The sequence below is a fragment of the Corythoichthys intestinalis genome, chromosome 15 (assembly GCF_030265065.1).
Source record: "Corythoichthys intestinalis isolate RoL2023-P3 chromosome 15, ASM3026506v1, whole genome shotgun sequence".
Lineage (NCBI taxonomy): Eukaryota > Metazoa > Chordata > Actinopteri > Syngnathiformes > Syngnathidae > Corythoichthys > Corythoichthys intestinalis.
The window spans coordinates 14,823,153-14,895,241 of record NC_080409.1 but is presented as its reverse complement, the minus strand read 5'-3'; the positions used below and the strand labels follow the sequence as shown (position 1 = coordinate 14,895,241).

The 72,089-nt window shown below is 38.7% G+C and overlaps 1 protein-coding gene across 2 annotated transcripts; it reads left to right on the top strand.

The window, feature by feature from the left end:
• Positions 1–36,989: 36,989 nt before the first annotated feature.
• osr1 (odd-skipped related transcription factor 1) lies at positions 36,990–57,550 on the top strand. 2 transcript variants are annotated; one of them, XM_057859609.1, is made up of 3 exons: positions 36,990–37,040; positions 46,973–47,668; positions 56,961–57,550. In XM_057859609.1, the coding sequence occupies exons 2-3, from the start codon at positions 46,992–46,994 to the stop codon at positions 57,091–57,093; spliced, it is 810 nt and encodes a 269-aa protein (XP_057715592.1). In that variant the 5' UTR covers positions 36,990–37,040; positions 46,973–46,991; the 3' UTR covers positions 57,094–57,550. The 2 variants fall into 2 exon arrangements, with proteins under 2 accessions (XP_057715592.1, XP_057715591.1); XM_057859608.1 differs by lacking the exon at positions 36,990–37,040 and adding an exon at positions 38,305–38,484.
• The last annotated feature ends 14,539 nt before the right edge of the window (positions 57,551–72,089 follow it).

Genomic DNA, 72,089 nt, shown 5'->3' with positions numbered 1-72,089 from the left:
TGAAACATCTCCCATCCAAAGAGCATGAGTGCCCTCTAGTGGAGTGGTTTTCTACTCTGAAATTAAAACAATCATTTCTCCAGTTATCCGTGGTCTATCGGTGGCAAATAAAAAATAGAAGAGAGGTTGAAATCCGCGCTTCCAAGTAAAGTTGACGGGTTCGGGTTAAATGTGAAATAGTTAAATTTTTTACGGCACATTATTGACACCACATGATTGAACAACTGATTGTTGGACTTCCGACTGCAAGCTTGTGTGTGGTCAAGAGACTCTATTGTTATGTCTGATTCGTATAATGGAGTCATGTGATTATTGTTGTAGAGTCTCATTGGTGAAACTAGTCGAGCCACTGTGGCCGCTATGGCAAAAATAAAGTCAAATGTAATATTTAGAATAAAGAGGAAAAATTTAAGGAGTCTAGTGTAGCCCAAAGTAGAAGTAAGAGTCGCGTTTCTTTACCAATCTCAAGTAAAATGTATGTCGTGGTACTACTAGTCCTAAAACTCAATTTTTCTTGAGTAAATGTGACAGAGTAAATGTAATGCGTTACTACCCTCCTCTGGTTATAAGAACAATTTAATGGTTTAAACATGTTTCCACAATAATTATTTTCCACAGCTCAAAGCTGTCTCATAGATAATGAAATAAAGCAAGCGTTTATTAGCGCTTTTATAAAACATGACATCATGGACACACTTTTGTGACTTGTACACCAAAACCCTTTTGTGTTTACAACAGCAACATCGCAGTTAAATGATTCATTAAGTGAAATATCTCTGTCTGACATCAAGATTTCACCTGCCCGCAAGGCTTTGCGGCTGCCGTCCGTATTTCAGTACGTTTTATGGAATCACACCTGTTTGTTTAGTCAAAGCATGACTCATATGCCTCCGTGTTGTTGTTGGTCATCTGGATCTAATTGCAAGAACTTTAATGATACACCCTAAAATAACAGCAGTCATACGGGCCTTGAAGCAGTTATTACCTTTCACAATCAGAATTTGAAATCCATCCATGCATCACATTTCTACTTCATTTGTTAAAAGTATTATTATTTTGTTATTTTGCTTTGTGCTGCATTTTTTTTCTGTAACGGAATGACATGGTCTGTCAACAAATGCTATAAACAGAAAAACTGGAAAATAACTAATTTTCGGACTATAAGGCGCCATCCACCAAACACGAAAAAAACAACAACAAAAAACGGCATTTTTTCATAGATAAGCCGCTCCGGCCTATAGACCCTACTCACGTGACGTCACAGCCACGCCCCCGCGCCATGATGTCCGGATACTAGTCATGTTAATGCATTAGCGCTTCGTAAATTCCTCCTATTATGGCGTGTTTTTCTGCTCGTTAACATTAATAATCAAAACGGCGAAGTCGTGTGTGGCGGTCAGTTGCAAAAACAGAGAAGATAGACGGAGAGACTTGAATTTTTACCGTATTCCGAGAGACCCGAAGAGGAGACCGACATTGACTGCTGCAATTCGACGAGAAAACTGGGCTCCAAACGACTACCGCAGATTATGTAGTAGTCATTTTATATCTGGTAAGATGCATTTAATATATATTTAGAGGGTTTTGGGCTGACAACCACAATTAAGATCATTGCTAGGCTAATCGCCGACAACATACACGTATGTATGTAGTCAGAGTGCTATCGCTAAACCATATAAACATTAAAAGCCCTAGCTCCATTGACAAATGACATGAAATACATTAGACTTGACAGTGGATGTTAGCAAGAACAAAAGATTTTGAATTGAAAATTTCGTAACTCACCTTCCGAGCACAAGATTCCTGCCGAATTTTCGTGTACGAGGACCTGTTTCACCCAACCAGCAACGTAGCATTTATAAGCCTCCAAGCTCTTAAAGTTTTTCAAACTTTCGTGAGAATAGGCTGATTTTGTGTGGACAGGATAGTTGTAAATATCAGGATATCAGATGTCAGGCGAAGCCAGCGGGTCGAAAAACATCGATTTAGGCATCAAATACGGATCTGGCGAATGGATAAACTGAAGCTTTTCCACGTAACGCCTTTTATGCAACGGATCCAATGAGTTTACAGCGTCAGAAAACACCGGGGCTTCCATGAATTGCTCTATAACTTGCTCGACTAATTGAAAACAATGAGAATAGGTCTGAAAAAGAGGTACAATATGGCGGCCGGAAACAGCGACACGCCCATTTTGTGACGTAGGTGAGTAGGGTCTATAAGCTGCAGCTGTCCTCACTGTACTATGGGATATTTACACCAAACAATATTAACCGGTAACACTTTATTTGGCGGCGAAGTCATAAGACTGTCATAAAACTGTCATAATTATGACATGAGACTGTCATTAGCATTAATGAATGCTTATGACAGATGTCATTTAGAGTCATCTGGCATGTTATCTCACTTTTGAACGGATGTAAAAGATCCGAGCGGGACATAAATGCAGTTAGTGACAAAATTTGCTGGATGACACTTAATCACATCTGTCATAAGCATTCATTAATGCCCATGACAGTGTCATGTCATAATTATGACAGTTTTATGACAGTCTTATGACTCTGCTGTCAAATAAAGTGCTACCTATTACCCAAATAATTCAACACATAAGCAGCACTCGACTATAAAGTGCAGGATTCAAAATGAGGGAAAAAAAGTAGTGTCTTATAGTCTGAAAATGACTGTAAATCTTTTCCAATCTCTTGCAATCAATCGACACTCTGCCCCCCACGCACACTTCGGTGTAACGTATGATTATGAAATAATTGTCATCAAAACTTCGGCCATCTTTTGCATTGGAGCATTTCTCCAGAGTACACTTACTGTATATTGACAACAAGACAAAGCAATTTGACTGTCTTGGTCGAACACAATGACTGGGGGACTATCATTCTGATAGCACCAAAATATTCATTGACACAAAAATTCAATTTTGATAGATGGACTATGTATTTTGAGCCAAGAACTGGATTTTGCAGGTAATCCATGGTGTTTTGTTATTTGTACTAATTATTTTCAGAAATGCACAAATAGTTACGCAAATGGCGAGGATGATTTGAGAACTGTACCAAAGCGACTGAAAAAACTACTACTAGCAGTTAATGGAATAACCTGAAAATTTGACACTAATATGCAAAAGTACAAATATAACAATTCTCTATACCCACTCTAAAATATTAATTATAAAAATATTGCTTTTAATGTGAACCTTGTTGACACACAGACAGGCTGAAAAAGCAGTTTCTGCTCTTGCACCTCTCTTTAAAATAAACTGCTGTATTTTTAGCCAAAAGAACTGTTGTGTTTGATAGAGCAATATGTCTATATGCTGCCATTGCAGTTTCATGGCGCATTAAGCCCCCGGACTATTATTAATTTGTCCGTTTTACCCTGGAGACCCCCGTTTACAGACACTGCGCAACCACTTTTATTTCAACCCAGCCATAAAAAGAAGTAATTATATTCATGATTCGAAATGTCTATTATTTTTAGCTTATAGTCATTAATTGATGTCTAATATTTAGTTTAAAAAAAAGACTATAAAATTATTCACTCGCATATTTTAAATTTTTAAACAAATTATGTCACAATGAAAAAAATACTGTCTGTAAATAGGTCACGGATATCTACCTCATAACTATCGCTTAATTGTATTTTTTTTTTGTTTCTGTCACATTTTCCCCGATATTTTAGATGATAAGAAGTAATCGATACAAACAAAGAAAAAATGTTTAAAAGGTAAACATTTGGAAAATAAAATCTCGACAACTCCTTGAAGTCTGCGATTTCTGCATTGTGACCCTTGTTATATTACCGTGTTTAACCCATAAAATCCCCGTTCATAGCTGTGTCTTGACACCCAGTGAGACATGCTACACGTGCTGAGTTTTTGGATCGAAAGAAGGTAAGTACGCGATAATATCTTGTTAAAATCATGGTGTCTTTAATTATGCTCTCTCATGCTCTCACCTCCAGTTAGGGTTTTGGGGTTTAAAAAAAAAAAAAAAAAAAAAAAAAGCCCTCCTGTTCAAAAATTTTCTTCCCCCAAAAAATTGGGATTTTAAGCTTTCCAATGATGTATCAGACATGCATATAGGACAATTTTTAAATTTGGCCAAATTGGGGGTCTCAGAGCGGAACTTCAAGTCATCTGAGTGTTTTCCGTCATATATACTGTATATATATTTCTGAATTACTGCATACTCACTTAGTTGAATTTAAAGTAATTGCTATCAAGGCTTGGTCAGTCACTGCTTTACGTCATTGGTTGCCGCTGACATTAATAGACGTCCAATCAATGGTAGCAACAAATGAACGTTTGTTCGTTCTCTGCAACTATTACTACTTCAAATGGATCGAGTGTCTACTAGTAAAAAACTCATTTGAAGTTCTTCACAAGTTTTTCACTGTTTTAGCAGGGTTTTTTCTTTTTTTCCGTTTTAGTGGTTTTTGCATTTTTTTTGTGTGCGTTTTTTTATTTTTCAGTTTTTTATATTTTTTCGTCTTTCACATTTGTTCATTCTCTGTCAGCCTCAGTCCTAATGGATTGGACATCATAAAACTAAATTGAATTACCAACACAAGGAAAAAAGAGCCACATGATTGGACGTCTAACGCCTTCAAAGGCAGGCAATGAGTTAATGACAATGACTGTTTATTTTAATGTTGGCTAAAGTTGAATAAATATATTAACTGTCACATTCAAGTTACTACGTTTTCAATCATTTTGCCTCATCATCATCATCAACGATGAAAAGACTGTAGATTCGTCAGTATTACTAAAGGAAAGTGAAGCATGTGTTCGTTGATCTTAAGTAGACGAATTGGAGAGGCAAACACACGGAGGGTGATCTGGCACCATCTCCGCGTAATGTCATGTATTCGCTCTGACATCATCATTGTAAAATTAGGAACATGGTTTCATCTTTCCTGCAGATGTGGAAGCTTGAAAATGCATTCCATGGACCACTGCCACATTTCAACAGGGAATTTTCCCCTCATGAGTGTCCAAAGTAGAGCTCGGTCATGTAGTGTACTACAGTATTCCGTCTGTGCCAGATCTCAACCATACACTTGTCTTAAGTATTAAGGGTTAAGCAGTTAACTCCTTGGCTACCAATGACAACGTTAGACATCCAATTCATTTAAACTGGGAGGACTGGTTTGATTACTCCTCTTTCAGTGCCATTGATGGAGCTAGACATCTAATGCATTAGACACCTGGCGCAGTCATTGGCAGCTAATGAGTTAAAAAGACAGTTTTTCATCATATACTATAAAACAATTCACCCTAACCCTACCAACGGTACGTGTGTAATGCATGCAAGACAATTGAAAATAGCAACTCATATGATCCACACAGAATGCAGATAATGCAATTCATTCCAGTTCAGTATACTTACATTTGAACATAAATGTGCTACTGTGCTCCTTCTATTTACACTGAATAGTTTTAGGTTACAGCACTTCTTGATACATTTAAAATTTATGGCTGATCAGTTTCATGTCAATTCAAAAATAAAAGTGAGTAAGTTAGGAGCTGTCATACATGTTGTCTAACTCTTCATCAACGCTTTTTCGTTTCTGTAATATGAAATGGCCCATATATTTTTTCCCATATTGCACAACACTAGGTGAGGACATTCAAATATCTTGGAATCACTCTTGTCAATTAATTCAACTTTACAACAAAGGTTTCATGTTCTCTTCTTGTGTCCTCAGCAGCTGTGTCTGAACTGCCCTTGTGTTATAAAGACGTAAAACTCTCCTACCTGAAGTTTTCTCACAAACCTCCCCCCTCCTGTGCATGGCTGAAGCGTGCCAGAACTTTCGAGCAGTCAGGCACTGCATAACCCCCAAGCAGAGCCCACACCTGCTGCTGATAGGATCCTTCTGGAGTACAAAGGTTCAAATTTACTGCGGGTTCGTCTACAGATGCAGAACAGCAGGAAAGGGAAGTTGTCCATCATTCACTGCGCTCATAGAAATGGCCAAAACTGAATTTGTATTAAAAAAACAGGGCAAACGCACGGACAATCCACATTTCTAACAAATCGACAGACTGATAATTTTTCACTGGCTGCCATTGACAGCGCTAGATGTCCAATCCAATTTGACTGGAAGGGGTGAATGAAACGAATGTTGGAAGTCTAACGTTGTAAATGGCACTGAAACGTGAGCCGGTCATCCTAGTTTAAACGACAAAACGACTTTGATAATCCATACGAGCATCCATTTTAAAAGCCTGGTGGAAAGGGATGCGAATCACTTCGGCATCGTCGGGCATAGGCGAGGACTGAAGGACAGGTAATCCCCGCTGCCTGGCAAGCGAACAGCGGTGGTTGAGATCCATACACACACTGGAATGGGGACATGCCCGTGGCAGAGCAGGTAAGAGTGTTATGAGCTGTTCTCAAGCTCCTGGTTAACTCACTCTGACTGGCCATTGGACTGGGGATGGAAGCCTGAGGAAAGGCTGACCATGGCCCCTAGCGGACAGCAGAATTCCTTCCAGAAGGTGAAAGTGAATTGCGGGCCCCGGTCTGAGACGACGTCCCTGGGTAGCCCATGAATTCGGAAAGCGTTGTCCAAGACCACCAGGGGGGTCTCCTTGGTTGATGGTAGTTTGGGAAGAGGGACGAAGTGTGCCATCTTGCTGAAACGGTCTACAATGGTGAGGATGACTAACAAACTCTAGTGACGCATGTGACCAAGGCCGAGAGGGTACAGGCAGGGGCTGGAGTAGGCTGGCAGGGGGCTGCTTGGATGACTTGCTTCCGTTACAGGTGGGAAAGGCGCGGACAAAGTCTTGTACATCCCTTCTCAGGGACGGCCACCAGAAGCGTTGGGAGAGCAGATTGCAGGTGCGTGTGGATCCAGGATGGCAAGCGAGGCGGGATTTGTGTCCTCACTGTAGGAATTTTGATCTCAGATTTTCCGGGATGAAGAGGCGGTCTCCAGGGCATGCACTGGGTCCAGGCTCTTTACGAAGAACCTCCTCTACTTGCTGTTCGACGTCCCAGGTTAGGGCAGCGACCACACAGGGGCCAGGCAGAATGGAAACAGGTTCCTTGGTGGGTTCGTTGTCTTTCTGAAACTGACGGGAGAGGGCATCAGGCTTGGTGTTGCGTGATCCAGGACGGTAAGACAATGTGAAATTGAACTGGGTGAAGAAAAGAGCCCAGCGGGACTGTCTGGGGTTCCGTCGTTTGGCGGAGCGGATGTACTTTAGATTCTTGTGATCAGTCCAGACCAGAAATGGAACAGTTGAACCCCCCAGCCAGTGGCGCCATTCCTCCAGAGCAAGTTTGACAGCCAGCAGCTCACGATTGCCTGTGTAGTAGTTCACCTCAGATCGTGACAGTCTGCGTGAGAAGAACGCACAAGCGTGGAGTTTGCCATCTTCTGCTGCCCGTTGAGAGAGCACAGCGGCGATCCCAACATCAGAGGCATTCACTTCTACTATGAACTGCCGGTCTGAGTTCGGCATGTGGAGGATGGGGACTGAAGTGAAGCATGACTTGAGGACGCCAAAAGCCTTATTTGCTGCTGAAGTCCAGACAAATGGCTGTTTGGGGTTAGTCAGGGCAGTGAGGGGGGAGGCGACAGTGCTGTAATTGCGGATAAATTTGTGGTAGAAATTTGCAAAGCCAAGGAACTGCTGGAGTTTTTTCCTGTTCTCTGGTACAGGCCACGAGGTCACTGCAGAGACTTTGGTTGGGTCCATTTGGATGCTCCCCTTTGACACAATGTACCCCAGGAATGCAATGAATTCATGGAATTCGCATTTTTCAACCTTGAAGTACAGGGAATTCTCCAGGAGGCGAAAAATGTCGTCCCAGGTGAATTGAGAACAGGTGGGGATCATTGAAGGCAATTAGGCAATTCTGCAGCAGGGACTGAGGGACTGTTGCTTTTCACCGAAGGGGTGGCCCTCCACCAAAGATGACTCCAAAAGTTCAGCGCAGAATATTCAGAGAGGTAAAAAAGAACCCTAGAGTGTCTGCTAAAGACTTACAGATATCACTGGCACAGTCTAATATCTCTGTGCACACATCAACTATATTTAAACAACTATATGTAAAACTATAGCCAAGTATCGTGTTCATGGGAGGACTCCACAGAGGAAGCCACTGCTGTCTAAAAAAACATTGTTGCTTGTTTAATATTCGCAAAAAGGCATTTGGACACTCCACAGAAGTTTTGGCAAAATATTTTGTGGACTGATGAAACCAAAGTTGAATTGTTTGGGAGTAACACACAACGTCTTGTGTGGAGAAAAAATGAAATCGCTCACCAAGATCAACACCTCATTCCCACCGTGAAGCAATGTGGAGGGAGCATCATGATTTAGGGCTGTTTGCAACCTCAGCGCCAGGACAACTTGCAATCATTAATGGAAGAATATATTCAAAAGTCTATCAAAAGTTTATCAAGATGTTTTGCAGTAAAACCTGAGGACATCTGTCAGACAGTTGAAGCTAAAAAGAGTATGGATGCTGCAACAAGACAACTGTCCAAAACACAGAAGTAAATCAACTTCAGAATGGTTTCAGAAGAACAAAATACACGTTCTGGAGTGCCAAGTCTTGAAGACTTGAACTCCATTGAGATGCTGTGGCATGACCTAAAGACAGTGATTCATGCCAGACATCCCATGACTCTGACTGAACTACAGCAGTTTTGTAGAGAAGAATGGGCCAAGATTAGTCCTGATGGTGGTGCCAGACTGATCTGCAGCTACCGGAAGCATCTGATTGAAGTTATTGCTGCCAAAGGAGGGGGCACAAAATATTAAATGTGATGGTTCACTTACTTATTTTCCCCCTTCTGTCATTGTTTGCATACTATCCTCATTGAAACATTTGATGGTGAGGTGGTGTGGTTGTGGTATTTATGATGTAAATTGTTTATTTAGCACCTCTGGAAAATATTGAAAGCATAATTGTATATAAAAGAGTGCTTCTTCACTGCCACAAACGCCTCTGGACCAAAATCTGAGAAGGGTGAAAAATCTGACAGAACATTCCCCAATCGTGAAAGGTTTCTTGGTTTAGTAAAACAGTTCGCCACGAGGTATGATGCTCTCAGTGCATTCACTTTTGTTTTCTCGTTTGCTAGCTTTTAGCCACATATTATGCAGAATGGACTTAGTTGTAGGCTCATCTTAAGGCTCAGCAGGTGACCTTTTAACCGTAAAAAAGCTGCCCAAAAACGTCGCTGCCTGCAGCACACAGTAAACAGCAGCTAACGTGACTGTTTACGTTGACTGACACTGGGCTGCTATAGGTATGCAAACATCCCAGTAATGGCGGCCAACCACTAGAGGGCGACAACTGCAACTCTCTACTCGGATTAGTCAAGAGGCACAGGCCGTGCGGTCGTTAACAAATTATTTATTACTTCTCTGCATCACGGTAGCAAATGCGACATTGACCGGTACCCGGCCCTGGCCTGGTGGTTGGGGATCCCTGCAGTATATTGTATAACATTAATTAAAGATAGTTTAAAAAAAATCTCTTGATTTTTATATCTCATAGCGCCCCAATTTGTTTTTTTTTACCTTTTCATCCACAAATTATGATTTATAATTATTATTTTTTTAGGCAAGGCAAGGCAAATTTATTTATATAGCACAATTCAACACAAGGCAATTCAAAGTGCTTTACATCACATGAAGATCATAAAAATCACATTTAAATCAACACAACGTACAAACGAAAACAAAAGATCGCATTTAATCACAGAATAAAAATAAATAAATAAAATAAAAATAAAACAAAAACTACTACAAATAATAATAATTGAAATCAGCAATGGAGATAAAAACAAGAGGAATAGAAAGCAGGTAGATTGAAATATATAGACAGTTATAGATATGCAGTGCTAAACAAAAGCGTTTTTAGCCCTGATTTAAAAGAGCTAACAGTTTGAGCATACTTCAGACGTTCGGGTAACTTGTTCCAGAGGTGAGGAGCATGATAACTAAATGCTGCCTCACCCTGCTTGGTTCTTGTTCTTGGAACATGCAGAAGACCGGTTCCAGACGACCTTAGGGGTCTAGATGTCTCATAGGACTCTAACAAGTCAAGCATGTATTTTGGTCCAAGGCCATTAAGTGTTTTGTAGACGAGCAGTAGTATTTTATACTCTATCCTTTGACTTACTGGAAGCCAGTGTAGCGATTTCAAAACTGGTGTAATGTGGTCCAGCTTCCTTGTATTTGTGAGGACTCTGGCTGCAGCATTCTGTACCAGCTGCAACTTCCTGACTGATTTTTTATCAAGACCTGTAAATATACCGTTGCAATAGTCCAATCTGCTGAAAATGAATGCATGCATAAGTTTTTCCATGTCTTGTTGAGTCAGAAGCCCCTCAATTCTGGTTATATTTTTTAGGTGGTAATAAGCGGATTTAGTGACGGACTTTAAATGGCTATCAAATTTTAGGTCTGAGTCAATAATTACGCCAAGGTTTCTGACTTGATTTGTAGCTGTAAGTGACATTGTGCTAAGTTGGCTGCTTATCTTTGACCTTTCCTTTTTTGGCCCAAAAATGATCACCTCTGTCTTCTGCACACTTAACTGGAGAAAATTCTGGCACATCCATTCATTGATTTGATGAATGCATTTGCTCAGGGTGACTAAGGGACTATAATCATGTGGGGACACAGAAATGTACAGTTGTGTGTCATCTGCATAGGCGTGATAGGAGATGTCATACTGTTCCATTATCTGAGCTAACGGAAGCATATAGATGTTAAATAAGAGTGGTCCAAGAATTGACCCTTGAGGGACTCCACACGTGAATTTGGTTCGTTCTGACTGATGGTTTCCGATTGACACAAAGAAATCCCTATCATGTAGATAGGATGTGAACCACTGAAGAATAGTGTCAGTAAGCCCTACCCACTGTTCCAATCTGCTGAGTAGTATGTTGTGATCAACCGTGTCAAATGCGGCGCTGAGATCCAATAGTAGCAGAACAGATGATTTGCCTGCATCGGTATTCCGACGGATATCATTTAGGACTTTGATAAGCACAGTCTCGGTGCTGTGTTGTGGTCGAAATCCAGACTGAAATGAGTTAAAAAGATTGTTTTGCATCGTATAATTCTGGATCTGTTCGAACACAACCCTTTCGATAATTTTCCCCAGGAATGTCAGATTTGATATTGGCCTGTAATTACTAATGGTTGAGGCATCCAGATTAGGTTTTTTTAGGAGAGGTTTTATTACTGCAGTTTTTAAAGTCTGAGGAAACTCTCCTGTTTGGAGAGAAGTATTTATAATCTGAATCTGAAGTATTTTTAACCCTTACGGGGCACTCATTGAACTCATTGGCTGCCCTTGACGATGCTAAATGTCCAATCCAACTTGACTTATTTTTATTACAAAGAATAATATAAAAAAATACAAAAATGATTAATTATACAAAAAAATAATATCTAATAAAAAATCCAATATTATTATCTATTTAATTAATGAAAATAGTCACTTGCTATATAAAGGGCTCAAGGTCTTTGTCTTTTATTTTATTTATAGTTTATTTGAATTTTTACTCTTAATTAATAATGATAGGTTCTAGTGCTGCAACGATTAATCGATTAAATCGAGTAATTCGATTAGAAAAAAGCTTCGAACAAAATTTTGCTGCTTCGAGTATTTGTTTAAATAGAGTGGCGTTGTGATGGTTTGTTTTGAAAGTGCTTGCATTCAGTTTGATTGATTTTGGTGGATACACTGCCCTCTTGTTATGTTACAATATGGATCCAAACACAGACTTTGAAATTAGAAGTATTTATTACAAAAACGAGAACAAAGGGAGCACGCCAAAATAACGCGAGTAAGAAAATACAACTGAGAGAGCACGCTAAGTAACGCGGGTAAGAAAATCCAACTGAGAGAGCACGCTAGAAAACGCGGGTCGGAAAATACAACTGAGAGAGCACGCTAAGTAACGCGGGTAAGAAAATACAACTGAGAGAGTTCGCTAGAAAACGCGGGTCAGAAAATACAACTGAGAGAGCACGCCAAAATGGCGTGAATATAACAGTACAAAATTACAATTACAAAATCCCAATAAAACACAAAAGTAAATGAGATCAAACCAGAACACGATCGAAGAATGTCGGGAAGCACCAAGGGTGACGATGAGCACACAGCGGTAAGCAAAGCAGGTAACAAGCAAATGCAATAGTCCGACACTCGCAGACGGTGACAGGAGTCCTTAAATAATGAGCGCTCCAAATGTGCCACAGGTGTGCAGCACAGCCCCGCCCATCCAGCTGCATAATGTGCTGGAAAGGAAAGAAAAGAACTGAGAAGGCACATAAACATGACAGAACCCCCCCCTCAACGGACGCCCCCTGGCGGACCACCTGGTTTCAACGGATGGAGGGAGTGGAAATCCCGCAGAAGTGACGGGTCGAGAATCCAGGAGCGGGGTACCCAGGAACGTTCCTCAGGGCCGTAACCTTCCCAGTCGACCAGGTACTGCACCCCCCTACCCCTCTTCCTGGAATCGAGAATGACACGCACCGTGTACACTGGTCCACCGTCGACTATGCGAGGAGCAGGAGGAGGCACTGGCGGAGGGTTCAGAGGACAGGTGGAGACAGGCTTGAGCAGCGAGACGTGGAAAACGGGGTGAATCTTCATCGAGCTGGGAAGCTTCAGCCTGACTGCGACAGGGTTCACCACAGAGTCCACCGCGAAAGGGCCCACGAATCTAGGGCCTAGCTTCTTAGAAGTCCCAGCAAGGCGTAAATCCCGCGCCGACAGCCAGACCATCTGGCCCGGACGATAAGCTGGAGCGGGTCTCCTATCGCGATCAGCAATCAGACGGTTGCGGGCTGCCGTGCGGACAAGTGCCGCCCTAGTGTCTCTCCAGACCCTATGGGCTCTCCGCAGGTGCACCTGGACAGATGGCACAACGACCTTGGCCTCCTGAGAAGGGAATAGCGGCGGCTGGAACCCATATGCGGTCATGAAAGGTGACCTCCCGGTGGCTGAGCAAACGAGGGTGTTGTGAGCGTACTCCACCCAAGGGAGGTGTGAAGACCAGGAAGCTGGGTGCAGGTGACAGACGCAACGGAGGGCGGCCTCCAGCTCCTGGTTGACCCGTTCCGTCTGCCCGTTGGACTGAGGGTGGTAACCAGAAGACAAACTTGACGTGGCCCCCAAGGCCTTGCAGAACGCTGCCCAAACCCGGGAGACAAACTGGGGGCCCCTGTCGGAGACGAGGTCACACGGGATGCCATGAGTCCGAAACACGTGCGTTACCAGCAAGTCAGCGGTTTCCAGAGCCGAAGGCAACTTTGGGAGAGCGACGAAGTGTACCATCTTGGAGAATCTGTCCACCACTGTCAAGATGACGGAATGACCCCTGGAGCGTGGAAGGCCAGTGATGAAGTCAAGTGCAACATGGGACCAAGGGCGAGATGGAACAGGCAGGGGACGCAAGAGTCCTGCTGGAGCACGGTGGACTGCCTTGCCCCGAGCGCAGACGGAGCAAGCAGAAACATAGTCCATGACGTCCTTTCGCATACCTGGCCACCAAAATTTTGGGGAAAGTAGGAAGAATGTGCGGGACACACCCGGGTGGCAGGCGAACTTTGAAGTGTGACTCCACTTCAGCACTGCTGCACGCTGAGCAACTGGAACAAATAGCCTGCCAGCAGGACAGCCTCCAGGCACCTTAACGCCTTGCAGGGCCTCTTCCACAAGCCGTTCGACCTCCCAGCGTAGCGCGCCGACTATCAGGTTTCCAGGAACAACAGGCTCCTCCGAAGGCTCCTCCCCCGCTGGCTCATGAAGCCTTGAAAGTGCATCGGGCTTCCCGTTTCTTGAACCTGGACGGTAAGTGATCACGTAGTTGAATCGCGTCAGGAGTAATGCCCAACGGGCCTGGCGTGAGTTGAGGCGCTTGGCGGCCCGAAGGTATTGCAGGTTCTTGTGGTCGGTAAGTATTTGGAACGGTACCTCTGTGCCCTCCAACCAGTGCCTCCATTCCTGCAAAGCCTGGACTATAGCGAGCAGCTCCCTGTTGCCCACATCGTAATTCGCCTCAGCAGGGGTGAGGCGGCGGGAGTAGAAGGCACAGGGGTGCAGTTTCTGGTCGACTGAAGACCTCTGGGACAGGATTGCCCCCACTCCGGAACTCGACGCGTCAACCTCGACCACAAAAGGAAGATCTGGGTCAGCATGGACAAGGACGGGAGAGCTCGTGAATGACCGTTTAAGACTTACGAATGCGACCTCTGCCACTGGAGACCACACAAAGGGGCGTTTGTTAGAGGTCAGCCTGGTTAGGGGCTCAGCCCTCATACTATAATTTTGGATAAAATGCCTATAAAAATTGGCAAACCCAAGGAATCTTTGTAATTGCTTACGTGAAGTGGGAGTCGGCCATTCTGCTACTGCCTTAATTTTAGCTGGGTCAGGTCGTAGCTGCCCTTTTTCCACAATAAAACCAAGAAACTGGATTGACCCTTGGTGGAACTCACACTTTTCAGCTTTGACAAACAGTTTATTTTCTAGTAGTCTTTGCAGAACCATGCGGACATGTTGGTGATGTTCTTGCAGGCTTCTAGAAAATATCAGAATGTCATCTAAATAAACAAAACAGAACACATTTAGCATGTCACGCAATATATCATTTATGAGGCTCTGAAAAACAGCAGGTGCGTTAGTTAGGCCGAAAGGCATGACCAGGTACTCGAAATGCCCGAGCGGGGTTTTGAAAGCGGTTTTCCACTCGTCTCCCTCACGAATCCTGACTAAGTGGTAAGCGCTGCGCAAGTCTAATTTGGTGAATACTGTGGCTGATTTCAACGGAGCAAAAGCCGAATCCAACAACGGCAGCGGATATTTATTTTTGATAGTGATCTCGTTGAGACCCCGATAGTCGATACACGGCCTAAGACCCCCATCTTTTTTGCCGACGAAGAAAAACCCCGCCCCCAAAGGAGAAGATGACGGGCGAATAAGGCCAGCAGCCAAGGAAGAGGAGATGTATTCCCTCATTGCCTCTTGTTCCGGTTTAGAGACCTGGTATAATCTAGAGCTAGGCAACGCGGCATTAGGCAATAATTCAATTGCACAGTCGTACGGACGGTGCGGTGGCAGGGTCTTGGCACGCTCTTCGCTAAAAACGTGCTGGAGGTCATGATATTCGGCCGGAACATTCTCCAAATTGACCGGCTCGATGGCCGTCTGCGTTTGACCAGGAAGTAAACATGCAGAACGTAACCAGTGCGCATAACAAAATGTGCTCCACGTCACTACTTGTGTCTTGGCCCAATCAATATTAGGGTTATGCACTTTTAACCAGGGGAGCCCAAGTACAACTGGAGCCGATTTGCACGGCATCACTAAAAAACTACGGATCTCAAAATGATTTCCGGAAAGCTTTGTTTTGAGCGGAGGCGTAATAAATCTCACGTCCACCAGGGGTCGCCCATCGAGATCTAAAACCTTTTTAGGCCGAGCTAGTTTTATCAACGGACATTTAAGAGCGTCAACAACACTTTGGTCTATAAAACAGTCATCCGCCCCCGAATCAACTAAAGCAGTAAACCTAAAATTAATCCCACTATATGACACCTCTCCCGGCAGTTGCAGTCTCAAATCACCTCGAGGGTGTATTGGTTCATTTAATTTGTCGCGAGGCAACTCGTTCGATGGACTGCGGTCATGCCCGAATCTCGTTCCCCCTCGGGCGAGGGGAGCCCCAGCGGCCGAAGATCCGAGGCGACCTGAAGGGATCGCGTCACAGGCGGCGACATGGTGCCCCGGCAAGCCGCAGTACAGACACAAGCCCGTTGTCATCCGTCTCCGTCGCTCCGCTGCAGAAAGACGACCGCCACCGAGTCGCATAGGCTCCACTCCTGTCGAGCCTGGACCCCGCGTCGGCATGGAGACAAATGACGGCTCGACGAAGCCATCTGCACGGTCCGCTGTCGGGCCGCCCCGCGGCGAAGGCCAACGACGTCCCCGAGTCTCCATGGCCCGTTCCCTCTCGCGCTCCTTCAGACGATTGTCCAAAAGCACGGACAGAGAAATCAGGTCCTCCAGACCCGATGAATCATCCCGGGCCGCCAACTCATCCTTGACAGCAGGCGACAGCCCCCGCCGAAAAATACCACACAGAGCCGCTTCGCCATAACCGCACTCCGCGGCCAAAATGCGGAACTGAATGGAGTAGTCCGCCACAGACAGATCGCCTTGAAAAAAATCCAGCAGGCGGCTGCCTGCCTCCTTGCCTTTAACCGGATGGTCAAAAACCCTCATAAACTCAGTCTTAAAAGTCTTGTATGACTGACGGATCGTGGGTGTAGAGTTGCTTACCGCCATGGCCCACGTAGCAGCTTTACCGGCGAGGAGACTCATGGCATATGCTACACGGGAGCTATCACTCGCAAATGTGTATGGCTGTTGGTCAAAAACAAGGGAGCACTGGTGCAAAAATTGTCGGCAAGCACCGGGTTCTCCCTCATATCAATGGGGGTGTGGCAACACCGGCTCCCGAAAGGACGCCGGCGGGCCCATCGAAGAGGGAGGGAGCTGATCGGGCGCCACCGCAGTGTCAACTACGCCACAAGACTGTGAAGGTGACGTCATCTTTTCTACTCGTGTGATTAGCGAGCCGATCGCGTTTGCGAGTTCACGCAGTGACTGTTCGTGCTGGCTGATCACGTGACCGTGACAGGCGATTACACGGCGAGTACTTTCAGAATCTGTGGGATCCATGGTCGGACTATTCTGTTATGTTACAATATGGATCCAAACACAGACTTTGAAATTAGAAGTATTTATTACAAAAACGAGAACAAAGGGAGCACGCCAAAATAACGCGAGTAAGAAAATACAACTGAGAGAGCACGCTAAGTAACGCGGGTAAGAAAATCCAACTGAGAGAGCACGCTAGAAAACGCGGGTCGGAAAATACAACTGAGAGAGCACGCTAAGTAACGCGGGTAAGAAAATACAACTGAGAGAGCACGCTAGAAAACGCGGGTCAGAAAATACAACTGAGAGAGCACGCCAAAATGGCGTGAATATAACAGTACAAAATTACAATTACAAAATCCCAATAAAACACAAAAGTAAATGAGATCAAACCAGAACACGATCGAAGAATATCGGGAAGCACCAAGGGTGACGATGAGCACACAGCGGTAAGCAAAGCAGGTAACAAGCAAATGCAATAGTCCGACACTCGCAGACGGTGACAGGAGTCCTTAAATAATGAGCGCTCCAAATGTGCCACAGGTGTGCAGCACAGCCCCGCCCATCCAGCTGCATAATGTGCTGGAAAGGAAAGAAAAGAACTGAGAAGGCACATAAACATGACACCTCTAGTGGCAACAGTGAATATGACATAACACATGTAACATGGCTGAATCCAGCCACACCCTGTTAAGACCAGCATAAGGTTTTTGTGAGGTTGTAAGATTTTTGTTTGAGCTAATATTTTTTTTGATAGATTTGTAATTTACTTTGGAAATATATTTAACTTTTTTTTTTTGTGTGTGTGTGGGAATAGGAGTTTGAACGATTAAAAAAAAAAAAAAAAAAAGTTAGGATTTTATAGCATTTAGGATAGTGGAGTCTTGCTATGCAAGGAAGCCAATTGTTATTTTGTTGTACTTAGATCCTTATTTCTATATTTATTTATTTTTATATCATTTTAGGCTAAGCTAATGTATTTTAATTTATTTTTAAATGAATGTGCAAGTCTGCATGGTTTGAAGAAACATTTTACATCTCCAAGAATATATTCCGCAACACATTAAATATTCCTAATCCGATTACCCGATTATTCGAACTATCTAGTTGATAGATTAATCGACTACTAAAGTAATCGATAACTGCAGCCCTAATAGTTTCTCATTTCCTTGTATTAATTTACATTTTTCTTAATGATTTTGTATTTTTATTCATTCTGTATTTTTCAGTTGAACTTTCTCTCGATATATACATTTTTTATGATTATTTTTATTTGTTTACGTATCAACCAGTGCTTTTTGATGCATATTTGTTAAATGTAAATTCAGGAAAAAAAGGAATAAATGTAACATGCCTCTGTGAGAACTACGCTGATTTTTTTTTTGAATGCTTAACAGACTTCTGTATACACTGAATCAGTAACAGAAGGTAAAAGGAGGTCGTGCTGTTACCTCAGGCCTTGAACTTGGCACAGCAGTCTCAGACACAGCTGTCTTGGACCCAGCACACTTGTTTGTGTACCCATTCGCACATGTATGCTTTGGAGTTTTATTTGCAGATCCCTAAGCATCTCACAGCTATGTTTGCCGAGCCAAAGCACCTGCAACAATTAAAAATTCCTCTATAGCTCACAGGCTCAGCAGGTCCAAGCTCAACGTTGCGTTATATTACAAAGGCAAGTTGTTCTGTAAAATGCTTGTAAAAGTAAGATATGGTTCGCACCCCCTGGCCCGCTTAGCCTGTCATTTTGCCCACACGTCTCATTAAAGTGGAAGGCATGATATAAAAATACTACGGCAGGATAATTATGTTACCGCTCCAAGTTCTATCGACGTTGAATTAGTTTAGTGTTGTTAAAAGCCTTTTTCTACCATATTTTGCCGCTAACCTGCAGCAGTTTTTTTTTTCTTAAATGTTTTTATGACGTTATTTTGAAAGGCAAGATATTTACTGGTGTCCACCACAAATATTCATACGCTTACACAGAAATGGCACAGCGTTATTTATTTGAAGTTTATTATATAAAAAAAGTAACCGAATGAGCCAATGATTAATAATCTAATAATAATAAGATTAATAAAAAAGCTCTAAAAACTATTTTACATACACCTCCAAAACAAGTAATATAAATGAGTTGTCCTGATCACATTTTTTGCACCCGAGTTCGAGTCCAAGTCACCTGATTTTGAGGATTTGCTAATACCGAGTACTGATCCGATACCTCGGCAATTTATTCGTGTATTTAATAATTCATTGCAAAACAAACTTTTGTTTCTTTCGACAATATATTTGTCCATCTTATTATTTTGTTGCACTGCAGCCATTAAAAGACCTCAAAAACACAATCTTTTTCCACCAGATTTTGATATTTTAAAAATGTTGCTTTGTACGAAACATACATTTTTGTTTCTTTTGATGATATCCTTGTACATCTCATTTTGTTACTCTGACTATAAGCCACCACCCACCAAATTTGACATGAAAATAGCATTTGTTCATAGATAAGCCGCACTGGACTCTAATATGGGATATTTACAACAAAAAATATTATCCGGTGAGACTTTATTTGACAGCGGCGTCATAAGACTGTCATAAGACAGTCATAATTATGACATTACACTGTCATAAGCATTAATGAATGCTTATGACGATTGTCATTTAGTGCCATGCGCCAAATTATCTGACTTTTGAATGGATGTAAAAGATCTGAGCTGGACATCAATGGAGCTGGTGACAAACCAAACATTTCCAAAGATGGACAATGGACTGTCTTCATCGGCTCTACGATCCAGCAACAATTTAATTTCGTTATGTTTTCAGTTTAATTTAGCTATTTTCACCTTGCTATGTTGATAATTGCGATGTTTGTTTACCGCTTTTTGTCTTAGTGTGAAGAAAGAGGAAGTGACAACCAGCACGCCATGATACTTACATCATCAGCCACCGTATTGTGACCTGGGAATTAAACTCTTGCTTTCACATACTCCTCGTCCCGGGACTTTACCGGACATTATACTAAGTCGCGACCCGTGAAATGTCGGCGTAATCTCCGTGTCAGCCGACCCGGGGAATTGCTTTCACATGCAAGGGCTGGCCGTTTATATCCCGGGATTTTAACGGTCTTTCGGCGTATATGAAAGGGGCTTTAATGACATCTGTCATAAGTATTCATTAATGCCCATGACAGTGTCATGCCATAATAATGACTGCCTTATGACACCGCTTTCAAGAAAGTGTTTCCTATTAACCCAAATAAATGAACAAATAAGCCCCACTGGGCTATAAACCGCAGGATTCAGAATGAAAGAAAAAATTTGCGACTTACAGTCCAAAAATTACGGTGGTCAGGAAAACCTGAAATAGTTCATTTTTAGTTGCAAGGTGGTTATGTCTATTATACAGCCCAGTCTATGATTTTTTTTTTTTTTAACCAAAATAGTATATTGTATGTTTTGTAACCTATTTTAGAGTGGTAAATTTCACCTCAATCCAGCATTATAAATATTCAATCAATTTCAGACACACAAAAAAACAAACATTCGTTTCAAACTATATAATTTAGCAACTAGCTATAGTGGTTTCTAACCTTGTATATATATATTAAGAAAAATCAAGTACAAGCATGCAGATTTCATTACTGTTGCACTGTGTTCATTGTCCCATCATAATCAGTGTTTAAAATTTTTTTTTTTTTTAAAGTTATTCTCATCAATAATGCACCAAAAGAAGGCAAGACAAAAAATAGCTACAATGTAAGATTGTTTGGCTTTTTTGATATTGTTAAAAGTTGTTATGTTGTGTCTACTTCCCTACCATAGATGATCACTACTGTAATGTGTAAAATAACACGTTTTTAGACATTACAGTTTTTCTCAATTGCTTTGATACATTTCTTAGATCAGAATTGAAATTTTCAAAACTACTCGTTCAATCTTCACATTATTTAGTACAAAGCCAGTTTTCTGTTCAAAATAGTTCGTCTATCCCCAAAATTAAATTTTTGTGTCAATGAACATGTCATTGCTGTCAGAATGTAACTTGTTCTTGTTTCATTGTGCACAAGACGGTCAAATTGCTTAGCCATGCTCTCAATTGAACAGTTACTCTGGTGGAAGGCTCTGATGCTGAAGATTTTGTACGTAAGTTTGGATAAAAATTGCAAGTTACACCTTTGTGTGTGGGAGATTGATTGCTACAGACTTGACAAGATTCAGTTTACACTTTTACTGTTTTTACAATGTCTTGACAGAACATGTCATTGCAATACAGAAAACAAAAGATAGCACTGAGTATCACAAGGTAATATAACCCATAAAAGCTGTTAGGGCCTATGCCCCTCCCTCCTGAGACCTGACCCACCTTGGGCAGGTGCACGTGATTTTTCTGATTACAGGTTGGGACGTCTGATGGGTGGAGTGGCCACAGGTGTGGGCATTAACAATCAGCCATCTTTAAAAGCCAGTGGTCCCCACCACTTTGTCGCCCGATCAACTTGCCCGGTTACCTCCGTCAGTTGCATCTCGCCAGTTTTGAGTCATCGTTTTGATTACTGGTTTTTTGACTATTTTTGCTCCTGCCCCAGGACCTGTGTTATGCTCGCCAATTGTCGGATTCCACGCCTGCCTCCTTCCGAGCCTGCTCTTTGCCCCTGGCTAAATTACTCCAAGCCTAACGTCACCCGCCTTCAGCCTTGGCTCTCACGTCATCAAGCACTATCAGGTTTACAATTTTGTCTCTGGTGTCCTTCGACAGCTCTTTGGTCTTGGCCATAGCGGAGTTTGGAGTGTGACTGACTGAGTTTGTGGACAGGTGTCTTTTATACCAATAATGAGTTAAAACAGGTGCCATTAATACAGGTAACGAGTGGAGCCTCGTTAGACCTCGTTAGAAGAAGTTAGACCTCTTTGACAGCCAGAAATCTTGCTTGTTTGTAGGTGACCAAATACTTATTTTCCACTCTAATTTGGAAATAAATTCTTTAAAAATCAAACAATGTGATTTTTTTTTCACACATTCTGTCTCTCATGGTTGAGGTTTACCCATGTTGACAATTACAGGCCTCTCTAATCTTTTCAAGTAGGAGAACTTGCACAATTGATGGTTGACTAAATACTTATTTGCCCCACTGTATACTGACAACATGTTCATTCATTTTGCATGTAAATGCTTATGCAATGAAGTAATGACTAGATGTTGTTGGTGGTGAGACTATTCAAGAGACCCATGATAATCCATTTCGACCATCATAGCAGATGCAACTGATAATGTAGGAAACAGCAGAGATTTGTACCAAATCATTTGCATAGATGCACAAAAACATCTGCAACTTGTTCAAAGGAATGGGAAACGGCATTTTTGATGTTCACTTGTGATGCGATGTTGTGAGGATTTAACAAGTAGTTTTTAGACTCGCAAGTTTGATCTGAGAAACGCACCAAAGCAATTGAGAAAAACTATAATCAATTAAATATTTTACTGTAAGTAAAGGGTGTTGTTCTTAAAAAAAAAACATACGGAGTCATCATAGCATTCTGCTATTTCAGGCTAGCTTTGGTAAATGTTCTTGATTACCATAATGCATAACTTTCATAAGAATTACCCTCTTCGCTCAAGCTCCTGTGGCTGCCAGGTGTCTTAGCTACCTAGCATTTGTGCCCAATGCACAATTTCCTGCGTTATTGTAATCAATGTGGTAATAATCGACATGGGCAAAGAGATTTGTTCCTCCACTGAACAACTTTAATCATTGACTGCGGCTCAATTTTGTACAATTAGTCAAATTATCTGAAATTGAGGCAGATGGGATGGCAAATGGCAGAGGCCACTGTGTCATTAAAAGAATGGAAATAATTTGGTAGTCCAGGATGGGCTAGCACTGCTCCTCCAGTATCACGACATGGTAAACGCACTTCATTTAGCATGTGATTCTGTTGAAAACTATTTTAAGTATCCAATACTGTAAATGCAACCTTTCAAGAAGTAGTAGTGTTTTTCAAAGACTGCTTTTACAATACACCATCCCCCCTGCTCTTGTGTAAGGGTTAGTTTATGAACACGAACATTCACTGGCAGCCCAGGTCAGAGTATGTGATGTGGTAGTTAGTAAAAGAGGGAAATGGATATTGAAAACAACTATCGACGGCAATAGACGTCCAATCCATTTCATTTGGAAAGGGGCTGGGAGCCATCGAGCGATCACAGTTAAAGTGGATTGGATGTCCATTGTCGTCAATGGCAGCCAAAGAGTAAACCTACTGTATGTGAGGTCACATATCCAACACACACACAAAAAAAAAATCCCAGCGCAATATACACACATGCCACACTTATTTGAATTTATGTATTTATTCTTCTTATCTTCCCCAAATGTATTATAATTTATTTTTGTTATTTTTTTTTTGATAATTAAAAAAAAAAAAAAAATTATTCATACTTTTTATTTCTCATTTGTGTTAATATTTCAATTATTATTTATTTATTTATTACTATTTCAAACCATGGTTTTTCTGAATAGGATCCTTCATTTAATTCATTTTATATATATATTTTTTTTCTTCAGTATAACATGAGGTGCATGGAGTGCTGCTGGGTGTACAAAGTTTTGATTTTTTCCCCCCCAATTTTTTATCACTGATTGCAAAATACGTGCGGGCAACATTAATACTACAGTTGGATGTCAAATGGGGGGTGCAAAATATTGGGCCGTGGGCCACAATCAGCCCCTGGGTCCCTGTCCTATATGAACATAATAAAACATTCCCAATAAAAAAATCATAATTCATGCAAGAAAGATACTGTAATACTCTGACACTCTAAGAAAATGCTTTAATGCAGGGGTGTCAAACAGCATATGCATCGACTTCATCGACAATTTTCGCAGTAGAGGAATCAAATCAATACATACTCATGGCTTGCTTTTTTTTTTCTTCTTCTCGAACTTACATTGAATTTTAAGTTTACTGCTTGTTTTTAATTCTATTAATGAGCAGGCTCCTTCTTAGTTAGATTTTAACCCTCTATAACTCTGGCAGGGCTCTCCGTTATACCGGCCAGCTTCTTTTGTGCCAAGGTCGAGACTTAGGCCATGTGTCCACCTAGCAGTTTTTTTTTTTTTTTTTTTAAAACCGAGGATCCTGGCCTAATACGTCGGGAAAAAATAATTACGTCCCCACCAGTTTGCTTGTAGAAGAAAAAAAGCTTCCACAGCCAACCGCATTCATTCATTTATAAGTATATTCATAACAATGGGCGAAAAATAATTGTCCATAATACCCCTATCCTTCGCATGCGTTCTTCAATATTAAGCACTGCAAGAGTTTGTAAATAAATGGAAGCGAAAAAGCACCTGTCTAATTTACTCTAAATGTAAACAATGCTCCCATAGGGACAAAGTTTGTCGCAGTCAATGATGTTTCCACAGTTAAATCTTCAGTTATCAGTGTTGACATGATGGCGCCACAAACACAGAATTCACACATCTTCACTCTGGGCGCAGTTTTCAAGAACCCTCATTTAAATGTGCGTGTGTGTAGGGATGATTGGCCAAACTATAGAACAAGTTCTTCTTTTTGCCAAATACCCTACTACGTGTAGACATGGCCTTCAACAGTGGGGTGACCAATCGTTTGCAGCAGCTTCCCCCAGGCTGTGGAATAGCCTGCCCCCTGAAATCCGCACCATTACAAATCTAGGCCTTTTTAAATCACGGTTAAAGACCCATTTTTTAAAACTCGTTTTTCTCCAGACTATTGTAGCCTGGTTTTATTTCTTAAGGATTTTAATGTTTTCGGATTTTATCTGTTTTATTGTTTTATATACTGTTTTGACTTTAATCACAATGCGTTGTTTTTGCTTTCGTTTTTTTTCTTAATGTCATTTTGTAATACTTTCCTGCCTTTTATTTATCATCAACTATATTTTCTCGTTGTTGTAAAGCACTTTGAGGACCTTTCGGGTTTTTGTAATGGGCTATAAAAATGAATTTGGTTTGATTTGATTAAATTATTTTTTAAATTTATCGCATTTAATTGATTGATCCCCCCCCCCAAAAGTTTGACACCCCTGTCCCATAAAAAACATTTAAGGAAGTAAAAAAAAATTCTTAGTTTTTGCATGAAAGAGTTAAAAAAAAATACACTAAACGTCTGGTAAATGCAGAGTAGTGAAGAGCAGAGGCATTTGTCAAATGTTCAGAGATGCCACCTTCCTAATTTTGTCTTTTAAATGAAATGTATGCAAAATAAAGTTTGCCTACAAGGCCATCAACCAAAATATTCGCATCCGTGCAGAATTGGACATTTTTTGGCTCTTCTCTCACACACATGGAAGCATTTATTCCTCTGACACTAAATCTGATCCATGTGCTAAAACATTACGCTGAGTGATATGGTGTATAATCTGTTGCTTAAGAACAGGACCCATTCCACAGAACAGTAGTAAAAAGGTGTGACAGACATTCCTTAAGACCTCAGCTGGATGAAGAAAATATTTTCATGTTTCTCTTTTCCCACCAGAAATGTAAGCATTGCATGCATTTATTTAGCTCTAAAGTTGAAAATAAAAAGCACATGTTGGAGCGTTAGTTTCCCAACAGCTTTTCTCATGTCAAAATAATATAACATTTACAAGACCTGGCCTTAAAAACACTTATGGGCCGTAACAGATTTTATGGAGGAGGACAATGAAGTACGATCAAGGCCAAAAAACATCTGCGTGCGTGTGTGCGTGCATGCATCTGTGAATTGTGTGAATTGTATCATTTTGATACTGTAAAATAAAGTATTCTTGCATATAAGACTCATTGTAATGCCCAATCCTATGTTTATAAAGATGTAAGTTGAAGAAACAAACAGGTCGACCAATATAGGATTTTCAAAGCCCGATGTCGAAACAGATTAAAAAACAAAATCGGCCAATTGCTGATGTCTAAAGTCAATTATCTAAGCCGATATTGGCACGTTGATAATCAAGGCAAGTGAAACGCTCATTATATAAATGTATATATTCAAAGTTCTATTTGTCTTCTGCTATCTCATAATTAACAAAGGTCATCACTCACATAGTGAACAGAACTCAAGTTGTCCGATAATGACTGTTTAACTGATTTCCCAATATTGTATAACTCCAAAAATCCGATACCAATGTTGTAGACTTAACACATTATGGCTAATTGTGTTGTGATGCCCCACTACATTTTTACTAATGATAAATGTAACAACTTCAAGGTTTTTCAAAGAAACATTCTGTCAAAAATAAGAGAACAACTTCAACTGAATTCATAGAAAAAAGTGCCTATATTGCACCACTATATTTATTGTTGGAATCAAAATAGTGCAAACATCAGTTTTTTGGATCAGGTGCAAGTGCAAAGGCCAATAATTCAATTCAATTCAATTCAATTTTATTTGTATAGCCCTGGATCACAACAAGGACTTATTCTGTCCTCAATGTATGTGTTGGTACACATATCGACAGATAGTGAACAAATCAGGCTCTGAAGAGAAATCAGATGCTGGAGTAAAGTTGAATTGGCTTTACTATGGTCATCGTTCTTTTGACAAGAGCACTGATACCTTTTTGTAAAACTAAGATCCAAACAACATTGAGTCAATAATATGAAATAAAGTCACAAATAAAGTATATACCACGCGTCAATTTAAATAGCAACAGGTAGTACAGTATGAAAACAATGAAATAATGTAATCACATTTGACCACAAATGCAAACTAGACGAAATATACACATTTCCAATATAATACACAACGCTCATGAATATAAAACAAAGGAAGAATATACCTTGTATAAGGCACAAACAATGTGGTGAGATGGCAAGAACTGCTATGGTTCATTGACTGCAGACGTTAGCTAGTCCATTTTAACTATCTCTGTTCGCAATGAGCTCGTGTCGACATATGGTGATGCCAGCAGAAAGGGTTGGAACTCAGTCAAAAATAATTACAACTACACTACCGTTCAAAAGTTTGACGTCTTAGCGACCCCAAACCTTTGAACCGTGGTGGTCATAATGAAAAATCCCATATGATACACTACGGTTCAAACTTTTGAACGGTACTGTAAGTGCCAGAGGGTGGTGAAAAAACACCAGAAACACAGGCGGACAATAAGTGGACATGACAGCACTGCCATACGCATATTGGCCCAAAACCAATAATGAAAAACCTATATTGATATTATCCCATATAATTTTAAAATGCTTTCCTTGGCCGATTTCATGGGCTACCCGATAACAATGGACAAGTGTAAACAAAACAATTATCCTATTATATCTACCGATATCAAACAATCTTATAAATTATCTATCTATCTATCTATCTATCTATCTATCTATCTATCTATCTATCTATCTATCTATCTATCTATCTATCTATCTATCTATCTATCTATCTATCTATCTATCTATCTATCTATCTATCTATCTATCTATCTATCTATCTATCTATCTATCTATCTATCTATCTATCTATCTATCTATCTATCTATCTATCTATCTATCTATCTATCTATCTATCTATCCATCCATCCATCCATCCATCCATCCATCCATCCATCCATCTCTCTATTATGTGTATGCGTATATATATATATATATATATATATATATATATATATATATATATATATGTATACACTGTAAATCGGCCAATACCCAATCTTGAAAAATGTCCATATATTGGCCCGATATATATATATTGGCCGGCTGAGATATATTGATATTGACTTAAAAACAATGAACTGGGAAATATGGGCTTGGGATGCTCATGTGCCAAAGTATTTAGAGCATTATATTCGCTGCTAGCCCTCCCAGTCAAAATGGATTGGTTGTCTAGTGATGTCAATGGCAACCAAACAGTTAAAAGCACAATAAAACTAGAGGTAGGACTTTAACAAATTCATTAGCATGAATTAATTACAAAATAAAAAATTAACATACTGTATTTTAATTGCGGATCACGTTCCAATCACAGAACCTCAAACTTACAGAACTTTTGTCAGTGCACAATTTTCCGACACACCGAATGAATTGACCCACATATTAACTCGGCTTATGCCTACAGAAAGAGAGAAATCAAAAATTAGCACAAATTAAATTAGCACATTTCATTTACAATACAAAAGATGACTTGATTACCAATAAAATGTGGCTTTATGAAAATGTACATATCAAGTGCGAGTGTTTTACTTAATTCTCCTACGAAACTATGGGCCAGCTTATTGAAAAATTCAAGGGCGTAGAGTGGTTCTCAACATTGGTAGGTATGATATAATAGCATAACCTGCATGTTGACTTTTTGCTCGAGATGGGACATTAATAAGACCAGTTTTGGTGAACGGGGGTCAGGGCTACGTTTCTCAAGAATATGAACCTAATTAATTGATATGCTAAATCAGGGGTGCTCATAACGTCGATCAGTCGATCTCAACGCTAGTGTGGGTAGTTCACAGAATCCCCCCCCCCCCAATTTTTTTTTTTTAATGAACATAGTTAGGATTATGTTGTGTTGTGTGAGCAGCATATGAGACCACACAGGTCACGCTTAAGTTACCCCCCCCCCCTTAACCTTTATTAACCATTACTGAATGCCTTTTGGACCCTTATTGTAAGGTGTAGCACATGTGTCCCTTAACTAAGAAATTATAAATGCTTAAATTAACAAACCCTAACCCTAAGCCCTAACCCTTACCCCATATAGGCCTATATATATTTTTAATTTTACCAAACTATTAGTTACTGTCTGGTTATGCATGAACTAATGCATTAACTAATGCATTAACTCATGTTAATTAATATATTAATAAATGTTAGGTAAGAGATTAAATGAATTATTGTCATGTTAATTAAACATGAGTTATTGTCTAAAAATGCATTAACTAATGTTAATTAAGGGACACTTATTGTAAAGTGTTACCAAAAAAAAAAAGTATGTTTTTGGGACCAATATTGCTACGTGATTTAAATGCGATCTGTCGAGATTAATTAATAAAGCCTCTAATTAATTTGATTAATATTTTCAATGGAGTCCCAACCTTAAAGAAAACCACTTTCATATTTCAGTCATCACAACAGCTAACTTGAATTTCAAGGCATTTCTCAAAAAACTAATGGAGGATGAACAGGAACAGTTTGAACTGCAACTCCTAAAATTCACAGCAGAACAATTCTGCCTTCTTTGCACTCATTATATTACAATGACAAAGAAAAAAAAAAAGAATGTACAGTAGTAGGATAAAAATCAGATACAGGTAAAATAGTTATCTCAAATGGCAGCAGTTGAAGTTAGTTTCAGCTCACGAATGTTTTGTACCGTGTGTAATGTAGTACAGCGTATACGATCATGTACTTGAGCGCACTTGCTTGTAACCCTGCATGTGTTCAAATCCATAGCAGCTTCTTCCCACAAATCGTTCCTGAGTGAATCCAAAGTGATTTTTGTGGGTCAATCCGCACACCCGTTTTTATGTTGTTCAGAGTGTGTATGTGATAAAAGTGCAGATTTACTGTATTTAAAGGGAACTAAGTTGAAGATGAGAAAAGTTTGTTTTATTTTTAAATGTCCATTTATTCTTGACCTGATGCCGTTGTCTTATATCTCAATGCATTTTCAAATATAAGAACATACTTTTGTTGCCTTACCTTCCTGAAGCAATTAGGAAGAATAATTCTCCAGCAGGTGGCAGATTTTGTACACCAAAGCGCACTTGACTTTAATGCTCCTGCCCACCTTTTCCACGGTTGCGCCTTAAAAAAATAGGCAAACTAAAAGAACACAATATTGTATGTACTAGTATGTAATAAATCTTGCAGCATTTGTTTCCAATCAACTTTAACATCCAATGTTCGGATTTGAACTCACTTATTTCAATCAGTGCCAATGACGATGAGACGTCAAATCACGTGGCTCTTGAGAAGAGTTTGTGACTAGTAGATGTCCAAACCATTTGAACTGGGAGGCTTGAATGAATGTTCATTTGTTGCCACTCTTCCCAGTTCCAAATGGAATGGAAAATCTAGTGCCATTAATAGCAGCTAATAAGTTAAATTGCTGGTCATGACAGAAAAAAAATGTAGATATTTGGTTGAAAAGTGTTTAGAATTTTGAAAAAAAAAAGGGTACTTTTTGGTTAGAAATAGTGAATCCTTGTTTAAAAAAAAATTGTGCTACTCTTTGGTCAAAAAAGTGTTAACTTTGTAACCATACTAGTTAATGTTAATCCAAAAAGTTTAATATTGGGTACCAAAATAAATTGTTTTTGGTTTAAAAATTGACGAAAATTGTTGACGTACATCATTGTCAATGGCAGCCAATCAGTTTAATTGCTGGTCATGACAGAAAGAAAATGTAGATTTTTGGTCAAAAAGTGCTAATTTTTTTGGGGGAAAAAAGTTACTTTTTGGGTTAGAAATTGTTAATACCCTTTGGCTAAAAAAATGTTAATTTTGTACCCAAAAAGGTTAATGTTCTTCCAAAACATTTAATGTTTAGTACATTTTTTTCTTTTGCTTAAAAAAAAAAAATAAAAAAAAAATAAATTATTGAGAGAAAAAAAAACAAAGTAAAAATTGTTTACATCTATCGTCGTCATTGGCCGCCAATGAGTTAAATTGCTGGTCATGACAGAAAAAATTATAGATTTTTGGTCGAAAAGTATTAATTTTTGACAAAAAACAAACAAACAAACAAAAAAAAGGTTACATTTTGGTTTGAAATAGTGAATCCTTATTTAAAAAAAAATTGTGTTAGTCTTTGGTCAAAAAAGTGTTAACTTTGGATCCATAATAGTTAATGTTAATCCAAAAAGTTTAATATTGGGCACCAAAATACTGTAAAATGTTTTTGGTTTAAAATAAAACAAAAAACAAAAAAAAAAACCTTTTTTGGGATTAAAAGTTGATGAAAATTGTTGACGAACATCGATGTCAATGGGAGCCAGTCAGTTTAATTGCTGGTCATGACAGAAAGAAAATGTGGATTTTTGGTCAAAAAGTGCATCATTTTTTGGGGGGAAAAAGTTACTTTTTGGGTTAGAAATTGTAAATACCTTGTTCTTCCAAAAAGTTCAATGTTTAGTATATTTTTTCTTTTGTTAAAAAAAAAAAAAAAAAGAATTTATTGAGAAAAACAAAACCATACAAAAACTGTTGACATCTATCATCGTCATTGGCCGCCAATGAGTTAAATTGCTGGTCATGACTGACATTTTTTTTTTTTTTTTTTAGAATTTTGGTCGAAAAGTATTAATTTTTGTCAAAAAAAAAAAAAAAAAAAGTTACTTTCTGGTTAGAAGTTGTGAATCCTTATTTAAAAATGGTGTTATTCTTTGGTCAAAACTGTATTAACTTTGGATCCAGAATGGTTAATGTTAGTCCAAAAAGTTTAATGTTGGGTACCCCAAAAAATTATTTTAGTTTTAAAAAAATTATTTTTTGGGATAAAATGTTGACGAAAATTGTTGACGTCTAGGGATGTCCACGGCAGCCAATGAGTTCATGAAATGTAGATTTTTGGTCAATAAGTGCTAGTTTTTTGAAAAAGAAAGAAAAGAAAAAGGTTACTTTTCTGGTTAGAAATTCTGAATACACTTTGGCCAAGAACGTGTTAATTTTGTACTGAAAAGGTTAATATTAGTCCAAAAGGTTTAATGTTTAGTACATTTTTTTCTTTTGTTAAAAAAAAAATATTAAAAAGAATTTATTGAGAAAAACAAAACAAAACAAAAATTGTTGACGTCTATAGACGTCATTGGCAGCCAATGAGTTCAATTGCTGGTCATGACGAAAAAAAAATTTTAGATTTTTGGTCGAAAAGTTCATTTTTGGAAAAAAAAAAAACCTGTTACTTTATAATAATTAAATAAAATGGTGTTGCTTTTTGAACAAAAAACGTGTTGAGTGGCTATTGTTAGTCCAAAAAGTTTAATGTTGGGTACGTATTTTTGGTTTAAAAAAAAAAATCCTTTCTCGGCATAAAAAGTTGATGAAGATAGTTGATGTTTATCGATGTCGGTGGCAGCCCATGGGTTGAATTGCTGCTCATGACATAAAGAAAATGTAGATTTTTTTGGCCAAAAAATGCTTACTTTTTGGTTAGAAATTATGAATACTCTTCAGCCAAAAATTGTTAATTTTTTTTTACCGAAAATGGTTAATGTTAGTCTAAATAGTTTAATATTTGGAACAAAACGATTTTTCTTTTGTTTAAAAAAAAAAAAAAAAAAGAAGTAATAGTTGACGTCTATCATCTTCATTGGCAGCCAATGAGTTCAACTGCTGGTCATGACAGAAAAAAAATGTAATTTTTTTTTTATTTGAAAAGTGTTAACTTTTGGTTAAAATAAAAAATGTGTAATTTGGTTGGACATTGTGAATTGTTGTTAAAAATGAAAATAAATAAATAAATAAATAAATAAATAACTTACAAAAAAAAAAAAAAAAATGTTTCTCTTTGGTCAAAAAGTGTTTATTTTGGATCCGAAATGGTTAGTTAGTCCAAAAAGTTAACTACTGGGTTTTAAAAACAAAGTTAAAAAAAAGTTTGTCCAGCAATGTCAATGGCCATCAATGAGTTAAAAAAAAAAAAAGACACACGTTGATTAATTACATGAAAAAATATGGTAAACGTAATGCCCAAGTGGCTGGTTTACTGTTTTAGATTAAGACAATGGATATGAAAAGTACAGTAGTTACAGTAGTAATTTATCACGAACATCTGTAGTCAGTCCTATCGCTGAATGTGCGCCTTAAATATCACAGATTTATTTTCCAACCCACGCATGTCATCAAGGAATGTACTGAACAGAGCCAAGTGCTGGTACAATTTAGAGCATGAAGAACTCATGTCCATTCAACAAAACAAAACAAAAAAATCTGCATGGCATTCAAACGTCCATGCCCATATTTCATTCCATTTTTGCACAGACTTCTCCTTCACATTGTGAAGCTCAATAAACTGTAGCTATGCGCTAAAGTTTGATTATTAAATTTCCTGACACTCGCTTTAATCTTTAACTGCAATTGACAATGATAAACGTCCATTTGTGTGCCTTGTTTCATCATTCTGGTGTGAATTGAAATGAATTTAGCACTAGTATAACTGTCAATGAGAGCCATTGAGTTAAAGTGCTGGTAATGACAGAATTAAATCACCCTTTCATGCTTGTTCAATTGTGATTTTTTTTTTGTTAACCTTTGGAGGGCACTTATTCATCTCATTGGCTGCCATTAATGTCATGCAGTTCGTTAGATACTAAGGAAAAAAATACTTCGGGCTTTAATCAGTGCTTTTATTCATTGTCGATTCATTAACCAAGGTAAATGATTAATAATTTAAAAATATATAATAATTCCCAGTATTTTTAACGACCAGAAATAGTCACTTGCACTATAACGGGTTATCAAAAGCCTTATAATGAAGGCAACACGTGCTGTATGTAGCTATATCAGCATAGGCGGAGTTTGACTTTTGTGGGAAATGGGGGGGCAAAACATGTTGATGAGCCTAAAATGCATTGTCAGCAATAAAATTAACTAACAATATATATGTACTGTATATACAGTCATGGACGAAATTATCGGCACCCGTGGATTTTTTTCTGAAAATACAGCATTTCTCACAGAAATTAATGCAATGGCGTAGCGCATTAATTAACACGTCACTTTTAATCGTTAATATTCATGACGTTAGCAATTGTTCCTAGGCCGATCAAGCTCGCGTTTGTCCCAATGCTAAATGCATTTAAATAGTGTACCAACGAGATGTTTACTGAGCTAAACTTACAAATTCAGTCTGAAAACGATGTCCCTGGTGCCAAATTCACTGGTAAAGATGTGGAATAACATACAAATGTTCAATTCAAAAGATGGCTTGAGTATCGATGGCCGAAAAAGAGTGGACCTGATCCAGAGGTAGCTTTTTTATCGACACCTTTTTCTTGTGTGCATTGCCCTGTTTCAACAATCTATGCTTTACCACCATATGCCATGTCTCTCTTATATAGTATATACTATCCTCTGGTTGTCTTAAGTCTCTGACGGTTCTTGGGGGTATTTTACATTGCTATTTTTGTTTAGCAATCGCAAGTGCTACTAAGTGATAGCCAACAAACACTTTTAAGTTTTTAATTAACAACAAATCGTAATGCTATAATTTATTTACATTTCCCCTTTAGTAAAGTTGTTTTTATTTTACAACAGAAAAGGTAACAACAGTGGCCGTCAGATATCATTTAAATTTTTTTCAGGTCATTCATCTTCAGACAGAAGCAGCACGGCAAAACGCCACACTAAAAAATAAGTAAAAATATCAAAATGGCTTACCTCTTCGTCCTCTGTAGGACCATGGTCCCCAACAAAACGTTTACTGCATATGAAGGTGAATGGCTTCACCTTGCTGGAGTTAAACTGGTATTTTGGACGTCCGCAAAACTTGATCCATTCTTCACATTTTTTCCTCTTTTTTGGCTTCGTGAAAAGTATGCAGAAAACATCCTTCATGTGTCGTAATGTCTAGAGTCGTTTCTATAAGTTCCATAGCAGCAGTGTTTACTTGCCATGTTCTGTTTTGAAAGATTACCAGCAGAAAACAAGCAGTAATAACATTGTTGTATGCGAGGGCGTGTCTATGTTGACCAACATCCAGGTTAAGATGGCGACGTCTCGGTCTAAAAATAGCATTCGTGCAGTACGCAATTATAAATGTTTTCAGTACGAATGTGTTTATTTCATGGGTGTGCATTGGAAAAAGACAAAAAAGCTGAAGAGAAAAACCCAAATGTACACAATTTTACACAGAATGAAAAAAATTGTTGGCACCCTCAACTCAATATTTGGTTGCGCTTCCCTATGAAGAAATAACGGAAAGCAATTGCTTCCTAAACCATCAACAAGTTTTGTGCAACTCTCAGATGGAATTTTGGACCACTCTTCTTTTGTGAACTGTTCCAGGTCTCTCAGATTTGAAGGAGGCCTTCTTGTAACAGCAATTTTGAGATATCTCCATAGTGTTTAATATGATTTAGATCGGGACTCATAGATGGCCACCTCAGAATTCTCCAGCACTTTTTTCTCCAACCATTTCTTGGTGTTATTTGAGGTATTTATTTGGGTCAGTGTCCTGTTGGATCACCCATGACCTCTGACGCAGACCCAGTTTTCTGACACTACATCCTACGTTGTGGCCCAAAACATTTTGATAGTCTCCATATTTCATGACTCGTTGCACACTGTCAAGGCACCCAGTGCCAGAAAAAAGAATGAGGCCTAAAAAGAAAAGTCACCTGTCACGATAACAAATTTTAGTGATATATTGTATCATAATTATTGCCGATATTATTGCCTTTTGTTTTTTTTTTTTCAACCTATTCAACCACGAATATAGTGACAATACATCCTAATAAATCACAGATTCAAATGCAATAAATTATTCTTAAATAGAACACAAACTATATTAAAATTTATAATTATAAAAAAAAAACACACACACACACACTCACACAATGCAAAGTGAGTAAAAGTTAAAGTAAAGTAAAAGTTAAAGATAGGTGCAGAATATGAAATCGGTCAGAAACCCAATGTAATTTTTGATGTCTACCAATTAGAGTCCATTAAAAGTGCTAATGTTATACAACATGACTGCCATCTATTCCTGCAAAGTGTCCATTCAACAAATTTGAAACCAAATTATTGTAATTTATTATATCGTATTATCATTGCCAATCACATTTTTCATAATGGGTGTCATTTAAAATTTATTCTTAGTGTAGAATCTTAAGTAGATGCGATTGCCTCCAGAAATCTGAACATGACGTGTTTTTATTTTGAAATGTCCACCGGAAGTACGTTTGCTAAGCCACTAACCGTAAGCTTTACACTTGGTAAAAACAAACAAAAACAAACTGCACTTCGCTTTAGGCTTGCCACCCGTCCCTTCAAATAAGGAATCGTTCAGAATTGGGAATTAAAATTTCTATGCATTTTAGGAGTTTTGGGGATGTCCGTTTTTTTTTTTCTTTCGCCTGTATGGCTTTGGGCACGAGTGGGGCGTCCCTTATTTCTATATCTGAAAGGTGGCAACCCTACTTTGCTTTCATCATGCATGTGGTATCAGTAATAGATTTTTTTTTTCTTTTGTTCGCATCACTTGCAAATTCTTTAATCTAGTGCGTTTTCATGTTTGAAGTGTCACCTTTTAACCACAATTTTGCGTTGTAGAGAAGACTGCCAATATTTTATAGCAGGCTAAAGTGGTTACTACATTGTCTTTTCTCCATTAGCCTCAATGTAGCAATGCTAAGGTTTTACAATGTTTAATATAGAAGTGTTCTTGTTTTGTGTGTCCGAACTTTAATGCTACAGCGTGTCTATGGCTAATAAACATCTGTGAAAGCTACTGGAGTCTCATATGCAATTAACATGCAAGTTTGCCAAGTGCACACAGCACACGCACGCAGAAATGTATGTACGCACGCACGTGGCGATAAATCGCAGCCGGGAAAATTACCGCCCTCATTTTTTTTACCGTGCGATAATTTGACTTATTGCATATCACGACAGGCTTACCTATACTCAAAAATGGTGGAGGTCCAATGATGTTTTGGGGTAGTTTTGCTGCCTCTGGCAATATTCAACAGGGGTCTTTAAATACAAATCTTGAAGGTCCACAATTATTTTTTTCATACAAGCGTGGATCCATTTATTAATGTCGGTCACGTACAAGGTAGGTTGAAGGTGGTAAAGGTGGTTTGACCAAACAAAAATACTATGCACATTCTGATTAAATAAAAATAAATTAACAAAGCATTTTCTTGACTTAAAATAAAAGTACAAAACAAAAACATGCAAGTACAATGTTTATACATGTACACTAAATAATTGACAAAATCTGTCATTAAGGTGCAAACAATAACTATTGACAATACATTTTGTAACTGTAAAACACTGCTGGACAAAAAGAAAACATGTGCAAGTAGTACTGTACATGTTCACATGTACAGAACATGAATGGCAAGCTCTGTCATTAAGTTGCAAACATAATAATTATTGACAGTAACTTTAACTGTAAAACACAGCTCAATGAAAGAAATGGCATTTGGCTGTTTACTCACATCATTAGCCAGTACTTCAGTGCGTCTTGTGGTTGATGAATCTGAAAGTGATATTTGTTTTTTTGTTGTTGTCATTTCCTCCTTTTCTTTTCCTTCGAACATTGCTGCCATCACTTCAGTCATAAACTGTTTTATTATTTCTCCATCAGAGAACGGCTCCATAAAGTTTGGCGAACACCCACGACACTCTGAGTAAGCACTCCGTTGCGTTGTTGTTGTGTCATAGATTTAACAATAACCTTGCTTGACTCTTGATATGACTGCTTCAACCTGTTAATTTCTTGCCTTCTCAATTCTAATCTAGGGAGAAACTTATCTTCAAAAGATCTGTGCTCTTTAACTTTGTGGCGTTTCACATTTTCACTTTTTATCAGAGCAACTGTCTTGAAGCATATTAAGCACATACGTAGGTTTGGGACTTCCATTTGGTAAAATGTATGCAAATTTGTCAGTTCACTCCTCATTGAAACGCCGATTTTCGTTGTCAACTTTTCTTCTCTTGGTCAACTTTGAGCATGCCGTTTTGTTAGATTCAGTCGTCTACTGGTGGCATTTAAACAAACAGATTGCAAAGTGCCGGGTGCGACCAATGTTTCTGCTGCGCTCCATCCACTCTAGCTAGCAGCATGCAGGCTCTGTCACTCTAGCTAGCAGCATGCAGGCTCTGTCAGCCAATCAACGCATCCATGCAGGCTCTCTCAGCCAATCAGCGCATCGTTGTCATAGATATGACAACAGAAGTGGGAACATGAAAGATATTTGACTAAAAATGAAACAGAATTTAGCGATAGAATAGACGCATTGCATAGATCGGCGAGTCATACAAATAATAGATATTTAAAAAAGATTTTGTTTTTTGTGAAAAGTGCCATTTGCTCCGGAGAGAGGTGTGCCATGGTCCGGTCGTGGACCGCGGTCCGCTAGTAGACAATATCAATGAATTAGAAGAATGTTTGTGCCACGTTTGTCCTACAGAAACCATATTTATAACAAAAATATATATCCCTCCCCCATCTTTTTTAATTTTCAAACATTTTTGAAAAAGCTTCAGGGAGCCACTGTGGCAACGCTAAAGAGCCGCATGCAGCTCTAGAGCCGGTTGCTGACCCTCGGGTTAAACATTTGTGATCGCTTCCAAAGAGCGTTATAACAACCACATGAGCAACAAATCTCATTCAAATACTTTGGGAGTGAGGGAGATTTCATCTTCTATCAACACTGTGTTGACCTGTTGAGTTGCGTTACCAAGAATTGTCCAACTAGTCCCGCTTGATGCCAAAAAAAAAAATCGGGGCTGATGTCGACTCCCTCGCGAAACAGCGCAGCTCTGCTCTGTGTAATCTTATGTCTCATCACGTCTTGTTGTCGACGTGGGTTGGCTGAATGACGCGCCATGCAGATGGAACTTCACACCGCGCAATAAAGAGACGCGGGCGTGCCAGTGAGAGCGCACATCAGCCCTCCAACCAGCATAGCCGCCGTGCCTGCCGATTCACTTCACACGCATCTCACAGAGGAGGAAACATGCCGCCGTCACATTAAAAGTCACGCGTGACGAAAAGTACAGCGGGCGACACACGGCAGGAACCCTTCGTTGAAGAGAGGGATCTTTCAATCCGAAGCGTTTTTTGGGAGGGTAAGTCCTCAAATTGTGACAGTAGCAGTTTATAAGTGAAAGCAATTTGCACAAATTGCACTATATTTACTTTACTCAAGGAGCCTAATTACAATTTACAATTTATTTAAAGGCAGGGCTGGCAGAAAATGGAACAGATTACTTACCAAAATGTAACTTTAAAAAATATAGTAAAAAAAACTTTTTTTAAAAAACCAAAAATGAATACTTTTTTGACCAAAATATACATTTTGTCATGACCTGCCCTTTAACTCATTGGCTGTCATTGACGGTGATTAATGGTCGATTCATTTGAACACGGGAGGGCTAGCAGCGAAGAAACAATGTTTTTCTCCAAAAAGTAGCATTTTCCCCCTAAAAAAAAAATAAAAAAAAAAATAAAAAAAACGTGTAAAAAAAAAAAATTACAATTTTCTGACCAAAAATGTTCATTCTACTCTATCAAGTGCAGCACTGAAATGCACTGGTTGCTATTAATGGCAATAGACGTCCGAACCAGCTTTGAAAACAATGAATTTCTTACAAAAAAGTAACTTTTTTTTTTTTTTTACACCCCCCCCAAAAAATTTACCCCCCCCCCCAAAAAAAAAACAAAAAAACATTTAATTCTTTCATGACCAGCATATTAACTGACTGGCTGTCATTGATAGCGGTAGGCGTCCATTTGAACTGAGAGAATGAACAAATTTCTTAGCAAAAAAAAACAAAAACAATTCCAACAAATTTTTGAAAAAAATTACCAAAAATTAAAAGTTTTTGAAATAAAATCCTAATTTTATTATCATTAAGTTGCCTCTTTACTCATTGGCAGCCATTCGCTGTCAACCCTCCCATTTCAAATAGATTGGACGTCTACTAGTGATAAACTCATTTCAATTCACACCGGAAGGATGTAAAGAGCCACATGATTGGACATCTATCAACGTGACACTGAAAGCGTCCAATTCATACATGCAAGACAAGGTGGTTAGCATTTTTATTTACATATATTAGCATCCTAAATGCAAAGACACTTTTTTTAAATTTATTTATTTTTTTTAAAAGTTTGCCAATATTATTACATTATCGTTTATACGTATCTTCACGACACAGTTCACATTATTAAAAGTCCAAATGGACAAAATAAATTCATTTATGCTCATTGACCTCCTCATGGTATCCCGCTTTGGTGACCCAAGATTAACGAGTCAAACCCAATGCAATTAGCGCAGTCTGAATAAACATTGCGAGGTGGAGGGAGAGCCTCAAGATAATGCGTTCAAAGTTAACACTTAACTTTCTGCGTGATGGTCCCCCCACCTCATTTTCCCTAATTGATGCTGCTGCCAGTTTAATGAAGCGTAATCCAATCAAATCCTCGTGGATTATATTACATAGGCCAGGGCATCAAAAAGCGTTTTTCAGCACCTCAGCTAATAAAGGTCTGATGACACACATGGCTGTCATGATTCTGCTTTACACTGTATTCACTGGTTCCTGCTAAAAATGAATGCAAGGATACATTTGTCCAGGTCTTGTTTTAATATTAGTGATAAACGTGTGTTTCCGTCCATTTAAAAAGATTAAAATAAAATGATGATCTTGATTTAAGTAATCACAGATTTATTAACTGAGTGAGATTTGGGTTTAACAGCAAGAGGTTAAATCTGTCAAAAGGTTTTTGTAGGTGTGCAATTCAATGTCACAGTGTTTAATTGTATTGCCTGTCACTATAGATCATTGACATATGTACTTGTAATAATAAATCATGAGTATTGCACATGTGAACCATGCCAATGACGATGCGAGACGTCCAGTTTATTTTCACTGGGAGGGGCGAATGAACATAAATTCAGTCAAAATAAATTGGATGTCGAACACAGTCAATGACAAACTGAGGCTGCCACAATTAATTGATAATCGGTTAGCAAATGAATCGTCATTGATTTGGATCATCAATAAAACATTGAGAGACAGTGATGTCCTCTAAATTGTCAAAATTCTATTTTTCTTTTTATTTCTTCATTTTTGTTTTTGTGTTTTTTCAAAAAGGTGGGAGAATGTAAATATTCTCTATTTTTTTTAATTAAAAAGGTAAAATGGTAAATATTCGCTTCATATAGATTTACTCATTTATTTTTTTCATGTTATTTTTTATTTTCTGACCATTTTTTATTTTTTACTAAAGAAAAAAGGGAAATAATCAGTAAAAGTGATCTTTTTTCATTTTTTGATTTCATTAAAAATCCTGTAAATATTGTCTTTATTTAAAAAATGGTGAAATAGGGTTAAAAAAAAAAAAAAAAAAGAAAACCTGTTAATATTCTCATTCATTGATTAACCCCACCCACGCAAAATTAATTGGACATCTAGCACTGTCAAAGGCAATGAAAGATGAGCATTTACAATCAGTCCTCCCAAATTAAATAAATAGGATGTTTATTGTTGTCAGTGACAGGCAATTAGTAAATTTTGGGTCACTTCCTTGTCAATATTAGGGTGCACACAGGTCACGTCTTGTACATTTTGGAGCAATATGGGATCACTTCCTGTACATTTTTTATCATTTCCTATTGATTTTAGGCATTTACGGGTCACTTCTTGTATATTTTGAGCTTTACCAGTTCTTTTTTTGTTGATATCGGGTCATTTTTTCCCCAATGGAAATGAACGGGGCCATTTGAAATACAAGTGAATGTTTTTGTCAAATTTTGCTGGAAGCATATGTTTTCGGCAAAAAACTGTGTCAAACTATTGTGCGCCTTGCTTTCCTGAGATTTTTCAGTGTAAACTATGTGAATTGGATAAAAAACATAGCATGATATACATTTTGAAATGTGAAAATATCACCGTTTTTGCCATTGTAAATGAAAGGGATTTATTTTAGTTGTAAACCTCGTGTTTTTGGTAGGTCGCCGGTGAACATACCGTATGTTTGTAAGTGCACGCTTGCTTTTTTGCAACACCTCAATAGTTTTGTAGTAACAAATCTTCCATGGGGGTTGCGGTCGGGTCCCAGTCTGATAAGATTTACACAGAGGTGAGAGGCAGCGTCTCAGTCACCACGCAGTCCACTTGAGGTGCTGAATTTCGCAGTGGCAAGGATCCGCATGGTTCTTTGGATCAGGAGGCCCCCTTATATGCAGACATTAAAGGGTTAAAGGTGAGGAGAGCCTCAGCCGCAGAGCACTTATATCCTCTGATGACCTCCTGAGTAAAAGTCAATTACTTCTGCGTCATGATCACAAAGGAACAGACCGCAGGAGGCTGTTTGAGCTTCACTGCTCCTCATTACAACTACTTCATCCACTTGAATCTTGAGCGGCCAGATGAAGCCTTTGACCTTATTTACATTTCCTAAACACAACACATCTTACGTATGTTCAATTTTTTGTGAAGCTTATCACAATCAAGTATGCATGTTTTGACAATACACAAAATTCTAGGTATTGAAGGACAACCGTAACAAAGGAAAAACGCAACTTTAAATGAGTTTATCACTAGAAGACATACAATCCATTTGAACTGGGAGGTTGGCATTGAATGAATTTTCGTAAATTGAGATTGGACGTCTACTAGTGACAAACTCATTTAAATTCACAGTAAAAGTTTCTGAGGTGAGAGTTTATTCATCCTTCTGCTGAGATTTGTAAATGAGTTATCACAACGAGACGTCCAATCCATTTAAAGTGGGAGGTTGGCACTGAATGAATGTTCCTTCATTTGCTGGCAACCTCCCGCTTCTAAATATTGATAAACTCATTTAAATTCACAGTGAAAGTTTCTCAGGTGATAGTTTATTCATCCGTCTGCTGTGAACATATTTCTGTTTACCACTCGTAGACTTTCAATTCATTTAGAGTGGGAGGTTATCGCAACCTTCCACTTCAAATGTATTGAGCGTCTACTATTGACAAACTCATTTAAATTCACAGGGAACGTTTCTGAGGTGAAATTGTATTCATTCTTCTGCTGAGAATTTTAAATGAGTTTATCACTACAAGACTTCTAACCCATTTGAAGTTGGAGATTGTCACTGAATGAATGCACGTTCATTTGCTGGCAACATCCCACTTAAAAATGGTTTGGACATCTACTAGTGATGAACTCATTCACAGTGAAAGTTTCTTAGGTGAGTGTTGATTCATCCGTCTGCTGTGAATATAATTGAGTTTATCACTAGTAGACGTCCATTTGAAGTGGGAGGGTTTGGCAACCTTCCACTTCAAATGGATTGAAGATCTACTATTGACAAACTCATTTAAATTCACAGTGAACATTTCTGAGGTGCATTTTTTATTGATTCTTCTGCTATGAATTTTAAATGAGTTTATCACTACGAGACTTCCAATCCATTTGAAGTGGGAGGTTGTCACTGAATGAATGTACGTTCATTTAATGGCAACCTCCCACTTCAAATGAATTGGACATCTACTAGTGATAAACTCAATTAAATTCACAGTGAAAGTTTCTTAGGTAACAGTTTATTCATCCTTTTTCTGTGAATATAATTGAGTTTATCACTAGTAGACATCCATTTGAAGTGAGAGGTTGGCACTGAATGAATGTACATTCATTTGCTGACAACATATCACTTCAAATGGATTGGACATCTACTAGTGATAAACCCATTTAAATTGGCAATGAAAGTTTCTTAGGTGAGAGTTTATTAATCCTTCTGCTGTGAATATAACTGAGTTTATCACTAGTAGATGTCAATATATTTGAAGTGGGATGGTGTGGCAACTTTCCTCTTCAAATGGATTGAACATCTACTATTGACAAACTCATTTAAATTCACAGGGAACATTTCTGAGGTGAAATTTTATTCTTCCTTCTGCTGAGAATTTTAAATGAGTTTATCAGTATGAGACTTCCAATCCATTTGAAGTGGGAGGTTGTCACTGAATGAATGTACGTTCATTTGCTGGCAACATACCACTTGAAATGGATTGGACATTTACTAGTGATAAACTCATTTAAATTCACAGTGAAAGTTTTTTAGGTGAAAGTATGTTCATCATTCTGCTGTGAATATGAGTTTATCACAAGTAGATGTCCAATTCATTTCAAGTGGGAGGGTGTGACAACCTTCCACTTCAAATGGATTGGATGTTTACTATTGACAAACTCATTTAAATTCACAGTGAGTTTCTGAGGTGAGCTCTTATTCATCCTTCTGCTGTGTATTGAATTGAGTTTATCACTAGTAGACGTCCAATCCAACTAAAGTGGATTAATGTTGCTCGCATATATTTGTGAAGGACAAAAAAATAAAAATATCTAATAATTTCAATGAAATGAATGATTTAATTGAACAATCCTTTGCGAAAAAACCAACAATTATTCAAATAGTAATAAATAAAAAGAATAATAAAAAAACACACACACCCACTCACGAAAAGACGTGAGTCATAAAAAAACAAATAATTCTAAAGGCCAGTTGATGGGGGCGCAGGTGGCCCAGGAGACCACCATGGATTCCTGGGGGGTGACGATGGCTCCTTTGCTGGGCTGCGGCTGGATGTGATTGGGCGCACTTGGGTGGGGGGCCCCTGTGCCGGAATTGGCGATGGGATGGCATAGGGTCGGTTGCAGACGGGCTTACACTCACAAGGGATTCACAGGATTACTGGTTTCTAGATCAAAGAGCTGATTTGTGTAAACTCTAATCCTCCCAATCACTTATCCTATAGACTCCCCAAACCCCCTCCCCTTCTTTCCCTGGTCAACAGGCCCCCCACATGGTGTCAACCGGAAATACATCTAGCCGATGATAGCACCAACATATTCATAGTTAGTGTAGTTGTTCAATGTATTTCTTGTTGTTGTCTGTGTTTCTTTTCTTTCTATTCTTGTGTTTCTTTTCTTCTGTTCCCCATAACCCTTTCCTGTTCGCTGCTTTGTCATAATAAAAGAGGTATGTTGAATGATCACAATGGGAGTATGTCATACTCTCAATGTGAAACATTAAAACTGTTCAGACCAACCGGACACTTAGACTTCCATTCTCCGTGTCAGACAGCTTTACAGGACAGGTTAAAATAAATAAATAAATAAATAAATAAATAACTTACAAAAATCTATTTCAAAAAAATTAATAAAAACATTGTTTTTGTTTTTTTATTTAAACCTATTGTGACCTCACATCCCTTACCTCTTTGGCTGCTATTGACGGCAATAGACGTACGAGCGTTCGTTCGATCGCTTCCAGCTCCTTCCCAGTTGAAATGTATTGAACGTCAATCACCTTCAGTAGGTGTTTTCAATCGTGATTTCCCTCTTTTACTAACTACCACAACACATCCTCTGTGACCTCTGAAAAACTCCCGCTGTTTGAGCTAGAAGCCAATTGGCATCTTAATTTCTGCAAATTCCTGCCTCAGAGTCTCAGTCTAAAAAAACTCGACATATTTTCTATGAAGACTTAACATTACCCTCGATTGCATGAGTCTGAGGGCTGTTCAAATGAAGCAAGGAAACGCTCTTCCCGCTGTCAATCATAGGCTGACTGGAACAAAGACACATTGTTGTCTTGTTATTCTTGCTTATCAAACCTGATTTAACTGCTCGCGGGCTCCTGCTGAATGCTTCTTTTCTCTTACGCCACCTTCAACAGCTCCGGGCATGTTTCTGGGAACAGGAAACACACATATACACTCTTCTCAATTTCTGTTTGACACATTGAATTATTTGTCTTCTTGCTTCCATTTGTTATTACTTCTCCTTCTTTGATACATTTACCTCACACAGACACTCATTTGTCATGGTGCATTGCAACAGAGTCATTTTCTTGTTCACATTTTAAACAACACTGGCAGAGTTTGCTCTTACACTTCCTGTAGATTTTTGGTTACTTCCTATTCATTTTGGGGCATTTTCAGGTCACTTCCTTCTTTACTCATTGGCGTCTATTGCTGTCAGGGGCACTGTAAAAGGAGCGATCACTGCCAGTTCTTCCAGTTTAAATAAATTTGACTCTTGTTGATCATGGCAGGTGTCGGTTGCGTTAATTGCGAGTCACTTCCTTGCTAATTTTACGGTACTTGCATGTCATTTCCTGTTGATTTTGGGGCATTACCATGTTACCATCTCCTGATCATCCGTCACTTCTTGTTGATTTGGGGCATTTCCAGGTCTCTTCCTTTCAATTTTGGGTCACTTCATGTTGGTTTAAGGGCAGTTACTGGGCTCTTTCTGTTGATTTTTGGTCACTTTCTGATGATTTAGGTGCATTCCCAGGTTACTTTAAGTTAATTTAGGAGCAATTTGACGTTCTTTGTCAAAAAAGAATGCCCACCCAATTGAGATTTTTTTTATGCAGGTGTGACTTGAAAATCATTAGGAGTGAATAAAAATATTGTTGGGGGTGTTGAATGTGCCATTGGAAATGAATGGGTCCATTAAAAAATGTATGAGGACGTTTTTCTCAAATTTGGTGGAATCTTCGTAAAAATGTGGCTGGTAACTTGACTTTGTGAATGTTTTATGTGTAAATTATGTGAATTTGACAAAAAGCATAGGACAAGTTGCATTTTGGAAATTTGAAATGTTTCTGCCTTTGGAAATGTGTGGGGCTTTTTTTTTTTTGGTTGAACAAACAAACAAACAAACAAGCAAGCAAAAAAAGAATATTATGGTTAACACCCCCCTGAACAACTTTATCAGCAATCAAAGCTGGATGTGTATTAGCCCCAGATAGGGGAGTTCATTTTAACGTCCTAATTTTTATTCTAGTTTAGGGGAAGGGTACAAATGTACCACCAAAAATGTACAATTTTATTCTTTTAATACGGACCTACTTCATAGTCACTTGAAAATAGTAATTACTATCATGGCTTGCTCAGACTCTGCTAAAAGTAACATTATTTTTCACCCCCCCAAAAACTTTTTGAACCAAAGATGAACACTTTATGACCAAAAATCTACAATTTTTTTCTGTAATGACCAGAACTACCAATTTTTTGTAATAATACCATTCTGGAGCCAAAATTAACAATGTTTCACCCCCCCAAATAAAAAATTCTGTCATAACCGACACTTTACCAAAAAATAATATTTATTTATTTATTTAAACAAACAAACAAACAAAAGACAAAAAAGATATATATTTTTAAACCCAACACTACACTCTTGGAACTGATATTACCCATTTTGGATCCAAAGTTAGCAATTTTTGACATTGTTGACGCTGGCCATCCAGTCCATTTAAAGCGGTAGGGTTAGCATTGCCACCCTCCTGCTTCAAATAGATTTGACGTCTACTTGTGATAAACTCATAGCTGAATCTTGGCCAGTGGAAGAACAAATGATAATTTTGAACGCTTTTTTGCCATTGACGACCCTAGACGTCTGATCCATTTGAAGTAAATCATGTTTTCATGAATGCAATCAGTGTCAGATGTGGAGATGTGACTTCACCAGGAAAGAAGGAATGTCCTTGACATGTTAAGTAGAAAGGAATCAAAAGAATTTGAGCTAATCCGCGTATGTGTTCTGTCTGTTCTAGAAATTTTCTTGGCTCAGCCATGGGCAGCAAGACTCTGCCAGCTCCAGTCCCTCTGCATCCATCACTCCAGCTGGCTAACTACTCCCTTCTCCAGAGCTCTGGAGGACTTCAGCTGCCAACAGACCACTTTCACAGCATTTACAGCTTCAGCGCCCTGCATGCCATTCAGCTTCACCAATGGACCCCGGGTTACCTACCAATGGTCCTGCCTCACTGCGCCATCTCAAAACTGCCTATCCAATTCTCCTCTATGGCCTCCATCCCTATTTTCCCTCACCACCTGCAGCCAAAGCATGACTCAACCGGTCGGATTCAGAGCTCAAAGAACAAGCCTCGGTTTGACTTTGCCAACTTAGCCACAGCAGCCACTCAAGAAGATCATCTGAAGGCAGAAGACCTAAGTATGTCAGGTGTTGCTGCTGCTGCTGCTGCTGCTGCTTCATCCCACCATTCAGAGTCAAATAGCCTTGGTTGCCTCCTGGATGTGACTAAGATCCCCTACCCAGAGCGCAAGTCCAGTCGAGGCCGGTTGCCTTCAAAAACCAAAAAAGAGTTTGTCTGCAAATTCTGTGGCCGTCGTTTTACGAAATCCTACAATCTGTTAATCCACGAGAGGACACACACAGATGAGCGGCCATACACTTGTGATATCTGCCACAAAGCCTTCAGAAGGCAGGACCACCTCCGAGACCACAGGTAAGAAAGTTTAAAACAAACATGCTTTGTCAAATACTGCTGTACGATATGACAATATATATTGCTAAAACAATATAAAACTTTCTTTCGACATTTTGCATGTCGTCCACCATTATCGCCATAAAGAGACCCGTACCTGAAATGCACATGTTGGCCAGAAAGTGGCGCCCAGTTTGACAGGATTCCATATGCCATCGTAGAACTTCCAATCAGCCAAAAGATTTCCCTATTTCAGGGGTCGGGAACACAAAATGTTGAAAGAGCCATATTGGACCAAAAAGAAAACACAAAACAAATATGTCTGGAACCGCGAAAAATCAAAAGCTTTATGCAAGCCCTTCCGGACTTATATCCCTGTAAATTCCCATGTAAGGTGACTCGGGATTTACCCGTGTCATAGCTTTCTGACATGGATGGATGTCCTGGGAAAAACCCGGGTGGACACTTTCAGACTTGTCTCATATTGGCGACTCGATGCTCTCTGTTCCGGGAGGGCGGCTGGCGGGACTTTATAACTGGAACATCACATAGTTTTTGGTCGGCATCGACAACAAAATAAACTACACATTTCCAAAGATGGACGATGGACTGTCTCTTCCTCGACTATATGATCCAGTAGCGATTTAATTTAGTTAATTCCAGTTTAACTGAGCTATTTCCAGTTTGCTATGTTGATAATTGCGGTGTCTGTTTACCGCTTTTCGTCTTACTGCGAAAAAGAGGAAAAGATGATCGATCCACCATGATATTTACGTCATTAGCCTTCTCACTATGACCCGAGAAATGAGTGCCTGCTTTCACACGGCCAACGTCCCGGGTAAGTGACCCTTAAATGTCTGTGTCATCTCCGTGTCAGTCGACCCGTTGCTTCCACACATAAGGGCTACCCATTTAAATCCTGGGAATTAACCGGAGTTCAGGTATGTGTGAAAGGGGCTAATGAATTACATTAGCTATATTAGCCTATTATAGAGAATGTCGCACCACGTGACTTCTCTGTTGTATGATGCCGCCTCAAGTTTAACTTCATTACAACATTAATGAATTAGAAAAATGTTTGTGTCATGTTACAGAAACCATTTTAAAACAAAATATATATTTCCCTCCCCTATGTTTTTCAATTTTCAAACATTTTTGAATAAGCTCCAGGGAGCCACTAGGGCAGCGTTCAGGGGCCGCATGCGGCTCTAGAGCTGCAGGTTGCTGACCCCCGCTCTATCTCCACTCAATGGTTAGCCAATTGGCTCCCCCTATCGACACTATGTGAGTAATGCATGCAAGATGCAAACTAGCAGCACACATAATCCACACAGGTAACACAATTCGCGCCGATATTAATATTACTGAATTTATTGTTTATGATTTTAGGCTAACTTAATGATAGGGTTAGGATCAGGGTTTACACCATTAGATCTCTTTACATTTGAGCAAATCAAATTTTTGCTTCTGTGCTGCTTCTGTTCACACTGGATAGTATTAGGTTGCAGCACTACTTTAAGTATTTAACTTATTGCCTGCCATTGAAAATAACAGACTTTAAAAAAAAATCCAATTTACATGATTTACACATCGGAAAATACTGGAAATAAAAGCACACAAAGCGACAAAGCGGACTCTGCACCGGTCCGTAGTGGTGGAGAAGGAGCTGAGCCGAAAGGCGAAGCTCTTGATTTACCAGTCGATCGACGTTCCTACCCTCACCTCTGGTCACGAGCTGTGGGTCGTGACCGAAATAACATGATCCTGGATACAAGCAGCCGAAATGTGTTTCCTCCACAGTAGGGATGGGAATTGAAATCCAATTCCAATTCCGAACCGGTTCCTAGTGTTTCGAGGCCTCGACGTCACAATGAAAAACCCTTAACGATCCCTTTAACGATTCCTAAAGACGCGTATTGCGCCGTCACGTAACTTGACGTGTCTTGTTGTCCTGACGCATCAAACTAGTATGGCGCCAAGAACCACTCGATCCAAAGTTTGGCTACACTTCACCAGGAAAGAGGGTGATCATGGAAGGTTATGATGGTTTATCACGAGCATTGCAGCCGTAAACCTAACAATGACAGCACGTAGGTTCAAACGCTCGAAAGTGTAGAAATGAAACAAATCAATTTCGCCCCCAATAACAAACAAGTTCGCATCAACGTAAATCAGCGATGATTAGCTGCTAATACAGTAATAACACAAACGGGTAGCATGCGTTCGCTAGCATTAGCACATCGTTCAAACCACTACACAACTGGATTTAAGTGTCCGATCGCGAGTGGAAACACACAACAACAACAACACAAAAGATGATACATACAGGCGTTGCCTCTGTAGATATTTTACAAACATTAACAAAGACCGTAGGCTTTTAGCAGTGTTTCCCTCTCTCACTAACTCGCTCACTCGCTTGGATGCTTTGTAGCTGCACTTCCTCTTCGTGTGTAAGCGCGCTCTTCTTCGCATGACGAAGCGCAAGGGTGCCCCCACTTGAGCGTGAAAGCTAAAAACTAAAACTAAAAGGCATGCATTTCATTATAATGGTAAATAATACACTTTAACATATATTGCCAAAGGCAGAACAACGACCTATATGCCAATGTATACCAATTTTTAAAAATTTCTTTTGAAAAATGTTTCAGTAAAATGTTACACATTCTTGTGTATTTGCCACTTATTTCCGCAGTTAACATTGAGACTTTGGGCCTCTTTTGACCTTGTTGTGAGTTTGTAAGGTCGTGACTTCTGATTAAACAAACTCGATGCCAATCAAAACGTTTGTTCTTCTTTTTCCCCAAATTAGAATCGATAAGAGAATCGATAAAGAATCGAATCGTTAAGCAATATCGATAATGGAATCGTAAAAATAGTATCAATTCCCATCCCTACTCCGCAGGGTGTCTGGGCTCTCCCTGAGAGATAGGGTGAGAAGCTCGGTCACCCGGTAGGGTCTCAGTGTCGAGCCGCTACTCCTCCGCTTTGAAAGGAGCAAGTTGAAGTGGCTGAGGGGAATCTGGTTCGGATGCCTCCTGGACGGCTCCCTGGAGAGGTGTTCCGGGCATGTCCCGCCGGTGGGAGGCCCGGGGGATGACCCAGGTCATGCTGGAGAGACCATGTCTGGCCTTGGAACGCCTTGGGATCTCACCGAAGGAGCTGGTTGAAGTGGCTGGGGAGAGGGAAGTCTTGGCTTCCCTGTTAAAGCTGCTACCCCCACGACCTGACCCCAGATTAAGCAGCAGATGATGGGTGGATGGATGGATGAAAGGCACACAAAAGTTGCATACAGTTTTTGCCGAACTACAGTACACTAAAATTACTACAAACCAGTCTTTTAACTTAAACTACAATTACAAATGCAAATTTATAACTTGACAGCTAAAGCAGTTCATTAGAAGAGTCGTCAAGCTCCATTCCTCAACAGTTTTTCTCAGGAAGACATGTTTGGGCACAGCATTAAGGAACAGGACACCCAGCAGTCAGCTTAGTAAAATACTGTGAGTTTCTCAAGTGTCATGTGTATATATTGACACATAGTAATTAATATGACCTACTAGATTTTTTTTGCGCAAACAATTTAGAGAAATAGAAAATATTTCTGTATGTTGAAGTGAGATCCTTCAGTCATCTTATTAAATGATTTATAGTCATATTTATTAGCATTTCACTCTTGTCATCACTTTTGTATCAGAAATAATTTGACGTGTAACAGCAGGTTAAACGGGCTTGGACCAGCATGAAAAGTATTCAGTGGGGAGAGCATGTATTGAGATGTCACAGGTGCGCTGTGAGGTCTCTTACCACCAGAGCAGCAATATCAACTCATTGACTGACATTGACGGTCATAGACGTCCAATCCAAAAGTGAACCTTTTTTTTTTTTTTTTTTAAATTAAAAAGCAATCAGAACATAGTGCTAAACTTTTTGAACATATATACATCCTTTTAGCCAACAATTTTTGACCATATATTGACACCTTTTCACCCAAAACATTCACAATATAAATATATATATATATATATATATATATATATATATATGGTGGAAAACAGACAAGACTGAAAAAGCCGTTTCTGCTCTTGCACTCCTCTTTAAAAGAAAGCAACTGTTGTTTTTGATAGAACAATATGTCTATATGCTGCCATAGCAGATTCATGGTGCATTAAGCCCCCAAACTATTTTTTTTTTTTTTCGTTTTACCCTGAAAACCCCCGTTTACAGACGTCGCGCAACCTCTTTTGTTTCAACCCAGCCATAAAACAAAGGTAATTAATTATATTTATTCTTCAAAATGTCTGTCGTTTTTAACTTAGAATCATTCATTGGTGTCTAATATTTAGTTAAAAAAAAAAAAAAAAAAACTTAAAAAAATTATTCGCTCGCATATTTTAAACTTTTAAACAAATTACGTCACAATGAAAAAATTGGCGTCTGTCAAAAAGTCACAGATATCTACCTCATAACTATCGCTTAATTGTTTTTTTTTCGTTCCTGTCACATTTTCCCCGATATTTTAGATGATAAATAATGGATCCAAACAACAACAACAACAAAAAAAGAAAAATAAACATAAAAATATAAAAAGTAAACATATGAATAAACAAATCTCGACCACTCCTGATGTCTGCGATTTCTGCATCACGACCCTTGTTACATTATCATGTTTCACCCATAAAATCCCCCAAAAATCCAGCTGTGGCCATTCACAGCTGTGTCTTGACGCTTAGTGATACATGCTACATGGAGTTTTTGGATCGAAACAAGGTAAGTACGTGATAATGTCTCCTTAAAGTCATGGCGTCTGTAATTCTGCTCTCGCGTGCTCTCACCTCCAGATAGGATTTTGCTGTTTAAAAAAAAAAAAATATTTTTTTTTTTAAAAATGCCCTCCTGTTCAAAATTTTTCTTCCGCCAGAAAATTGAGTTTTTAAGCTTTCCAATGATGTTTCACACATGCATATCGGACAACTTTGAAAGTTGGCTAAATTGGGGGTCTCAGAGCGGAACTTCAAGTCACCTGAGTGTTTTCCGCCATATACATATATGTATACCACTGTATATTTATATAATGCCAAATACTGTATATTTGGATCATGCTGAAATATAAAACAATAATATATTTCTAGGATGCATACATGACTGATTTATTGACCTTAGTGACAGTGGCATGCAGTGTAACATCCTATGTAGAGTTAATTAGACAATGCAATGAAAACGCTTAATCACTCCTGTGTCAGTTTCAAATAATACCTCCAGGGTAGTTAAACATGGAAACATTATCATCGTGTGAATAAAGAGTGCATGTCTTCGTGTGTGTCAGCCTGTTTTTTATGTTCCTAATAAAAATTGGGTATTTTGAATTTAGTTCCAAATGAAGCAATTGAATACTGTTGGCTAAAAACAAACAAAACAAAAACATAAATAACTAAAAACTAAGTTTATTCTTGGAGTGAGTTTGACACCAAGGAATATTTGTTCCCAGAAATTGTTATTTTGGTGTTTGTGAATGTAAAGTAACCTTGTCATGATCCTAAAATGTTCATCTCAATTGATTCTAAAAAAAACTCAAAACAATTTGTTGATACTACATTAAAAAACCCAAAATTTTAACCTTCGCCCCATCAAATCAAATAAAATTAGCTTTTTCAACTTTCAACCTTTCTCTTAAAGTTCTGATGAATTTTGGTGACCTCTCTGCCGTGTTCATTTTTCGTTTTTTGTTGTTGTTGCAAAATCAGAACCAATCAGAGCTAACAATCCATGCTGATCACATGTCAGACATGACAACCGAGTCCAGTGTGGTTCGCTGGGCGCATCCGCCCATCGACGCGAGTGGTCAGATACACTGAAACGGAGCCGGTGGACAGAACTCCGCAGAATAAATCAATAATAGATATCGATGTGGAAACGGATGACGCTACACAAGCACTTTATTAGAATTGTTGATAACGCTTGTGTATGTAAATCTGACGCCAGTAGATTATTTTTTTTCTTATTGAAGATGCCTTTGTGGCAGCCTGGCATGTTACTTAACATTGCCGTCATATTTTGGGGATGGTTCCGGGCCCAATTCTTTTACCAGTACAGTGAACGCGACCATTTCACCCACTTTCACCCCTGCTCATCGACCAAAAATCTCATGTCATGACCAGCAATTTAACTCATTGTCTGCCACAAATTTTGTCCGATTTTGGCTGCTAACCCTCCCAGTCAAAAATGGATTCAACATTTATCATCATGTACATATAAGACATGTTTTTTTTCCCCAAAGTATAACTTAAACTCAAAACAAAAACAAACAAAAAATCCTTATACAGTATTTATATGTATTATTTAATAAATGGTTTTAAAGCACTCCAAATGTAATAGTTAGGATATAAATGAGATACAGGTAGTCCCCGGGTTACGAACGAGTTCTGTTCCGAACCCAAATTTCTGCGCAAGTCGGAACTAAAAACACCAAAAATCTCAAAATAACTATCCAAAAACATGTAAAATATGTCATTGCACTGTACACACCAAGACGCTGGAGCTAAAGCCTAGCTAGACAGCGAGCTAAGCTACGAAATGACGATGTCAGATGTCCGTGTAGTCTGCTGACTTTGTTCAGCTGCTCTTGACATTAACACTTTCAGAATTAACTTTTAAATCTACTGTATTTTGAATGTGTAGAGGTGGGGACCTTATAAGCTATGCTTTTTCTCACTCCTTTTCAGATGTTTGTGTTATTATTTCAATTAACAATTTTTGTGTGGTTTATTTTGTTTCAACACCCCAATCAAATCAAATCAAATCAAATCAAATCAAATCAAATCAAATCAAATCAAATCAAATCAAATCAAATCAATCAATCAATCAATCAATCAATCAATCAATCAATCAATCAATCAATCAATCAATCAATCAATCAATCAATCAATCAATCAATCAAAACCTAAAATAAAAATTACATTAAATCTTCAAAATCTTCAAAAACAGCTCTTCAAATTTGTGTTTATAACTAGCTGCTGTTTAGTGTTGGGAATAACGCCGTTATAAATAACGCCGTTACATAACGGCGTTATTTTTTCAGTAACAGGGTTAACTAATTATTTTTTCCGCTGTTACAACGCTGTTACCTTTACTGACGGTCAAAAGCGGTGCGTTACTTACTTTGAATAAATTGAAGAAACAACCAGCTGTAGCGAGTCTACTCTGCTCTGTTTATTTGTCATCCAAGACATGGGGTGCGTTCAGGTTCATGGCAATGAAAATATTAAACACACATAGTCTACCTTTGCAAGAACGATGGAATTGCCGTTTGATACGGTCATAATGTGCAGGTCCTGCACCCATCCGCAGCAAAACTGTTCGTAGCTTTGTAGCGATTTGTAATTTCGGAATCGCTGATGAGTTTAGTAACATACACCAAACAATAAATACAGCAGAATGTCCATTTCACGTAATTGTGGAAGCCTGCCGACATCTTTACTCCATTTGTCTTCGGCTTGCTCGGAAGGGTCAACATTGTTCACATCCTTAAGTTTGATCACATATCTGTTCTTCGCCTTAGTAACGAGTCTGTCTCTTTATCGAACTGGCAAGTTAAAGTTTAACGTCCCGCGAGCCAGACCTGCTTCCAATATGGCTGCGTTGTTGTCAACTCTCACGTGATCCCCCATTCTCTGACGTAAACGCTCGAGGCTAATAGCGCACGTGCATTAGATCCGGTGTTCTGCCAAGATCTTCTACATCGGCGAAACGTTCTACATTAGTCGAATTTGACACTCAAAGTACTACCGTGCGCTCTAAACTTGTTTTGTTTAGATGCATACAGGCAGAACGTACTAAAAAAAATGCCTCACGAAAATACTTAAATGTAGTTATATCAAATAAGGACGGTTTAAATACGCTATTAGACTAATGTGGTCAACCTCTCCAAAGCTAGCACAAAAAAACACAATGGTTAAAAGTACGAGAGGGTAATACATGCAAAAAGTATTTTTGAGGCAATGAAAAGGTTCTAAAAAACGAAATAAAAACAAAAATAGTGAGTACTCGCCGCTTTTAACCGATGTGGGCGCGCTGAGCATTGTGTAGACGTTTTGCCGCATAGTAAGGAATGGCCGAACACCGGTGTTTTCACACACAAACCGGAACAGCGCGTGCGGCAAACACACACACGCAAAACAGATGCAGCGGGATATGATGGCAGAGCATTCAGAGGAAAATTTGTCCTTTACGAGGTGGAGATATAAACACTATTTCAAGTTGGTCGAAATTTAAGGAAATAATGTGCATGTAAAGTGTAATTTATGTCCCAGGGCAAAGCTTTTGTCGACATCTGTGGTAAGCAATTCAAATCTGTTTATTTTTGTTGCACTTCAAGTGTAGGATAAATTTGTTGCTGGTGAGATGCAATAAATACCACAAGGTTCTATAACACAACTACCTGTCTGTTCTTCTCTGTTCAACTGACTCACGTACTGCTCAGAAAATTTCAAATTCTTTGACATACAACAACCTCTTTTTAAAGTAACGGAAATAGTTACTTTTCCTGGTTACTAGTTACTTTTACTAGAGTAATTCAGTTACTAACTCAGTTACTTTTTGGAAGAAGTAGTGAGTAACTATAACTAATTACTTTTTTAAAGTAATGTGCCCAACACTGCTGCTGATACAGCAATAAAAATCCACACAAAAAATTAGCATGTATAAGTCAGCGTCAACACATCATAAAAAATAATCACATAAAGTGGCCCAAAGTATTAGACCACAAGTGAAAACGCACAATAAACAGCACAAATGGTGTTATATACAGATGTTGCCTCTGTGTTGCCTCTGTGGACTTCTTCGTGTGCGCAAATACGTTCTTCTTCTTGTGTACATGTGCTCTTACTTGCGTGAGGAAGTACTACCTTCTCTATGCTTCCTGCGCCAAAATAAGAGCATGCATCACAAAACAAAAGTCAAACAAAAGTAAAAAAAAACAAAACACTGAAGACAAAATGGCGGATGAGACTCCGGCGTCGTAAAGTCCAAATCACGTAAGTTGGGCAAATCGTAACCCCGGCGACTACCTATATATAAAAAGGAAAACAATTATTTGTACATGTATACATGCATATATCCTAACATTTTAAATGAAATACTGTATATATTTATTTTTTTTAATTGAAAAAAAATACGCGATGGACTGAGGGCGCAAAGTTTGAAGCGCGATGTAGCGAGGGATCACTGTACTGTAGTATGTGATCAGCCAGGGTTTAGATTAAAACTAATAAACTGCTCTTACTTTTTTTGCTAACACTGCACTTTTTTTACTCTACAGGTACATCCATTCCAAAGAAAAGCCCTTCAAATGTCAAGAATGTGGGAAAGGCTTCTGTCAGTCCAGGACTTTGGCTGTCCACAAAACATTACATATGCAAGTCAAGGAACTCAAACCAGCCAAGATTAAGTGAATCACCTTATTTCAAGGGAAGGGACAGGGACACTGGATATATTCTATTAACTATGAGCAAATACAATAATAATCAAGTACCAAAGACATTTTTAAAATCTCAGTTGTCGGTGGGAGCCCTCCAATTTCTTCCAGTTATGTGGGAATGCTGCTCAAGGATTAACAATTTCACCAGCAAAGATACAGAAATAAGCCTTTGTGAAGAAGCGCGTGAATAATTGTAAGAGTTGTTTTGACAGAGACTCCAGAGGATATGTGGAATGTGAAATAGTAATACAATTTGAAAAAAAAAGGCTGTTCATTCCAAACACTGTGCTGCAAAAACTTGTAATCCAAAAACAAGGTCCCGCAAATGCTTTGCAAGTGAGGGGAATATAAGCCATTTTAGCATTTTCCACCATTTCAATGTAACATTCCAATGTTATTTTTTATACGGATGAATTATGTCATAAATGTATTTTTGCACTTTAATCTGATTAGTGATCTTTCTTATATATCACTGGATCTTATTTTCAAGCAAATAATCATTTTTGAATAAAATGTTTTACTATACTGTAACTGGTTGAGTCTCGATCTGGTGTTTCGCAGTCCATAATCAACTATGTTTTGTCATAAATTATATCACAAATGCTGAACAGAATGAAAATAATGCATTTTAACACCACTGGTACAAAGAAACAGAGGCACTATAAGCCTAAAATAGTTACTGTATTTTTCGGACTATAAGGCGCACCAGCCATAAAATGCCCAAAGAAGAGGAAAAAATACATATATAAGTCGCACCGGAGTATAAGTCGCATTTTTTGGGGGAAATTTACTCAGTAAAATCCAACACATAGAACAGATATGTCATCTTGAAGGGCAATTTAAAATAAAAATACAATGGAGAACAACATGCTGAATAAGTGTTCAGTATGATGATCTTACATTATGCATGAACAACGAAATGCGAACGTGGCCGGTATGTTAACGTAACATAGCTATTAAAAGTTATTCAGATAACTATAGCATAAAGAACATGCTAAAAGGTTTACCAAACCATCAGTGTCACTCCAAAACACCAAAATAACATTTGAAATGATAAAATAATGTGTTAATAATTTCACACATAAGTTGCTCCAGAGTATAAGTTGCACCCCCAGCCAAACTATGAAAAAAAACTGCGACTTATCGTCCGAAAAATACGGTATGTAGATACTTCTGTTACATATAAGTATCGGTATGAGAATCAATACAGCACTAAAATGAGGTCATTGGGCGAGTACTAAGCAATAACCTGCCAATGCTGTGCATTTTGTACTTTACCAGATTTAATTTCTAACCGAAGGTCACCCTATCCAAGGTGGCCGCCAGCTAAGCACGCCGTAAAAAAAACCCTAAAACAGAACCAAAAAAAAAAAAGGGCTGCTTGTCGATAAAATTTAAAAAAATAAAATGTTTTCTTCTACTGGCCAAATTGCCACTCACCAATAAGTTTAAAACTAGTGTACATCCAATCCATTTAAAGTGGGAGGGTTGGCAGCGAATGAATGTTATTTCGCTGTCAACCCTCCTACTTTAAATGGATTTGATGTTTAGCGTTGCAAATCAAGACAATGAGTAAATAGCAGATGCTTTGATGTGGTTAGGGTTTAGAGTTTATGTGGTAATGTGCACCAGCACAAAATGTAGGCGCACCCACATTTTGCATTGCATCACCTTTAACGCCAAACTTTTAATCACTCTCCATAACATTCATATCATTCAAATGAGTGAGTCAACTCAAATTCCCTCTCGCTTTGACGCTCACACTGCCAAGAACAGACTCTCACTTACACAATGAGTTGCCACAAACTGGGCTACCACTCGTGTAACAAGCTATACGATGATTAACACCAGTGTTGTTTTCGTCAACGATGACTACAACGAAAATATTTCGTCGACACACAATTTTTTCATGATGATGACGAGACGATAGCGACCTAAAAAAGTGTCTTGGGAGACTAAAACCTACATGTACAGTGGGGCAAATAAGTATTTAGTCAACCACCAATTGTGCGAGTTCTCCTACTTGAAAAGATTAGAGAGGCCTGTAATTGTCAACATGGGTAAACCTCAACCATGAGAGACAGAATGTGGGGAAAAAAAACAGAAAACCACATTGTTTGATTTTTAAAGAATTTATTTCCAAATTAGTGGAAAATAAGTATTTGGTCACCTACAAACAAGCAAGATTTCTAGCTGTCAAAGAGGTCTAACTTCTTCTAACGAGGTCTAACGAGGTCTAACGAGGTCTAACGAGGCTCCACTCGTTACCTGTATTAATGGCACCTGTTTTAACTCATTTTCGGTATAAAAGACACCTGTCCACAAACTCAGTCAGTCACACTCCAAACTCTGCTATGGCCAAGCTGTCGAGGGATACCAGAGACAAAATTGTAGACCTGCACCAGGCTGGGATGAAAGAAATCAACCATGGGAGCAATTATTAGAAAATGGAAGACATACAAGACCACTGATAATCTCCCTCGATCTGGGGCTCCATGCAAGATCTCACCCTGTGGCGTCAAAATGATAACAAGAACGGTGAGCAAAAATCCTAGAACCACATGGGGGGACCTAGTGAATGACCTACAGAGAGCTGGGACCACAGTAACAAAGGCTACTATCAGTAACACAATGCGCCGCCAGGGGTTCAAATCCTGCACTGCCAGACGTGTCCCCCTGCTGAAGAAAGTACACGTCCAGGCCCGTCTGCGGTTCGCTAGAGAGCATTTGGATGATCCAGAAGAGGACTGGGAGAATGTGTTATGGTCAGATGAAACCAAAATAGAACTTTTTGGTAGAACCCAGGTTCTCGTGTTTGGAGGAGAAAGAATACTGAATTGCATCCAAAGAACACCATACTCACTGTGAAGCATGGGCGTGGAAACATGATGCTTTGGGGCTGTTTTTCTGCAAAGGGACCAGGACGACTGATCTGTGTAAAGGAAAGAATGAATGGGGCCATGTATTGGGAGATTTTCAGTGAAAATCTCCTTCCATCAGCAAGGGCATTGAGATGAGACGTGGCTGAGTCTTTCAGCATGACAATGATCCCAAACACACAGCCAGGACAACAAAGGAGTGGCTTCGTAAGAAGCATTTCCAGGTCCTGGAGTGGCCTAGCCAGATCTCAACCCCATAGAAAATCTGTGGAGGGAGTCGAAATGGGCCACAATACCAGCAACAGTGTGTGAAAAGCTTGTGAAGAGTTACAGAAAACGTTTGGCCTCCGTTATTGCCAACAAAGGGTACATAACAAAGTATTAAGATGAACTTTTGGTATTGACCAAATACTTATTTTCCACCATGATTTGCAAATAAATTCTTTAAAAATCAAACAATGTGATTTTCTGTTTTTTTTCCACATTCTGTCTCTCATGGTTGAGGTTTACCCATGTTGACAATTACAAGCCTCTCTAATATTTTCAAGTGGGAGAATTTGCACAATTAGTGGTTGACTAAACAATTATTTGTCCCACTGTAAATGACACAAATGCCAGTTTTCGTCTGTTGAAACGAGAACGAGACAAAAATGCGCCATAGTTCCCGTCGCATTTTCACAATGTGTGACATTTTATGTGTAGCTAGCCTGCATCGTAGCAGCATCGGGTTGTGTCATTCATGTGACATGCCTCGCCCCCCAAACCCACCCATTAGTGTCCTCTCCAGTCTCCTCGTTGCTTGTTTGAGACACGCGGTAAAATTGTCTTCGTATCTTGGCAAAAGAGAATATGCAATGTTAATTTAGCCTTTATAGGTCTGTGCTGAATAATCACCACACACTAAATGTAACTTGTAGTGTTAGCATAGCAATCACGTTCGAGTTAGCATTATGCTATTGCTAACTGCGAGTGTCCTCTTAACCTCGCGGACAACCGTTTGTTACATACATTTCATGAAATTAATGTATTATTTTCCTGCTGAGTGTGTATTATCACGTAATAGATTTGTAGATGCTACAATATGTGCTCATCTGTCAATGTTCATTCGAAATAGTTACAACTTGGACACCTTTTTTGGTTTTGTTTACTTTGTAATGAAACTTTTATTGACGAAAATATTGAGTAAACGTCAACTAAAACTAGAAAAAATTAGATTTTTCGTCAACAAAAACTAGATGAAGACAAACACATTTTGAAATGACTAAAATATAACTTAGACTACTAAGTATTATCATCCAAAAGACTAAGACTAAGACGAAAATTAAAAGGGCTGCCAAAAACTACACTGATTAACACATTAGTGCCTTTGATCGTAGAGCTACTGAGGCTTTGCTGGCGAGATCAAAGCTACAAACCTGTCAATCGTCATTAACTTTAAGTACCAAATGCATGCTGCACTGCTTAAGACTGATTTATGCTTCTGCGTAGCATTGACGGTAGACCTACGCCTTCAACGCAGACCATTCTCTTGGCAAAAGAGAATATGCAATGTTGCTTTAGCCTTTAAAGGTCTGTGTTGAAAAATCATCACACACTAAATGTAACTTGTAGTGTTAGCATAGAAATCATGTTCGAGTTAGCATTAGGCTATTGCTAACTGCGAGCATCCTCTTAACCTCTCGGACAACAGTTTGTTACATACTATTCATGACGTCCAGGTGGGTATAAATCATTGAAATTAATGTACTATTTTCCTGCTGAGTGTGTATTATCACGTAATAGATTTGTAGATGCTACAATATGTGCTCATCAGTCAATGTTCATTCGAAATAGTTACAACTTGGACACCTTTTTTGGTTTTGTTTACTTTGTAATGAAACTTTAGAATTTTATTGACGAAAATATTGAGTAAACGTCGACTAAAACTAGACAAAATTAGATTTTTTTGTCAACAAAAACTAGACGAAGACAAACACATTTTGAAATGACTAAAATATAACTTAGACTACTAAGTATTATCATCCAAAAGACTAAGACTAAGATGAAAATTAAAAGGGCCGCCAAAAACTACACTGATTAACACATTAGTGCCTTTGATCGTAGAGCTGCTGACGGGCCATTTACATGGTGACTGTCTGAGAATACGAAAAATTTCAAATTTGCATTTGCATTTGCGTCTCCATTCGAACAATGTTGCAATTCCGCATGAAAATGATGTAGTATGCATGCCAGGCCCTAGGGGGCAGGTCAGATTTACAGGGTGACAGAGAATGATGCACTTTGATCCCTCATCCCTCAGCCCGGAAAAAATATACCCGCCCACTCGAAGCAATGGCGTTTTTCTTTTGTTCAAAAAGGCACAAAAATGGAAATATTCAACATATTTGATTTAAAAATATTATTAAAACAGAAAATTAAAGCCGACATTTTGCCATATTTGCTGTTTTTAATGTTTAGTAGCACCGCTGCGCACGCCCAATGTGACGTGTATGAGTGCTGATGTTATCGGCGCGGTCTCGCGCAGCGGGAGCCTTTGATACGCATGCCGAGGAAGCCCTTCTCAATCCCCCGCAATCGGATTCTTCCACTTTGGAGGCAGGATACAGAATTTTTCATCTTCGCCTTCCGTCTTCGTCGACACCATATGCACGCGAGGCGAGTCCGCTACTCACTCATTGCGTCTTTGTGTCGCAGAGTCACCATGTAAACTGCCCCTGAGGCTTTGCTGGCGAGATCAAAGCTACAAACCTGTCATTCATCGTTAACTTTAAATACCAAATGCAAGCTGCACTGCTTAAGACTGATTAATGCTTCTACGTAGCAGTGACGGCAGACCTACACCGTCAACGCAGAATCCTGACTTCACATTGACGTCATGTCACCACGTGTTGACGTGACGTCAATGGACTGTGAGTGGACAGCTGTTTCCGGTTCAGCGCGAAATTACCGCCATTTAGAAACATTCTTGCGCTACACTCAAAAATGGACCAAGCTGACGAGAGGATCATCGAAGAGGTCCCCAAGTACGACCACCGGTACAACATTTCCTCAAGGCATTATAAGGATTCCCAAATGGCAAGCAATTTATAGAAAGAGATTGCTGAAAAAAACGGGGCTGGAGGCCAGCAAATGCATGAAAAAATGGAAGAACCTCTGAGACAAGTACTGCATGTGCGTCTTTGGAAGCGAATAGCCACCCAAAGCGATGACCCAGTCGGCCAAAAACTGCCAGATTTTTATCACTTTACCATTTATTTTGTGCAGTACTGTACATATGGTTGCTGTGAGTCTATGACTTATTTACATTTACACTTCAAGTATATGAAGAATAGAGCACAGGTTAGGTGTCAAAAGAGTTGTTTTGATGTTTAATTTTCAACAAAAGACAGTTTACACATTTGATTCATCATCCCTGATTGAGAGTGCCTCAGCATGCCATTTCATTTTGCCATGGCACAATTCTTTGAGGTGACTGAAAGAAAGCCATCAGGTCATTTCGAAAAGCTAAGGCAGCTCTGGGGGAATGTAATCACTTCCTGAATGTGACGGTGCTTTTATGGTAACCTGTTTACCATCAAGGCTTCCAATCCAGTTTTGGAAGTTCCATAGCTGCGAGAAATCTGTTATGGCTTCCCACTGGCTGGTTGTAGGACACGGCAAAAAAATTGGCAATAGCAATAGCAAAGGCTGTACACGCCGCAGTAGGTAATCAAACCGGTCCGTTGACATCCGAAAGTAGTGAAAGTGCATTTCCGCATTGAGACGCAGTGGGAAAACCAGTGTTATAAATATGCCGGTTCTCAACCTCGACGGAATTAGTGGTCAGACAGCCCACCTCCGCAACCGTCTTCTGCGTCGCTTACACCTCAACATTTGTATGCTCAACATTTGTTGTTCAGTGTTGATGTGCTGAACATCCACATTTAAGCGTTCCATCTGCGTTGCCATTGTTGTCTTACTGGAAGAAAACTGAAGGAATTCGACAAGAGTCCCCCAAAACCATACAAACACACCCACGCCACACCCCTCTAGTGATGAATTACAGAGCAAAGCGTTCCCTTGACGCAGAACTTCGAATGCTCGTTGAGGACGTAGGGTCTACGCCGTCACTACGCCGTCACCGCAAGTAGAAGCATAAATTAGGCTTTAGAAGGAGGGATAGTGAAAGCAGAAAAACAAATATTTTTTAAAATTAAAAACCCGATTCTTTTCACTCGATTACGGTCTTCTGAAAAATGATGCGATCGGCCCGATTTCAAAATCCAAAATCACGGGACATCCCTAGCATTGACACTGGGAACGGCAACATGGCCCTCCTGAGGCCATTTTGGTGGGGGCGTTAAAAGGTCTTTTCATGTTCTGCCATGAATTGAAATGGATCCATCAGTAGTAGATGTCCAATCCATTCGAAGCAGGAGGGTAGAAACAAATGAACGTTTGTTCATTTGCTGTCAGCCCTCCCACTTCGAATGGATTGGACGTGTAGCACCGTCAATCGCAGACAATGATTTAGGGGGGTCTGACTAACCTGTTATCGTAGTTACTTTACATTCAAGTGATTATGCAGTTATTTAGTATTTGTTGTCTTTGGTATTGGTACAGTATCAGCAAATGCCGATAAATTGTGTCGGAGTCGTTATGGTATGGGTGCAACACAAGTCAAAGATACTGAAATATGATAAATAATCTGTCTGCACCATATAGAAGGTTAGGGGTGTAACGGTACACAAAAATCTCGGTTTGGTACGTACCTCGGTTTTGAGGTCACGGTTCGGTTCATTTTCGGTACAGTAAGAAAACAAAATGCAAAATATAAATGTGCTAGTTGATTATTACACACTTTTGTGCTTTCAACAATAGGAACAGTAGTCTATACAAAGCTAGAATTCTGCTCAAAAAGTAGCGGGTATTTAAAGATAATAATCCAACAAAAATTTGCCTTTCAGACCCCGCGTATTGGTCAGCTTTCTTTCTGTAAGAAAGAAGAAAATAGAAGTCTTGTGCTAAAGAGAAAAGCAATCCCAATAACAAAGATTTTAACATTTATTTTACCAATGAAATGCCTCAATGAATTTTTTTTCTTATGAACGGTTTTCAGAAGCTTTATTGGTGGATTTTCTCAAGTTAAAGCGCCACACAGAAATTAATAAATTTAATTGTGTATTCAGGATCTGTGTATTATTCTTATTATTTAATTACAGGTGTTTTAGCTCATTTCAATTAATTTTATTTAAACGGGCTATTATTTATTTTATTATGTGTTTGTATTTTACAAATGTGATGTAGTATTCATTAATATTGTATATTTTATGTTGTATAACTTTAGTTCCTGTGTGAATATTAGTTCCTACTTGTTTTGTTGTGGTAGGAGGGTTTTGTATTGAACACGGGGCCGTGTTGGTTATTATTATAGCCGAGAAGACAACTGTAAATCAACAAAGACAAGTCAACTGTGCCCCGATCTACCACTCAAGAGATCTGATGGACTCAAAAAGTGGGTTACGATTGCATATTAGTTTGAAAATCGACCGGATCCACCGTATTTTTACACGAGTGACTTCCAGTTTGTCCGGTCTGCTAGCTAGTAGTATTGGCGCAGGAAGGCCGCGTCTCGCATCAAATAATAAACTCTGCCGTTCTTTTCGTGTGTATCGCGTTGAGCCGCTTCTGGGACGCGTCTAACACGCGGCCGCACTGCGACTGGCACTGCGATTGGCACTGCGATTGGCACTGCGATTGGCTGATTGACTTTAACGGCCGCGTTTCACTGCGTTCTCGCGGCTGCCACGTTGTCGCGCCGTTGATGTTTCTTACTGTCCTACCATGTTGGTCCTCATTATAGTAGAGAAGACGGAGTAAATATAATCTACACAAAGAAACTGTAACCCGATCGACTCACAGCCTCAAAAAGTAAGGGTTACATTACTTCAGAAACTCGTTCGGTACGCCGCCGTTCCGAACCGAGCACCAAGTACCGAAATGGTTAAATACAAATACATGTACCGCTACACCCTTATAGAAAGATATTTTTAACTCTTTCAATGCCATTGATATGAATAGATTCACAATCCATTAGAATTGCGAGGGATAGCAGCAAATTATTAGTTTCATTGCCTTTGACGGTGATAGACGTCCAATCCCTTCTAACTGGGTAATTCGCTGAAATGAGCAGGGATGACAAACAAATGCCATAAATGAAAGTTAAACAAGTACAATAAACAAATGATATTTATGTGTGTATGTTGGCGTGTTCTATACAGGCGGAAAGCTGTCGGTCCAGGGCGGATGCTCGGCCTGCTACTCTGCATTTCTCTTATAGCCAGGAACTATTCAGTCTGTCAGCAACACCCTTAGTAGCCAGGAAAACACACACACAGCTGGTCAGCCCAAGATGGCAGGGGATGACATACGTGACACAAAAACAGCCTTGTGGGACAGTACAGGCAGAGGGCAGATTGCTGACAACCACCAACTCACAATGACCAGACAACCATATTGCTTTCCATTATTATAGGTAACCATTGATGATGGTAGATGTCCAATCCCAGTCAAAATTGGGCGTCTAGTATCGTCAGTGCCAGACAAAAATTTTTGAATGTAAAAATAATTTGTGCATGAAAGGGTTAAAGAGGCAACAATCACCTAATCAGCTACCATGTGTGACATATAAAAATTATAAATTTGTGAGCAAAGAGGTAAATATTTTTTTTCCTGTGATGACAAACACTTTTGTTCATTCACTTCCAGCATTTCCAGTTCAAATGGACTGGATGTCTGTGAGTGACAATTTCATTTCAATTCACAGCAGAATGACAATTTAAAAAAAAAAAAAAAGAAAGAAAATTCAAAATGATTTATTTAGTTATTTTTTCCCAACATTCCCTAAATCAATATAATTCTTTAAATTTGGAGCCTATAATGGTCCCTCGAGAGAACCAAATATTTCATATATGGCTTATCAAAAATGTGTTCCATATATTTACTGTATATGACACATCAGTTTTTTTTTTTTTTTTTTTTAAATTAATTAATTAATTTATTTTATTTTTTTTACCTTTGATGTTTGAAAATTGGTACATGTGGCCACACAAAACAAACCGTTTTTATCAACTAACCAATAAATTAACAGAAATTTAACAAAAGCAGATCAGCAAAGACAACAAAGGTAAAACTTGAACTTTTAAGAAAAGTTATCTTTTTTTTTTTTTTTTTTTTAAACCCAACACTTTTTGGACTGTCAATCATTTTGGGTCCGTAGTTACCAATTTTGGAAGAAAAGTCTATACTTTTTTTTTTGTCTTGACCATCACTTTAACTAATGAACCGTTTTTTTAAATTCCAAAAATCCACCATATATTTTTTTAACCCAACATGAAACTTTGTTTTATTGAGTTTTTAACTTATTGGCTGCCATTGATGGCACCAGATATCCAATCCATTTAGACTAGGAGGGGAGAATGTGCCGTCAATTACAGTGAAAACATGGCCATCCTCCCTATTTAAATGAATTGGACGTCTATCATTGTAAATGGTGGGAAATGAGTTAAAAGTAACCCACAGTGAGATAACTACAAGGTCTCTCCAAACTCCACTGGGAAATAAGCCAATTTAAGACATGATATCAACACATACAAGTTCCTCCGAGTCCAAATAGGTTGGATGTCTATCGCCATCAATGGTAACCAAAGTTAATTTATGAAATAACACTTTAGTCGTTTTGAGCAAAAGGGAGGTGTTGATCTGTTTCTCTAATTTCAGTTTTGTGAGTGGTAATTTGACAAAGTTACTGTGTGGCCAATTTGAAAAAGTATTTGTAAAGTAACTATGGTTCGTCTATCACTGACAGGGGCAGCCAATGAGTTAATGTGCCATATGGTCATAGGTTTTGATATACAGTACATTATGTTGCTGTTACCCTTTGTACAGAGTGCGTGTAAGTGTTTAAATGTCAAATTGATTTGTAAAACTACTGTTACAGTTTTTTTGCAGCCTTTTTAATTTTCGTCATAGTCTTACTCTTTTGGACAGAAATACTTATTAGTCTTATACACACAAAAATACACACGGTCCCAGGCTTCAACTGCGACCGTGTGCTTTGGTCAGATGAGACCAAGATTGAGCTTTTTGGCAACAAACACTCTAAGTGGGTCTGGCGTGCCACGAAAGATGCACATGCTGAAAGCACCTCATACCCACTGTGAAGTATAGGGGTGGGTCAGTGATGCTGTGGGGCTGTTTCGCTTCCAAAGGCCCTGGAAACCTTGTTAGGGTGCATGGCATCACGAATGCTTTGAAATACCAGGACATTTTAAATCAAAATCTGTTTCCCTCTGCCCGAAAGCTGAAGATGGGTCGTCACTGGGTCTTTCCGCAAGACAATGACTTTAAACATATGGCCAAATCTACACAAAAATGGTTCACCAGACACAAAATCAAGCTCCTCCTATGGCCATCTCAGTCCCCAGATTTTGTTTTGTTGGCAAAAGGGTGTTGTTTCCAAATATTAACACCAGGGATGCTAATAATTGTGACACACATTATTTGTCATGTCAAATAATTTTTTCTTTATGTGGGATTTTTCCCCACTGAATGAATGCACTTGTATTGAAGGTTGGATTTTTCTCTTTTTTTCCATTAAGGTCCCACATTATTTGAATTAAAAAATATATATTAGAAGAAAAAAAAACCACATCTTGTTCAGGGGTGCCAATAATTATGGAGGGCACTGTATATACAGTACAGGCTAAAAATTTGGACACACCTTCTCATTCGTGTGTTTTCTTAATTTTTATGGCTATTTACATTGTAAATTCTCACTGAAGGCAATAAAACTATGAATGAACACGTGTGGAATTATGTACTCAGCAAAAAAGGCGAAATTACTAAAAACATACAGTATAATATTCTAGTATCTTCAAAGTAGCCACCCCTTTCTCTGATTACTTTTTTTGCACACTGTTGCCAAACTGTTGATGAGTTTTAAGACGGAATCACCTAAAATGGTTTTTGACTTATGAAGTATGCCTTTTTAGAGTTATTTTATATATTTAATTATTTTATTGTTGATCATAGAATTGGATAGGATGTTTTATGGCAATCTATTGGAGCTAGCAGTTTTTATTATTATGTTTTATATCTATGTGTGCTTGTCCTCGATAATGACGTTGGCACATCATATTTGTTCCTGGAAATAATAAGCCCACCTGCTAGCGAAGATGACTGAAAACCAGACATCTTTGCACAGCTTTTTTTGCAGGGAAAAGGCCACCTGACAAGCCAGAAGCCTACAACCTCCCAGAAAACGAAAACTTCTTTTAACAGAAAATAACAAGAATCCTACCTAAAATATAGGTTTGTTGCAACAAGTGACTCTCAGGTGTCAAGTCCGCTCTGCATAACATGTGGCCAAATGAAGCAATGAAGCCTTCAAAGCTGCTTTGGTACATAGGGGACTAAACACCCTGGAATACTTTGGAATTTTTGGAAAGGAAATGTTCGAGCACAAAGGACAGAAACATTAAGAAAACAAAACAAAAAAAATTTAGATTTAATATTTGCTCTTTTTCTGCAACATATTGGCACACACCAGTCTGTGGTACAAAATCATTTGGGGACCACTGATTTAGATAGTGTCCAAGCAGGTGAACAGGACATGTAAAAATTAAAAAACACTGATGAATAAAATGTTTTTTAAACAAATGAGTCAGTATTTTTAAATGGCTCTTTTAAGTAAACGTATCCCAAAGATTCGACTCCCTGTAAAGAGCTATAAACCACATCTCTTGAGTTTAAGTCATGAAGTTTTCGACTCATTGTATTCTTGAAAAATTGTGTCCAATTCTAAATAACATGACTTCAGGGGGACTTTTTAGGTGGGGCAAATTTTGTGATGTGACTTCAGGAGTGACTGACTTTGGAGGTGCGGTAGATTTTCTCCATCACAGCTTTGTTTACATCAACGGTAACGACCTCTCCTTCGGCCTTGAATTTACTTCGACCCTGTGCGCTTTGGGCATAAGGGATATGTCATTCACTGCTACTGTCCTAACTGACTAATTTACGCTAAACTGGAAGGGAGCATTCAAGGGTTAAGATAACGTTTAACTCGGTAGACGTCGATCTGTGTCGCTGACACTTTTATGGCTTCCTACCGGCCAGCGTGGTGAGACACAGGGTAGCAGGGTGGACATTCAGTGAATTGACAGAGCCGGTGGGGACTTTGGTGGTTCACCCCAAAAGACAGAGGAAAAGGGAAGGATATACACCCCACCCCCCTCTTGGTTCTCCAACAGCGACAGTACATGATAATAGTAGGCCAGGAAGGTCTGAATGGAAAATGACTTCCATCTGGCAAGAGCATCCTTACCTTCCTATGACAGAGTTCAGCAGACAAAATTTGGGGAAAAACTGAGTACAGCTGCTATTCCTGGGGATCATCCGATTCAATGCGTCATCATGTACTTATGTATCATGATGAAAATAAATAAAAAGTAAATTAAAAAATAAATAAAAAGGAGGAATTTATTAATAAAAATACATAAACCTTTTCATGGAAATAAAATAATCATATATATATATATATATATATATATATATATATATATATATATATATATATATATATATATATATATATATATATATATATATACATACATACATATATATATATATATAGATATGTATAAAATTAAACTAAAAACGTATTATTTTGTTACTTTTATTAACATTCATTAGTAAATAATGTATTTCCAATGACAACAAATAGAGGAAAATGCTATATAAAAAAGACGAATGAATAAATTGGTAAAAAGTGGAAAATATCAAAAATAAAAATAAAACAAATTTAAATATAACATTTGTAAAAATTGATGAAATATATTTTTGGAGAAAAGATCAAATTAAATGGAGAGATTTATTAATAAATTACCCTTCTTTTATTTGTTATTGTTATTTTAAGTAATTGTAATTTTAAATTAAAAAAACCTATAAAATAAAATAAAAATTTTGAACTACTTTTCTAAAATAAATTTTTAAATGATCTTTATATTAAATTTAAGATTTTCTAATTCTTAGCGCTATTATTCACTTTAAATGTCTGTATTTAGCATTTAAAAAAAAATAAATCAATACTATTATTTATCTACTCCTACGTATATTCTTCCAATATTTCATACGAACTCCTTATACTCTTCGGCTGCCATTAACAGCACTAGACCAGTGTATGTTTTGGACGTCTACCAGTGATAAAATAATTAGTGGAGGAATAATCTTGACTAGAGGAAGAACACATTTTTAACTCCTTGGCTGCCATTGACGGTACTAGATGTCCAGTCCATTTGAAGTGGGAGTTTTGGCAGAACGTTCATTGGCATGGACCCTTCCACTTCAAATGGATTGGACGTTTGGAACCGTCAATGGCAGCCAATGAGGTCTACTAGTCATTATTTTTAACCTTATAAAATAAAGCGATAAAAGAAAAAAAGAAAAAGAAAAAAAGCGTCATAAGACCTAATTCAATACTGGGGCACAGCGGGGCACTGGCAAGTGAGCAAAAAAAAAAAAAAAATTACCACAAAAAGTCAGAAATAGCGCTTTCATAGCGCTTTTACATAACCACCCCCCCCAAAAGTTAAGTTTTTTTTTTTTTTCCTCAGCCATCAGTGTTCAAAATCAAAATTGGGACATCCCTTGTTGATTGTCAATACACCTCTGCTCATGCTCATCAACGTACATCTGTCTTGCACCTCTTCCTGCACTCTGCTGCTCTACTCTGGACCAGAATGGGGATTTATCACTGTAGGTTTTATGCAAGTCATCAGGGCTTCTGAACTGGTAGTTTGTGATCTAAAACAGGTTTATTGTATGTTGTCTAGGTGGGTTACCTAGCTTACCTCCCTCATTTCTCCTTGCTGATTGGTCCTTGCTGCAAGCAAATGCGTTCTAATATCCATTTACAAGAGTAATACTGTTTGAGTCAAATAGAAATGAGAAAAAAAAAACCCATCTTATTACAGATTACAGGGACTGCAGTAACAAATGAAATGCTTGTAAAAAGGCTGGAAATTATGATGAGCACACATACAAAATT

Coding starts and splice junctions, on each gene's coding strand:
- osr1 (XM_057859609.1), top strand. CDS start 46,992: ATGGGCAGCAAGACTCTGCCAGCTCCAGTCCCTCTGCATCCATCACTC. Junction 47,669..56,960: donor GACCACCTCCGAGACCACAG/GTAAGAAAGTTT, acceptor TTTACTCTACAG/GTACATCCATTCCAAAGAAA.